Consider the following 71,266-nt stretch of genomic DNA (forward strand, 5'->3'; position numbering starts at 1 on the left):
GGGAAAACCAGGGAGACAATGAATGGGGCCTTATACTGGCTTTTGGACCTGGGATTACCTTTGAGGGAATTCTAGCAAGGAACCTCACTGCCTGACAATAATATTGCCTAGTCTCACATATCACTGAAACTTTTATTTCTGTAGTCATTGTAATGCAAAATCCTATAAGGATTACCTTTTGCATATGTTCATGTCATTTGTAACTTAATCTGCAACTAGAAACTCCTCTTGGAATCACCCTCTTAGAAGAAATCGATTTAAGCCTGCTGAAGATTTAGTTTCAACAATAAATGTTATATCAAACCACCAATGGGCTCTAACTAAAATGACACCTTGTCCCCCATTATTAATTATCACAGCTTATAAGAGAGGGAGTATCAAAGAACAAATGAGGTTGTTTATGACAAGAGTAGACGAGAAATACCATGTCATTTGGTGGATAAAAAAGCGACATAACAAAGATCATTAACCATATTAGAAATATAATGTTCAAAGGAAAAAAAAAAAAAAAAAGCAATGAAAACAAACAAGGGTATCTCATAAAACAACAGAGAAAAATAGAGAAAAACAGGAAGTGCATTATTTTAAGGAAAAGAACCATGAGAGAAAGAGGTTTATGAATGATAGTAACTGATGCATAGCATTAATTTTAGAGGGAATGTTGGAGAAATTGATGTGATTGTGGCAACTTGTAACTCGTTCTTTCTCTGTTATGTCGACTTGTAACTTGTTCTTAAAACGTTACAAGTCTTTCACCGAATTGCCATGTCTCACATATTACTGAAACTTCCATTTCTGACAATTGGAACACCATCCTTCTTTATAAATACAAGATTAACAAGTTATAATACAAAGTCTGTAAAGGGAGGAAAGATTACAAAACTGTAAAGAGAAATACAAGATTTCTATAATGGTAGAGGAAAGATTACAAGTCTGTAAAGGAGATACAAGATTTCTGTAATGGGAGAGGAAAGATTACAAAGGGAGAAGGGCTTTCTTGGTTACAAGAGGGAAAGAGAGGAAAGATCACAATTTCTGCCTTGGAACTAGACCTTAAATTTCGACCTCAAAATTTGACCGGTCTTATTTGTTCAAGAGTCTGTCTATTTGTATGTCTTGGAAAGTAACTTTGGTTGCCTAAAATGAATCATGATTAATCTATTTGGTGGAGGATACTATTTAATGCAGGGACGGACCCAGGTGGGGTCCGAACTCCTAGGCCCAAAAAAAAAAATTTAGTAGTTTAATTTTCAGTAAGAAAATAAAAAATTTAGACTTGGACTTGCCTTACTTTTGTAGCTTGGCTCCTCTAAAATCATGTATTATCAACCCAGCACATGTAAATCTTTTAAAACAATGTAAAAAAACAATAGAATTCTATGTATTAAGAATTAATAGTGTTTTGGGTCTTTTGTTTTTGTTAGTAGATGATTGAATTTTAATATATTAAAAAACAATGATTTTTGTGTATTTGTCTTTGTTGAAAGTTTCTTAATACTATATGGATGTGTATTTTAATTTTTTTAATTTTTTTTTCGCTTATCTCCAACCCCCCTAGCTTGAAATCTTGGGTCCGTCCCTGATTCAATGAATAGTTTAAATTTTAAACTTTTCATGAATAGTGAAATTTTTGTTTTACTAGGTAGGTTTTGTTGTAGATGCTTTCTTCCTATCTTTCTTCTTGCATTATACTTGCTATCTTCTCTCTGTTCATAGTTGTCTATCTTTATTTTGTTCTCATTTTATCTGTAGTTGCCTATCTTTCTTCTTGCAATTATAAGAGTCCTTAGCTATCTATCTTAATTTTAGAGGAAATGTTGGAGAAATTGATGTGATTGTGGCAACTTGTAACTTGTTCTTTCTCTGTTATGTCGACTTGTAACTTGTTCTTCCAAAGTTAAAAGTCTTTCCCTAAATTGCCATGTCTCACATATCACTGAAACTTCCATTTCTACAGTCATTGTAATGCAAAATCTATGGGAGTTACCTACGGTGTCTGTTATTGTTACCTGTTAATTAATCTGAAAGTAGAAACTCCTCTGGGAATCATTCTTTTGACAAAAATCGAATTAGTCCTGCAGCTCTTGCTAAAGAAGCTTAGTTTCAACTTTCAACATAAAGTTTTATATCAAACTATCGATGGACTCACTCAAATGACACTCTTCAGTAATCACGTATGATGTTTTTTGAGAGGGAGAAAAAAAGAGATTATTTATGGTCCATTTGGATTGAGAGAAAGGGAGGGGAGTAGAGGAGAGTAAATTTAACACAAAATTAGCTTATTTTTAGTCAACACTACTCTACTCCCCTCCACTCCCCCTCCTTCTCCCCTCCATCCAAACAAGTCATTAACCCTATTGAAATAGAACAAAGTTTAGCTACAAAATTGGTTATAGCCTAAAGTTACAACCTTACTCAATATCTTTTTATTAGAAGTGAATTTTGACAAATTCACCATTGGATTATATCTTCTTCTTTTATCTTCTATGCTTACAAAATTTCTAGAAAATTAAAGATCAATAGTTATGTCATCAATAAATTGTTTGAATTACAAGTTTGTGTAATTTAAAATTATGCATAAAATATAAACTTATAAATTATATAGTAAACAATATTTGATTGACACAATTTGACATGTGTATTAAGAGCGCAAAAAATATGTAATTCAACGGTTAAAATTTTAAAATATGTAGTAATGTTTATTTTATTGAGTAAGGTTATAGCTTTAGATTATAACTAATTTCGTAGCTAAATTTTGTCCATTAAAATATGTTATTGTTTAAAGGTGAAAAAGCAATGAAAGCAAACAAACAATAGAGAAAAACATGAGAAAATACAAGGTGTTTTGGATGCATGCATCATCCCACTTACATGAGGGTAGATCCCACACTTGTAGGGCCACCCTCATGTGAGTGAAGATGCATACATTCGAAACACCTAATACCACATCGAAAAACAGAAAATACAACATTTTAAGGAAACCAAGAGACGAAGGGGCTGTTTATGAATGATAGTAACTGATGCATGATGACAGGATATATAACGTAAATTTGGGAGGAAATGATGGAGAAATTCATGTGTTCGTGGAGAATTGCTCTTCCTTTCCGATGTTAGGTCGAACAATGTTGATTTGTTGACTTTTGTTTGGTTTTTTTTTTTTTTTTTGCTGAATGTTGGCTTTTGTTTGATTGTGACGGCAAAAAGGACACTATTATATAAATGGAATGAGCACCAAGATCTCAATAAAAAAATAAAAACAAAATATGATGTCCTGTGGTGGGGAAAATGGCAGGAATTGAGGATTTGTTGCAAGAGACATTAAAAATTACAAAATAAAAATAATGAAATAATGTTATTAATTATATCTTGAAAATGAATTCGATTAGTCAACCAAATTAGTCTATTGGAGATCCATATTAGTCCATTGGAGGTCCATAGTCGATCCCAAATTATGGGACTAAGGCTTATTGTAAATGTGCAATAAAAATAATCTAGGAAGTTGACCAACATTACATTTTCATATTTCAGGGAGGAAAAAATAAAGAAGACAATCTATGGATACTATTTACCCCTCACCTTTTTAAAAAGAAAGAAGAGAAAAAGAATTACATAGAATGTTGATTTATTGATAGCTACGTATTTTGTCATAGCCCAGAGACTAGTGAATTAAAGCCCTATAAACTTTTATGATGCAGAAAATAAGTTTCACCGCTCCCTTGTCAATTTCAGGCTTTATAGGTTTTTGCAGCAGCCGTATAAAGTGACAAAATTCAACGTAAAACCATGGTGTCGTGCATTGGAATCATTAAATTGATCAATAAGGCCAGAAAATGCCTGGTGTTCCATACCATTTAGACAAGTACACTACACTTTGGTTGAGCATCAGTAACTAACCATTTAGACAGCTTGACCACATAATTGGAAGTGGGAATAACTGACACTCTGACCAACTCAAACATATTACAATTGACACAAAATAAATCAACTATGAAAATCATGTTTAATATATAAATATCAAAGCTTTCTGCGTCCGCCATGACCAATAGTCATAAAACGGAGAACCAGATCTGTGTGGAGTGCAAATAGAGGGACACTTAAACAAGGTAAAAGCCACATTGCCTGGTTAAGTTAATTTTTGGATGGCTCTGCGCCACTGAACATGGACCAAGAGGATCTCCGTTACACCACTCCAGATGGAAGACGGAGGACAAGCTGACCACCAAAAACACTGCAAAACGAAGAATAAAATTTACGACATTAATGATAGTATTTTTTTTTTTTTTTCTTAATGCAATACTGTATAAGTGAACATTTGGTGGAGAAAAAATACAGAAAAGTTTGCAAACGAACCTTTTGACATAATAGTAACAGAAGTCTGCCAAGATGAAAGTCTGGACAATTTCTGAGATAAGAACCATAGAAGGCCATAATCCATAACCCAGAGCAACCAGCAAGTGTCCACGAGTATCTAAAACCTGTTGAAAGTCATCAATAGCAACAAGCCAAGCAGATTATGAATCCAATTAGTACCAAAGTAGGATATTTTTGAAACTTAAAACATCAACAAGTTAATGCTATTTAACAGATAAATGTTCACTTTGTGTCTACAATTAATTAGTGGCACGTGAACCAAATAACCCTGTAGGTGCTATAGCTTGGTGCTCTAATAAAGCAGTTGCTGGAAGAACTAGGCTCTTAAATACTTAAATTTATCGGTCTCCTATGTAATAGTACTCAACATTTATGTGTGAGAGAGAGAAAGTAGTATGGGACAGATAAAATTGGGGACGTCATTGAAAATCACCAATAATACTTCTAACAAATTCTCCATTGCAGGGCAATAATTCTGTTATTGAGTAGTATACATGGGGGGCAAATTAGTCCAAATGTATTAGAAATATTATATAAGCTAATGAGCTAGCTCAACTAGCACCTCCTCCCCTTATAAGTGCTTGGTGCAAGGAGAGGTCATGTCTTCCAAGCCCATCAGGTGAGTGTGTAACTTTACAATCAAATGTGTGCGTGTGTGTGTGCCTCCCTAAACACTTCCTAATGCTTAAGATAAACTATAAAAACAGTAACATATTATTATCTGAAATGGTGTTCTTCATTTTTTTGCTCTTCTATTATCAATATTCCCCTCCTGAAAACATAACTATACTGTGGCTATCCCAAAATTGCATCAAACCAAATGTAGAAGCAGCATATGCTGCAACTCCATTTCCAATATGAAACAAACAAATCAAAAACCCAACTCAAAAAGATATAAATCCAAATTTGCAAAATCAAACCTGGAGAACCCAATGAGCACAGCTCAGGAACCTTGCCACACCCAATGCAAATACATAATGAGCAGTGAATGGTTCAACAATCTGAAAGTAGAGGAATAGAAAACTTTTATAGGAAAGCTGTATATCTATTCAAATTTTAAATAAATAAATAAAGGCTCATTAAAAATCCTTGAACGCAAAAAAAAAAAAAAAAAGGTACCTTGGTATTCTGCATTACCCGCAACTGGGGTAGTACTGAAACGGCTTCCAGATATACACAGAATGCCCAGAAGATCCTGTTCAAGAAATGGTGAGAAGTTGACGGATGAATAAACAAAGCTAACACGGCACAGGGAATCACCTGCATCCAAGTTAAAAAAACAGGGATTACTTTCAGAACCAAGGGGGGAACAAATATGTTGTTCCAAAAAATGCATCAAACTACGCATGAAAGAAGGAAAATTTGCAACTAAGAATTAACCCAACTTGCTTGCCTAAAGATCTAAGGAAGCAATAACTGTTGTTTATATAGGTTCAACTGAAAAGACAATACTGTATTGAAATAAAACGGGAATGAACAAAGTCAAAAGGAGCTTTTAGAGTTGTGTTAACCACATAGCACTAAATAGAGCAAAACTGTGTACAGACTGTTACAACCATGTTTCAATTTACAATTCCATAAATTAACAAAAAAAAACAACCAACAAACAGGGTGTAATCTACACAAACAATTTAATTGCAGGATGTAAAAGAACCAACACAATTAGTTCCACTTCAAGCAATGAACTCATGAAACTAGAAAATTCGTACAAGAAAAGGGCTTGGGCCTTTTGGCAGCCCTTTCCTCAAATTTTGGTTGGCAGCAGGCAGCATCAATTAGCATAGAACCTTGATCAAGCATAACATGGAAAATTAAATGAAAAGGCCACCTCTCACTGAATTTATTTCTTCATATCTATAATATTGAAGCCTCTGAGGGCTAAAATGGCAACCCAGATTTTTTTTTTTGATATGTGGCAACCCAGAATTGAAATAGCCAATCCAAAAGAGTTGCAGCAGTGCATGGAAACCATAGAACATGTTACTAACAAAAATAGACATTTAACACCGTTTTTTTTTTTTTTTTTTTGCTTAAAAAAAGAAGCAAGCAGAATTTTTTACAACTCAATGGGCTCTAAAGATATCCAGACAGTAGGTTTTACACTTCTGCCAGCAAGACATTTTTCCAATGCCTCCAATACAAGCGCAAACCAGGAGTATATTTAAATCGACATTGGAGGATTTATTACAAAGTTATTTATATAACCATGAGGAGAATATTTAAAATTCTCAATAATACCAGAATGAATTCCAGAAAGTACCATCAGAATGTGAGGGTATCAAGTAATTTGCCTCTAATTACAAAACCATTCAACAATCACATGCAAATAAAAATGACTGACATTCACAAGAAAGTTATCAAAACTTCATTGTCATCTTCTTGCTTAATACGTAGACCATGACTATGACAAAGTTTAAACCATTTTCAGGAAATATTAAACAGCGGAGTACCAGGGAGTCAATTCAAACCATAAATCACCAATATAACTTTTTGAAAGAAAGAGGAAAATAAATTATCAAAAACTCACCACATAATATATCGCAAAGTTGTCCTTGTCCTCCATGTAACTAGACTTTAAGTTAAAACGGATCATATAGATAACCCACAAGGTTGTCAAAAATGTAGCTAAATCAAGTAGGGTGTGTATATCATATTCCATAACAAAACTGCAGTAGAGCCTAACAGCTAAAAAAATAGCTGTTAATTCCTGGGATTTGAGCGATAGTCCTGCAAATCATTGAAAGCAATTAAGGTACTGAGTGCAGACAGCAAAATAAGAGATGTGTGGTATCAGGTAAACCTCTGCACTGAATATATATATATAGAGAGAGAGAGAGAGAGAGAGAGAGAATTTTGGTATAGAATTACAGTCTTTTAAAAATCATATATCTCAAGGGGATGGTAGGGGGATCTCTCTCTTAAATAAAATAAAAAGAAAATCATAGAACTCCGGTGAAAAGAAAAATTTTGCATGAGAGTCCAATATACCAAACCATAAAAACCCCAATTCATCAAAGCAGAGTAAAAGTACCTTACGATCATAAGAAAATCTATTATTCTTTTGTCTCATGTTCAACAATGGTTCTTTCACCAACTAAAACAAAAAAAAATAAAAGAAACAAACACAAACAAAATAAAAACAAAAAGGACAAAGATTAACCAAATTATCAGTATGAGTCAAATTCAATCCTTCAATCTATTCTTAACTCAAATTAGACCGACAAATTCAAAACTTAGAACAATTCAAGCTCTTTAAATGAATGATTGAAATGACCTATTTGAACAGTACGTGGATGCACACCTATCTTCAAATCTACCTTCTCAGGTAAGTTAGGGGGTGTTTGGCACAATAGTTTTAACACATTTCTACACATTTTAAACAACATTACACACATTTCCACACACTTTTTCACTCACACGTATATCACAAACACTCAAACAACATAACTTAAATTACTCTCCCAAACACCCCCTTAATACCTATGGCTTTATACACGCGTATGTGTGCGAGTGCAAGCGTATCCATGTGTGTGTATATATATTTTATTCTAGAGGATCAGTGAGTCAAGACAATAATGAAACTTTGCTATGTTATGCCTGCCAACTTCGGAAAAAGTTGCAATTCTATTGCCCATCCACCAGATGGGTAGTGGATAAGCCATTGATGCAAACAGAAAAGATTTCGAGGAAAAGCAAGGCTAAATACCCAAAGATGTAACAATTGTGGTCTGGTTTCAATGTGGGACCTTCTTGACACCTTTCATAGGCTACTTAACTTATTATTGAGTCTTAGTATCAAGTTTATTTAAGTTAAAATATTGCCGGTTCACTTTTACTAAAATAAGAGCAATTTAGTAAGTTCCAAATTTTCTGGAATGGCAGCTCATTGGCAGTACCAAAGGCCCATGAGTTTTTTTTTTTTTTTTTTTGGATAAGTAATAAATTTTAATTGAAAAAATCAAGTACAGAGCTAGTACACTAGCTGAGAATCACACAAGAATTCTAAAATTCCAATGATCAATAAATTTGAAAAAAAAAAAAAAAAAGGAACTTCTCTGAAGCTGCCATCCACTCAAGCAAAATCTTCAAAAAAAAAGTGCTTTTAAACCTAAAGTTGCCCACTCACATCCTTCAAAGCTCCTTCAATTTATTTTGTAACTTGAGTCCTTTTCAAGTTTTCCCATTTGATTTAGAAGTTCTAAAGTACTTTTTCTTTATATTTGTAGTCCTAGTGTTTCTAGAAATAGTTTATTTACCAGTCCTTCTAGGAAAGGATTTAGAAATAGCCTATATAAAAGCTTTATTGTGGTTAATAACATTGATAGAGTGTTCAATTTTAATGAAATTCCAACAGCTTATTTTAATTTTTGAAAGTGTAATTGCCTAGTTTTTTTTTTCTGTGTTTCTTGCTATTCATTGTTTTAATACCAAACACATTCAAGATTCAATCTTTTCATTACTTAACCAAACCTAACCCTTGAACATCTATCCCTTTTCAATAACCTTAATTTAGTGCCGAATTCCTAAAGATCCTACTTCAAAATTGGTATCAAAGCCCATTAAGGACTATGCCATGCTTCACCCATTGCAGCATATTGCATAATCAACTCTATTGGCATATGTTCTCATTTCATCTAGATCAAATTCTTTTCTGCTTTGCAACTCTAATTGGCTTTGGAACACTAGCTAGACCTTTACTCAAGCTCAACTTGAACATCAAGATATAAGCTTTGACTTTGAGCATAGCTTGGGGGATACTCCATTTATCTCTAGGGTAGGTCATTAAGCTGTCATTAAGCCCAACTTCCATGACAATATGAATTGAAATAAATAAATAAACTCAAACTTATACTCATCACAGCCATCAATTTAATTTAACAAACAAATTAGGAAATTAAAAGAAAAAAAATATGCCCCCCTCCTTTTGTTTTCCTCTAAAATTCTTTGATAAACACAGAAACCAACAATTAAAAACAAATGCCAATAACAAAAATGAACAAAGAAACAACACAATCTTTACATATGAAATTCTTATAAAAAACAGAGGAAACCCAATTCACAAAACAGCATTTCAAACATAAAAAAAAAATCAAAATCTAATCAATCAGGCTCCTAAAAAAAATTCCCTATAAATCAAACCCAAAAATAAATGACAAAACACAACCTTGCAATATCAAACAGACATTTCCCACAAAACCCAAGTAAAATAAATTCACAAAAACATAAACTTTCACCAAAATCCCCCACAATTTCTCATCAACCAAACAAACCCAGGAAAAAAAAAAAAAGACCCAACAAAACAAATTTAGAAACTTTTTATTTGTATACCAGCGCAAGTCTTCTCCTTCATGAGCTTGTAGATGAGCACGGAAATTCCTATGGAGTGTACAGCCTCGGCAGCTACGAAAAGGTTGTCGTGGTCGTGTACGATGAATCGGAGAAGAACCAGCGCCGCCATGCCCGAGACCACAGCCAAAAAGGCCTTCACTTTAGGGGGTTGTCGACGCACCCATGTCGAAACTGCATGGATCGGCGTTTTCGGTGCCCTCATCGCTTTTATCAGGTTTTTTTTTTTTTTTTGTGCGTTGGGTTTTTGTTTTCCGGGAAAGTAAGTATGGGCGAGAAAGTGAGGGAAAATAACTAGAATTGACGAAAGTGGGTGTGGAAACTGGGAAATTGAAAAACAGAGTTTTGGACCTTTGGGTTCTTTTGCGACTATTAAGGATTTTTTAATAAGGGAAATGTTAAAGAATCCCTTGGGTGATTATATAATAATTCATTTGGATAAAGTTTTTAGAGGGATAAAAAGAAAAATAATTAATTTTTTAATAATTTTTTTTATTTCTCATAAAAGTGATGTCAAAACTTTTTAAAATGGATTGTTGATCAATAACTTAAGGGCATTTGTTAGCATGAACTTTTTTATAATAAAAAAAGTGTTGGATTAGGCTTCCCCTTTCGGATAAACATCATTTTCAGTTTCTTTAAGACTTCTTACTATTTTTTAATGGGTGTGTTAAAAATATTTAAATCCTATTTAGCAAAAAAATTTAGTAAAGTTTAAGTTTTGCGAAAATACATATGGGTGAAAAAAATATATAAAAATATGTGTTGTGTTTAAATAATAGTTTTTGTTATTTAAACACTATTACCAAACAAGCCTCAGTATTTTCCAAAAGAATACCATTAGAATTGTAATTGGACGCATGACATGTTTTTTAGGATTTTTTTAATTTATTATTTTGAGTAATATTACTTTCATGACTATTTTACATTATTTTTATAAATTGTTGTTGGTCCAAAATCTTAACGAGCTATTCGATTCATCATTAACTTCGATTTCTTATTTATTAATAATCATTTACTATATGCACAGTTTGTTAAAAAAAATTATAAAATAACTTGTGCATTTTGTATTTTTACTTTGCTTTTTTACTCAAATTCGCATACTTTCCTTGTCAAAAAATAAAAATTAGCATACTTTTAGTGTTAAAAATATAAATATTATGTTGGTAAGAAAATCATAAAATAAATATATAAAAGTATATATATATATATATATATATATATATATATATATATATATATATTGTATAATCTTTGAAAGTTTAGATATTGAATGTATAAATATTACATCTCAACATCAAAATATTGTGTACATTTTACAGAATTGTATACATTTTTTTGAAAATTTGTGTACATTAAATGTAATAATTGTATACATTTAAAAAAAAAAAAGTGTACCTTCAATTTTATAGTATTGCGTACATTGTTAGGAAAAATTGTGCACAGTAAAAGTAAAGAATTTTATATATTCTTTGAAAATTAATTCATGTCAGTGAATATACATAATTATGTACATTTTTTAAAATTTATATACGTTAAATATTCATAATTACAAACTATAAACTAATTTTGTACATTCATTATTTGAAGGTTTGAAAAATTGTGTACCTTTAATATTTTGAATAGTGTATATTTTTGTTAATATTATAATTATATTTATAATGGTAATGTGTATTCTTAGATACCACAATAAATTTTTTATAATTGATATTTTTAATTTAATGTTTTATAATTATTAAATATCACTATTTTCATCTTAATATTGTAATTTCGATTTTTTTCTTTAATCAGTTAATATTTTTCCAAAATTTATATGGTGTATCTGAATGTTGTAAAATATGTAAATATGTATAATTTAAGAAAGCCAAAAATATTTTTATTGTTTAAATTAAAATACTTAAAAATCAATATTTTAAATATTTTAATTGCTTAAATTATATGAAAGTGAAACAATGAATAATTTTTTTTTTCAAAGCTTAGAAGGGAATCAAGAAATAGAATAAACATTTTATCCTTGCTATTTTGCTTGAAAACAAAGCCGAAAATTGAGAAAAAAAAACTAAATGTATAAAATACTTAATTAGTTATTTGTTTGAAACATCTTATGAAGTTTTACAAAGATAATGTAAATATATTACTAAATTAGAATATAATAAAAATAATAATTTAATATGTAGAGTTGTTTTTTTAATATCTTTTTTTTGGTAAATCAGAGATTTATTAAATTAAAGAAACTGAGTTTGAACAAATCCTCCCAGAATACATGCCAAAAACATCAAAAAATAAAAGCATTAAAATATTCGAAGGCAAAAAATCAAAAACAATAAAGTCTTCTTGTTGAGTAGCCCCATTCTTAACTAATTTGTTTACATATTGATTAGCTTCCCCGAAACAATGACTAACCTTCACCCTTGGAAATTAACCCAAAAGGTACCTACAATTAAATAGAAAATGTTCAGTATTCATACAGTATTGCCCAGTTATCCATTCGATAACCACTTTAGCATATTACTCTACTTCTATAGTTTGGATATTCTTCGCAATGCATAGCTTCAAAGTTCAAACCATCTCTCAAAGTCCACAATTCTGCCTCCACACTAGTTACAATTCCTATAAATCTTGAGAAGCCATAAACCATTAGTCTCAAATCTTTCATTCAAATATGTAGAATACATATACTGTACGTCTATACGTATATCTATTTTCATTTTTTATGCTAATATTAAAAAAAAAAAAATTAAATCGTGAACATAATAAAAGGCACATGTATCACATTCCATATATTATTAACTTTTCATCATGTACAATTTTATTTTAACTTTTTTCTTTTTTGGACTCAAAAAATTAGGGACTTGGTTAGAATTTTTGTTAAAGGCAACAAAATTTCCAAATTTGATTAGAAACTTTTTTTTTTCTTCTAAAAATCTTGACTTCCATTAAAATTGACAAAAATTCTAAAGAGATGAGGGAAAATGTGTATGTCCAATAATTAAGAAAAATATTGCTGCTTTTTTATGTTGCAATTTCTCTGTCAAAACTACTTAACATTATATAGCCCATCAATATCAAAATGAAATAGCAATAATAATCATGGATGCTTTTTCTTTTCTTTTCTTTTCTTTTTCCCATAATGATCGTAGATGATTTTCATAACAAAACTTGTTCCACATTTCTTAGCTATTTTAACACTTAAACACACAAAGATAGTTAGATATTACTTTTTTTTCTTTTTATCCTTATAGCTGAAATTAGTGAATCAACTAGGGAAAAAAAAGGAAAAATGATAAATTTTCCGATTCCTAAGTTTAAACATTTTTAACTGAGAGCTTGTTTAGGATCCGCTTTATTTTGCTGAAATTGAAACTTTTTTACTGAAAGTACTGTAGTAAAAGGTAAACATTAGCTAAAATAGTACAGTGAGGCCTATGAATAGTGCCAAAAAGTGCAGTGAGACCTGTGAATAGTAGCAAAAATAAGCTGAATAGTAAAAAAGCTTATTTTAGCTTATTTTGCTGAAATTAAAAACTTTTTACTGAAAGTACTGTTGTAAAAGGTAAAAGTTAGCTAAAATAGTATAGTGAGATCTATGAATAGTGTCAAAAAATGTAGTGAGATCCGTGAATAGTAGCAAAAATAAGCTGAATAGTAAAATAAGTTAGCTTTTTAATTTGAAGTCAAACACACACTAAAGGAGGAAAAAAAACCACTAATAAGATTGGTCAAAAAAATTCCAGAGAGAGAGAGAGAGAGAGAGAGAGAGAGAGAGAGAGAGAGAGCATGGAGTGGGGAGAAGGGGGTGGGGTACAAAAAAGTTTTTTTTTTATTTTTTAGGAAAGAGACCACAACTATGGGGAAATTGATCATTCTATTTGTTGGACTTTCTTTTGACTAACTAAATTTTTGGTCCTATTGTAATTTCAAAGGCACAAGCTTTAAACTCTTATATGTAATTTATATATTGGTGGTGAACTGAAAATGAAGCAACTCCAATTCGTCCATGGGTGTCGTCCAGGGCTAAAAGACAATAATGACTATACCCTGCAAGATGGTCGTCCATAAACAAGTGGGTTGTCCTTGACGGTCGTCCATGAGCAAGTGACGGTCGTCCATAAACAAGTGGGTCGTCCTTAACAGTCGTCCATGAACAAGTGGGTTGTCCATAAGGAAGGCACATGGACAACCCTCCAACACTTGGGAAAATTCCAGGGAAGTTTATCCACACAAACTAGTAAATTGAACCATGTGTTATTACTCCAAGGCATGAGTAAGACCTCAATTCATCGCTTTATCTTCCAACTGAGTACTTAACTTCCAATGACAGTTATAGAAGATAAAGATGAATTATAACTCCCATAGCAGTTGTGGAAGTTACCCTTGAACCCTCTGGCCTCCTCAAATATAAGGGAAGTTACAAATCAAATAACCGCATTGAGAGCACATTATATAAACACCCATTCAAACCAGATAAATGTAAGTTTTGAACAACTCCTGAAAAGTTGGAATTCTAAAATAAAAGAAATAAACTAACTTTGGTATCAGAGGGTCCTTGGCCGATCTACCCCGATCACCTTTGATCGTGTTTTCTTTTTTCAGGCATTCCAATCAATCGTTAACCCTTTGAAGCCTGAAGCATCCAATCTACTAATTTTCTATGCAACATCATATATTATTTTAAAAAATAAAAAATTGGAGGGAACATGACTTTCCTTGGTCTAAACATGGGTTTTGGTCCCTGGTTAGGTCAATGGTAATGATGTTATATAGACTATATAATAGTGTAACTGTGTGTTTAAAAAAAAAAAGTGTAACTGTGAAACTAGTAGCATTCCATTAGTTATGATGAAGCAAATCGTATACATGCATTTGAAAGTTTGAAAGCAGTTAAGTGAGAACATAAGGTCCATGTCATGGAAAAAGAGCACAACACAATTACACAAATATGAAGGACAGGCATCTTTAGTTGCTTCACAGGGATGGAGCAGAGCTTTAAACACAAGGAGCAGTTAATCACTGTAGGACCACTGCATTAAAAAAATACATATGTGCCTCGTTGAGATCCTTTATTAAGTATTTTCTAGATCTCTAAGAGGCATCTTTGACTTTGTTTTGAGGTGTCAGGACTTCCATGTGCTTATTTTTCGAACAATATTATTGTTGACTGATACTACATAATGTTCATGAAAACAATACTAATATTATCCGATATGTACTATCTCTCATAGCGTGTAAGTTCAATACCACTGGGATCCACGTGCTATAAGAGGGAGGATGCATTTATCTTATGTAGGAGATTGACATAACTCCTTGAAAGCAATAAATATCCCATGCAAGAGAGAAATATGGAGAAGGAATTACTATTCTATAGCAGTTATAGACAAGCAAGAGAACTAATAGTACAGACTACAGAGGCTTTATTGGTGGGAACCTGAAAGCTAAAAAGGAAATTGTATTAAGCTTCAATTAGCAATCTGCCACTATCCTTACTGAACAGGCCACAGGTGGAAAAATTAAAATTAAAAAAAGAAGATAAATTGGATTAGAAAGTCCATGAATTTGATCTTCTGAGCATGGGCTTCAACTGTTTGTCTTCCTCAAGTGATACCATGCCCAAATGAGATGGGTCTTCAAGCATCATCTTTGCCACCAAGTAACCAGCAATGGACCAGGTTTGGGATTTACGTGCCTGCTTCCCAACAAATCGACCAAGAGTTCCGTCATAATACTCAGGCCAGTTGTCTTTTAGCAACCTGGTTTCAGCAAGTTCAATGGCACGTCTTGCAATCTGGGGGCGTCCAGTCTTGATACATGCCGCAGTGAGAAGCCATAATAGCACTGCACACATTTGACACTCAAAATGTATCATCTGGCAGAAAACCTCTTAAGTAGGAAAGTTCAAAAAAAAAAAAAAGGCAAGGCACTAGCACTAAAATTTTCCAAACATAATCATTTCAAAGAGTTACATACTGTTGGGTTATCATGTTGAGCTTTTTTTATGGAATATTTATGAGAGCAGAATCACGTTAACACTTTTAATTTATTAAAAAAGACTGCAGGATTAGGAAATAACTTAAGCACAGTTGTACTTTCATTAAATAGAGTCCGCTTATGTGGTTTTAATTTGAGTCATATGATGATTTTTTTTTAGATGAATGATTAAAACTTCATTCACCAGCAGCTTATGCAGCTTGTTGTACTGTGTTTTGAGACATAATTTGTGTTGAGGTAAATTACAATACAGATTCACAGAAGCATACCTGGCCAAGATCCACCATTGTGGTAACTCCATCTTGTATTTTTTGGGTCACATCCTGTTACGATACGCCAATCATGGCTTTCTAATGCTGGATAACAAACCTTTAGCGGCATTTCTCCAACCAATTCCTCCCACCGTGATTCTATAAGATCCATAATTGCTGTGGATTGTTCAGGGGTTGCCAAGGATGACAATATAGCAACACAATTGCCCAAGCAAAACCAACGGAAATCCATTCTTGCGGGACTGACATTCCCAATGAAGTAACCACCACGAATAGGCATAAAATCAAAAACCCAATCTGGAAGAGAATCAGGTATTACATTAAACTTGTTGACTGCCGTGTGTGAGTATTCTTCTGTTTTATATCGATATATATCATTAAGCTGCTTCAAGTCTAGCCAAAAATAGCTTCTCATGTGATAGCTTAAGGCATGAAGGCGTTTAACTATTCGTTCTACAACCTCCTTCCCTTCAACATCTTGCTTAAGTAAAACCAAAGCGCATCTTAAAGCCATGAAGAAAAGTGCTTGAATTTCAATAGGATATCCATAAACACCCTGGAAACAGAGATAACCATTAACCAATATCGAAGTGAAATAAAAGAAGTTAGAATGATAGGTTTAAGATAGATCAATTACTTAACACTAATTCCCATTCCAAGGAGAAAGTGGAACCAATATATACTAATGAGCTTCAAAATTTCCTGAAACAAAAGTTTGTGTACGAAGTTGATTACAAGAAATTCAACAACACAGTATCTTTTTTCTTGATCAAAAAGACTGATATTTTTGTTTCTAGGGAAGATCAAGTTCTGAAAATCCTAGAACACTCAACATGTACTCAATTCAATGAAGCCATAAGCCCCAAAATATCGGGATTGGCTAACTGAATTAGTTTTCAACTTTATAGATAAAAAAACCTACACCAAACCAATCATCCCACCAGAAAAATATGCTAGGGAGTATATGATAAGCTACTAATCTGGCCACTTATGCCCAAATTTGGCCCACAGGCCTGCACCATCATTCTCAACCAGTATAACAATTGTTAATGCTCAATTTAAATTATGTGCAAGAAAGAATTTGGAAAAAAATAAATAAAATTAGGTTTGGAGCAAGTCTTGTAAGAAAGCTCCCTTTTCCTTTAGCAATGAAACAGAGCATAGAGACTGATAAAGGCTGCTAGGCAATTCAATATAAAAGCACTAAAGGTGAAAGATAAGCACTATAAGATTGACACCAAAGAGTATGAAAGGTGCTTCAGTTTTCTTTGCTCTAACATCCAGTCTACATTTGAAGTTAGTATCATGGTCACACTCCAAGTACAGATTCAAATCATTGATGGATGTTCAGGACAGAGGTATGAAAGTCAAACAAGTTTGGCATTCTCCAGTTCTGGGCTTATGATGATTATTAGAAGGGCATAAACTTAAATTTTGAGAACTCACCATTCTTCGATCAATCATACAGCATCCATCGGCACAGAGAAGAGTCGGGAAAGTGTCAAACCCTTCTGAAAGACATAAGCTCAGAATTAAGCGCATACCCTTCTGGCATTCAGGCAGATCAGCCAAGGAAGTGTCTCCTGTAGATTTTGTGTATGCCCGAAGCAATATAATCCACCAGAATCCAGAATCAACTGGAGCAACTCTTCCAATTGCACTCTCACCAAAATCTGCTATTAAAGTCTCACTGTTTCTGACCGGATCATGTAGTACTTTGAAACTAGCAGGCATTACACCTTCTCCTAGATGGAATCTATCAATCTTTTTCTCCCATGACTGAAGGCGAAGAGTCTTCAAAAGAAAATTTCTTACTATTTCGGGTTCTCCATTCATCAAAAAAGCCAATGCGCTTGGAACAAAGTCTCTCACAAAGACCTACACAGATGAAGATAGTTATTACTTAAACATACCAACTCTTCAGTCATGGAAACTGTGTTTAGGGCAAGGCACAGATATATAAAAGCCAAAGTCATAGCAGTATGCATTAAAGAGAAGCATAGATGGAAGACGGATTGCACTAGATAAATAGCCACTAAACTAATGGTAGTTATAAATACAGTAGACACAACTTTCATAAGGCAGCACATGATTAACATACTTTCACAAATTGCATCAATTCAAAGGCATTTACAATTCTAGAAGTCCATTCATATGTCAGCAATATTTTGCAAGGTTTTTCACTTGTCCAACATCCAAACAAATGACATTCACAATTCACAGAAACATTTTTATCATATGAAAGCATAAAAATACTTGAACACAGATTAAATAAACGAATAAGGTGGATGTAATAAAGGCTCACATATAGTTGGCATGTTTAGAAGTATCAATAATCGAGACTCCGTGTCACATGTGATGCATCATAAAGCATCTTTTTTTTTTTGCAACAACATGCATACGTAATACTTTAAGTGCTAACAAAACAGATACATATTTGTACATGTGTGGTTGTGAGTGTTGGTACACTCTGGCCTCCCTGTCTACTACAAAACTAAAAGATTGAAAAATAAGATGACAGATATATAAACAAGATAACCTAAACTATAAATCTTTAGTTTCTCCCCCAAAACCACAACTAGCACCACTTCATAATTTGTGTTGGTAACCAGTAGCACCACTAGTGATTAAATTAACGAGAGGAGCTAACAAGCGATACAGATTACTCACCTGATCATAGTTAAGTTTTTCATCAGAATTGTCCAATGCAGCAATTGTCCCAACTGGTTGACCACGGAAATGCACCAATGACCGCCTCAAAGCTTCCCAAGCTTCCGCAACCATTGGATGCGGCTCAAATCCCATGTGTGACCTTGGAGTGTTATAACCTGACCGTCTACCAGGTGAAAACATATTTTCAAGATGGTCATTTATTCGGCTAGAGTACTCGGCAGTTCTGGATGGGGGTGGTGGGGATATCCCAATAGATAATTCGTTAAGTGACCTCTCATCAAAAGATCTTTTCCTCTCCATATTCAGAGGCCTTGGCCTGTCTAATAATCTTGAGAAATCACTTTCATCAAATTCAGCAACAGTAAATAGGGAATCCATTGTTCTTATATTTCCATTCTGAGACACATCAACATTGGGTGCAGACATTTTCAGTGATCACAAATACAAATCAAGGGGGGCACTATGGTGAGTTTTGTGTTTACACCCTGCAATTGAATTAGCAGAAAGTTTTAGTTCCCAAGTTCAATTAATTCTGTGATAACTGATAAATGGCAATTGAGACATGGTCCAACCAGCCCATGAATTGATTATACAACAGGAACAGATTAAAAACAATCGATCCCCACCTTCAATAAAAAGAAAAAGAAAAAAGAAAATCCTATACATTCCTTATAAGTACTCCATTAGTGACCAAAAAAATACGTAAGAAGCTATAAATTCCCATTTTTGGTAAGCAAAGAACTATGAATATAAGATTCAAAAATCAAAACTTTTTTGCTTTGTTTTTTGTTTTTGTTCTTTTTCTTTTTGCAACAGATTCAAAATCAAAACTTGATTGTCTTATCATGTTCGTTTTCTCTGCAACCAAAGAAAGGGTACAGCTATAACAACTCATTCAGTCAACAAACAAACAAACGGCTCAAAATACCCAAAATTCTCATCTTTTAACAGCCTTTGCCAACTATCAAAACAGAAGGGGAAAAAAACTATCTTTATCCCAACAAACATGAATTTTGCCAAACAGAACAAAGAAAAAAAAAATGCGTGCATGTTAATTCAGATTGCATAGCAAATCTCCAACAAACCAAACTAAAATCTCATAACATAAAAGATCAGAGAACCAACCTCAGAATTGTCACCACCACCCACTTCAGGAAATCGAAAAACGTGAAAGAAACTACCTCACTTCTGAGAGTGTAAATAAAAAGAACCTGTGAAGCCTTTGTCACGTACTATAAAGTGTGGGGCCAGTCAATAATATATATGTGATGTAAATCACGTAGTAGAGGGTGACTGGCAGGTGGGTTTATGATTGTTTAGTGAAAAAAGCCATCGTCATTGGTCACCGTGAGCGACTTTCAGCGGAAAGAGAGTTTGAGTTTGAGCCTGTGTGACGATGATTCAAACTTAGAACTTTGGCTTTGCTTAGGTGATGTACGGAGGAGTTTGATTGACATGTGATAGCAATATAATCTTAGGGTGGTTATCAAGCTTCAATGCATTAGTTAAGGTTGAGTTTTTTACGATTATCTTTAATTTTTAAAAAGAGTCGTGCAAAATTCAATTAAATTGATATTTGTTATAAATTTTTGATATTTTCCAATGCTATAGGGATTCATTAGATTCCTCCTTATTTTCTGCATAAAAAAAATTTATAATTTTTGTATTACATGCTTACTTTAATTTTAACATGATAAATTGTGAACGACTAAAAACGATCCTAAAGAGTCAATCAAATGGCAAAATTGGTTTGCACTAGTTATGTTATTATTTATAGGTGAAAAAGCCACGCGGGGGATTGAGATTGACTGTGACAGAAGGGTGATAGAGGTGGGGGAGTTTGACAGTAACGTTAGCGAGCTTGATTGAAATTATGTGTTTGTGTGTTTAATGTGTGTGCGTGAGTTGTGATGTTGTGCTGGTAGAGAGTGACATCTTTTCTTTGGAACTCGGGAGGTGTGTAGACGTAGATGTAGATGTAGAGTAAACAAAATAATGCAGGTGTTTCTGCAGAGGAAAAGATGTCTTTTTGTACACGTGTACGGTCACCAGATCCAAAGAAGTAACAACTACGAACATCGAGTGTTTGTTTCTTTCTTTCTTTTGCTTAGCCAAAGGGGTCTCCTATTGGTATTCTACGACTTGTAGTGTGAGTCAGCGTGTTTTTCACACATCCAACTGATTCCCCATTTAGATGCATTTTGTTGATTGTTCGTTTTATTTGTTGAATGTAAGGTAGAAAAAAATGAGGAGAAAATGTACGTTTTGGTGTGGAACCCATCAAAATCAGCTCAAAAAACCTGAAAAAGTTCTTTTTTTTGCAAACACACTAACTTATCTTTTCTTTGAGTAGTCCTACTGCAATATAAAAGCAATAGGGAGTGGAAATTCAATGTTTCTAGAAATTTTGATTTTTTTATCCATTTTTAAATCAATAAATTCAGCGAAAACACTGATCCAAACACATATCATGGTCATTCCTAATTCAAGTTGACGTAGTTCATCAAATCAGCACTCAGAAAGAAAAAATGGGACTAAAATACATTATCATAAGTCTAACTTTATGAAGAAATGAATGATATGTCTAATTTTGATTAGTGGTCAACTTGTTTTTATGGTTAATTTACCTTTTCTGGAATTTAAATTTGTTTTCTACAGATTGTCAGATTCCTTTCGGCCAAATTTGTTAAACTTAATTTTATATTAAATCATGATGATGAACTTAGGGCGTGGGAGTTTACCCTGGTGGGTTACTTTATTGACCAAAAGTGGCAACATCATGTGATGAGTAGTTTGGCACATAAATTCTGGGGAAAAGATGATCTGGGTGGAAGTTCTCATGGGGGGTATAAGGGCCTTTCCTTTTCCTTCTTTCTGATATAGGTGCAATGGACTCACTTTTAGTAAAAGTACCTTGGCATATTTTAATAAGAAATTTGTACTTAAAAGATGGCATCCAGGCATGTCTCTAAGTAGGAGCTGCATAAAAGTTGCTGCACAAAAAGTACCACCCTGAGTTCAGTTTTTTAATGTGCCTCTGGAATTTTGGAGAACTGGTCTGGGACTTTGGGTCATGTTGCAAGTGCAGTGTGAAGATCTCTTAAATATGACAAATTTGACTTGGGTAAAAAATGGTCTTATTGTTTTTTCCTGTAATTTTTGAGGATGTGAGGATAGCTGACCAGTGGGGGAGACTGGAGAGACTCTGAGAAATAGAGGAGGGTTGGATGATAGAGTGAGAGATGATAGGGGTTTTGTTTTACTTGGGTTGGTAGAGAGAGGCTGTGGTTTAAGTTGTAACTGTGGTTTAAGAGTAATTTGACTAGTCATGTGACATGCACATGGCTTAGGACACATGCTAACTTCATAAGTTGCCACCTCATCTTGTTTGCAGCAACTCCTACAAACATGTTTGCAGCAAATCCTTGCTCTTGCAAGAAGTTCTGTGTGGAAGTTTGTCCTCAAGTGAGGAGTTGGTGAAGGAATTTGATATTCAATGCAAAAAATGGGGATTGGGTTTACTGAATGTAGAATAACAATGGATACCAGCAAGATGTTTACAAGACTTGAAATGATTTCATATTAGTAGTTATATTTTCTGCCTGGCCAGTACTTGTGTCTCCAATTGCTACTAAAGAGCTTTCTCCTCAACCAGATTGATATAAAATAAACTTTAAGGTTGCAATTCATCCTCTATAAACTACCATTGCTGCTGTTTTTATAAATGAATTAGGAGAGGTCATTTTTGCTCACTCTTCTCAGCTGCTACCTTCTGATCCTTTACAAGGAGAAGTAGGCTGCTCTTTTGGCTTTAAAGCTTGGGGTTTTTCACAAGTTTTATTTTGTTTAATTTGAAGGTGATTCAAAAAGATTATTAATCAGCCAAAAATCGTATAACTCATCTAACATATTCTAGTGTTTCAATAGAGACATTTAAAAACCCTCCCTCCTCCAGTTATCAAATTATCTAAAAACAAATAAAAAGTATTATTGATGCCTTTACATCATTCTTCCTTCCCTTTCTCCTCCCCTTGTTCTTGCCTCCCTCCTCCTCTATTGTTAAGGTGGCTTTGGGCTCCCTCTTTTATTGGGAATTTTCTTTTGTCAATAGACATGTAACTATTTTAGTGCACAATTTGGCCCTTTGGGTTGCTAACTTCAATTGGGACAAAGTCTATTTGCATCTCATCACTTCTTGTTTGGGTTTTTGTTCCGAAAGTGAGAGATGAGCTTGACCCCTCGTGGTTCCTTAAAATAATATCATTATTCATAAATAAAAAATGTCAATCTATTTGTTTTAAGGAGCTAAGATTTAGGAGGGCTCAAATTAAGGATTTAATATAATATATAAGGACATAATTTATTCTAAATATTAAACTTATGAGTTTCGTTTTAATTATGGTAGGATTTTGTTCACAAATGTTCTAAGAGAAGTGGTTAAGATATATTTAATACTTTATTAAATAAATATTTTTATATGTTTTTCAAAAAATAAAAATCAAACTACATATATATTCAGAAAAGTACACGCAACCACAAATAAATTTGTAACCCAACCCAATAAATCACTATATCCCAACATACTTAGAACTTAAGATTTGGATTAAAATGCATTTAGTAGGTTACGATTTAATTTCTAATTTGCATAATTATAAATTTGACTTCCTTCAAATTATGGGCTTTCAAAAATAATAATACAAAAAAAAAAAAAAAAATTCTTACCCTCCCTTTCCCCTAATAAACTCTTAAAATGAACGTTTGTAAATTGTTAGTTCAGTACTGTTGTTTAAACAACCATTTTCAATGTTTAGACACTACAATAAGTATTTTCAAAACACCTTTTCACTTACGTGTATTTTCACAACACTTAAACAAAGGTACAAAAAATTTCTTACCAAACAGCCCTAAATTGTTTAAACGACGTGTAGCTCATTATATTGGACCGGTCATGAGCTAAAACCCTACCCCAAAACCCTTTTCCTCCAAAAGCAAAAATATCTCAGTCAGACTCTTCAAAGCTCGAAAATTTTCAACAATGGATGATTCGGAAGCGAAACCCAAAGAGACACAAACGATGAAGATGAAGAAGAAGAAGAAGAATAAGAGAAAGCTAAGTAGCCTCGAAGAAGGGACCGAAAGACCTACCAAAACGCACCGTGTTGAACAGTTTGACAAACACAGCGAACAAATAGAGGTGGAGCATCTTGCTGAAGAGTTGGGACAGAGAGAGCTCGAAGAAGAATCTCCATGGAGGAACCTTCGGCTGATTCTATCGATTCAGAACAAACAGCTCGAGCTTCACAGGTTAGTTATCTCTCTCTAACTCTCTTTATGTTTGTTTCTGTGTTTGGTTTCCGAGAAAGTCGGGGGACAAAGAATGAAACTTGAAATTCAATATCACAAAATTTTGGGTTTTTCTTTATGGGTTTTGAAAATGATGAAGAAAAAGAGGTTATGGCAATGGCAAAGCTCTATTTTTCTCTATATGTGTAGATATTGAGCTTTGAAAATTATCTATTTCTTGCTATGGTCCTTTTGATAATTGATAAATTTTGCATATAAGCTTTTTGGGTGGCAAGGAATCTGTGGCAAAGCGAAGAGAAAAATGGTGTTTGAATAATTGATACTTTAGGAATAGCTCTAATACTCTTTTATGTAATAAAGTTATTTTATTTATTCAAATTTTTTTGAATAACTGAATCTCAAATTTAATGAGAAGGCAGAGGAAAAGAGACGAAACCCGAGTTTGAGTTCTATATTTGTGACTTGTAAGACAAGGTTGTTGATGCCATTATATTTGTTTTCATGTCCTTTATACATTTGTGAGCCATGAATAGGAACATTAAGTTCTTCTTTAACAAATGAGGTAATTTCAAATGCAGGAAGGTGGACTTAGCCTTCCATTTTGTGAAGATGAGGGTCACAGAAGAAGGCAACAGTGCTGATCAAGATTATGAAACTGTGAAGTTATCCCGCTTGATTGTCTTCCTTAATGATTGGGTCCAGTCATTGTTGATACCTTCAGAGAAAAAATTGAAAGGTGTTGTGCAAAAACCTGAGGGTGAAGTTATAGAGACATGGTTAGATAGTAGATGTTGGGAGATTTTCAAATTTTGCTTGGAGGAATCATTGAGACTGCAAGTTTCTTTAAATTTCTCACGGAACCTTTTACGGTCTATTTTTGTAATTGCAAAAAATGCAGTGTCTTTAGTGAACAGCACATTGTTGAGTTCACAAGAATCGTATTTTATTGGTGAAGGCTTTAAACTGCACAGTATTGTGCTTGATTGTATCTCTTTAGTCTTCTCATCCCATGGTGGCTTGTCGAATGAAAATTTAGACTTGTGGATGTCAACTGTTGATGCAGTGCTTGAGCTTGTCCACAAAGTTTATGTAAAGAACCTTGATAGTGGCAATATGGGTGTTTTTGCCATGCGGTTTTCATGCTTGGTGCTTGAACCATTTGCCATGTTTTTGAGGGTCCACCCAACTCGGAAAACGGGATTTCATGATTTCATTGATAAACTTCTTGAGCCACTGATGCATTTGCTGAGTGTCTTGCATCTTCAAAGTGGTGGAAGTAATTCTCATTGGACAGAAAACTTACTGAAGCTAGTTGAAGAAGTTTTGTTTAATGGGTTGTTTCATCCTATCCACATTGATGGATTTCTGAGCTTACGTGGTACAGAGAAGTATGCAACAACCATTGATGGGGAATCCAAAAACTCAAAAACTGTTATTAAGAGTTATCACAGACACTTATTTGACAAACTGGAAAGAACCCTAACCGAAAAGAAGGTATTGGCAATGGGTGGCATTGGAGAACTATTCCGCTTGCTTGTTCATAGAGTGAAAAAGTTAAAAGGAGCTTCAGTGCTTTCTGCTGATACAAAGATGATAGGGAAAGGAGGAGCTTCAAGGAATTTGGAGGATAACTCATTGGGTCATACATCTAAATTGTATTCTGGCAGTATTAATGTTCATCTAGACAAGAGTTATAGTTCAAGTGGTTTCAGTGCAGACACACGAAAGTCACTTTTTGATTTTTTTGTACAGATCATGGAGCCTCTTTTGCTCAATATTAATGCTTATCTTCAAGCTAAACCGGAAGTGAGACCTGAGTTGTTGGAGGTTCATGGCACACTCAAATCTATTAATAATTTACTTGCCAGCTTTATGGATGAAAAGGTTTATTTAAGAACAGAGGACACCTCTGAAGGAGCTTGCTTTAATTTCTTGAAGAAGGTTTATGATACCGTTATTTCATTTTCCACCAATTTACTTTGGTTGTCAAAATGTGATCTAGAAAACCAGAAGCACATTGGCACGTTAACTTTATTAGCCAATGAGGTATTTGTTGCTGTAGGTTATCTTCTGGAGATTGAATATGAGATTATAGGGAATGACTTGGTAAGCTTGTGGCTTATGATGTTTTCGTACTTAACTATTGGCCTCTCTTTGGTGGATGTGTTAGATCAAAGCTCATTATCTTCCAAAATAGAAGCCTTTGGATGCCAACTGATTAATCTCTATAGCCAGCTTCGTCAGGTTAGTAGAACTCTGATCATACTCTCTTTGTCGACTTTTTAATTTCTATACAAGTTGGAAATGGCTGGCATCACACATGGTTAAGTCATTAGATTGTGTGTGCATGTATTCTGTGGGGTGTGGGGTATGAGGGTTGTGGTACCATAGTTTTTTCATAAATTTTCCCCTGCAAACATCCCATCTTGTTCTGTTCTGTTTCCCATTCTTGTTTCTGTAACTCAAATTTTGTTTTGTATGGACTATTGAGGCCTATGACCTTTGGCTTAAAAGGCACTGCCTTTCCCCCCATACGAATGGGATGGGGGTTGAGTTCATGGGTTCAAGGCCCATTGGGTGCATCTATAACTTACCAATGAAATTTTTTCTATAGTTACTATGGGAAGGGGGATGTGAACCTTGGATGTCTCTGTTGGAAACAGCAAGAGGTGCCAGTTGAGCTACAAGGCTCTTGGCAACTTACCAATAAAAATATATAGCTGTTTTGTATTGAGTGGTCTCATGCCATATTCTTATACATTTAACTAATGTAGGTGAATAATACTATCTTTGCACTGTGTAAAGCAGTAAGGCTTGTAATATCACATGATGATGGTGGTGAAATGAATTATACCAGATTTATGGCTGCTTTACCTTCTGAAGCTTATGCAAAATCAGTGGGAAATCTATTATCCTCCCAAGACTTTAAGTTTGCTGTTTGTAATGCCATTAAATCTATACCAGAAGGGCAAGCAAGTGGATGTATTAGGCAGTTAACAGAAGATATATCAGAATCTCTGGAATGGATGAAAGTTAATTGTTCAGTGGCTGAGGGAAATGAAATTGGCAAATTTGAGGTAAGTAGTCTGAAATGTTTTGATCTGCAAGCAGAACTGTTGGGAAGAGGATTGTCTGAATTGTATACAATAGTGCTAGATTCAGTGACTGTCACAATTGGTAACAGTAACCTTCTCGGAGTTTCTGTCAAGGACCTAATGACCCTACTATGTCCTTGCATGAATAGCCTAGTTGGAGTACAGCCGCTTACTGTCAACAAGTTTCTTTGTTCTGTCACAGGAAGAAATTTTGATGCCGGGAATAAAGATGATTTGCTGAAATTTGGATTTTCCAGTTATTGGGTCTTTGTGTTCTTCTTTCGCTTGTACATGTTTTGCAGAAGCTTATATAGGCAAGCAATCAGCCTTATGCCTCCAGATTTATCAAGAAGGATGTTAGAAGTGATGGGCGATTCATCCACAGCATACTCTGGAAAGGATTGGATGGAGAGGACTGATTGGGATGATGGGGGCTACTTTTCTTGGATTCACCAACCTTCGACTTCTCTTCTTGTTGTTATACAATCAGTTTCAAATATTTATCTCCAGGATAGCTCTAAAGATTGCTGTCCTTTAATTTATGTATTAAATGCTATGGCTCTTCAGAGGCTTGTTGATTTGAACAGGCAGATAAATTCACTTGAGTACTTGCTGCAGAGTAATGACAATCTGGTGCAAAAAATGTTGCTTGATGATGCTAGCTTGTCACTGTATCGTAAAAGAAGTAGAAAGTGGGCAAGGCGCATCTCTGTTTTGAGGCAAGAGGCGGCAGGTCTTACTGATTACATGATGGGACATCTACAGTTAGTGGCTGAAGGTCAACAGTCAATCTCTTCTGATGATGCAACTTGTATGGACACATCTGCCCAAGCTCTCCTTGAAACTGAAGAATGGGATTTTAGTATTTGTTCCATGAACATGAAGTCATTGCCCACTGCTATTTGGTGGATCCTTTGCCAAAATATTGATATTTGGTGCAGTCATACTGCTAAAAAGAAGTTGAAATTGTTCCTCTCACTTTTAATCCATACTTTCATTCCCTCTTCAACAAGCAGCTTTGTGAGGATTGGAAAGCAGCACATTAATGAACCCAGCCAGCTGAAGAAAGTCACCATGCATCAAATCTCATCAGAACTTCTGAGTGACTCAATCTTGTATGAACAAAAAGTAAGACACTTTACTGAATCATAGATCCCCCAACTCCTCTTATTGATGTTCATACCCATACAAACTAGCTTTGTGTGTATTACTTAAAAAAAAAAAAAAAAAGCTTTGTGTGTATTGTCTGTGTGTTACGTATATTTTTATTTTCTTTAAAAAGCTTCCTGTATGATGTCCTAGAACTTCTATGAGTTTAGTGGATATCATTTTTCTTTCTATAGTGTTCATTCCATCTCTTGTATTAGTTTGTTCGCAGGTATTTGGCATCAAGGTTTTGCCGTGTATTGGAGAAATCAGTATTACCGTTATTTAAAGATTTTCCATCTGGCAATGTTGAATTGAAGTCATCACCTCATTGGCCAGAGGTTCTTGGTGCACTTGAGAAGTCATCAGTAAAAGTTTCCAGTAGTGGACTTGTTACTAATGATTATTTTTCAGATTCAAAATCGATTGCCCATTCATCTGAGAAACTGTGTACTGAGATTTGCACTGAAGAAAAAGCTTTACCCTTCACCGGCTTGAATTTTACATCTTGTCATAGTTTACTTAATCTGTTGTGTTGGATGCCGAAAGGGTGTTTAAATTCAAGATCATTCTCAGTTTATGCCACATATATACTCAACCTTGAAAGGTAGACTGTCTTCTCTACATAATTGATCTTTTTATGCTATGATTTGGTGCCTGTTGATATAATGGTCTCCCAGCTTAAATAATGATTGCTGCTTTTTAGAACACAAGCAAGTAATACACAACCTTTTCACTTCTTTTGAGGTAAGGCTTTGTGCTGCATGGTGAACTCTTTAAATCATTTGAAGGCGATAGAATTAGGAAATAACAATTATTGATAAAAATAGGAGAAAACTTAATAGATATCCAGATTATTCATCTAGTAGCACATAAATTTATACAACTGAAGATTATGGTTTAACTTGCTTTGCTGCAAATTGTCCCTGCAATATGTTGCACATACTACTTTTCTTAAAAAATTGATGTCTACTGTTTTGGTTTGATAAGTTAAACAATTAACATTTTCTTGTGCACTTTTTTTGGTAATTTCATTGATATGTAATGATCTGTTATCTTATCATGTATAATTGTCAACCTTTTTTTCAAAGCATTCAAGTAGCATTTATCATATGAAATGATATCACAGAACTCAGTTTTGCAATCTCTGCTGGAAGATACCCTTTTCAAATTCAATTCAAACTTTAATATTACTGGTCCTACATGTTTCAGGGTGGTTGTTGGTAGCTTATTGGAATGTCAGGGTACATTGTACTCACACAGGCAACATGACCTTTTCAGACTGTTTGTCTCTTGCCGGAAGGCCTTGAAATATATAATTATGGCAGCTTGTGAGAAGAAGACAGAAGCTAGTCAATCCTCATTTGCTCCAATACTCCCTGAAGATTCATTTTCTGTTTTGTGGCTTTTCAAGTCATTATCTCTGGTGGTTGAGCTTCAACAGGCAGTGTCAAAAGATATTGCTACTCAAGTTAAAGATTTGATATTTTCATTGATGGATCACACATCATATGTCTTCTTGACATTAAGCAAATATCAAATTAGTCATGCTGTTCACTTCTTTCTCAATGCCAAGAGGCCTTGTAAGGAGCAACCTTTTTCTGGCAATGTCAACGAGCAGTGTAACTTAATTGAATCTAATCCTTGTTTGGATTCCTCCAACTGTATTGAGGCCTGGAATGATGCATTCCTTGTTGTCAAGATGTTGAAGGAACAGGCACAAAGCCTTCTTAACTGTCTGAAAGATAACCTTTGTACTGAAAAAGAGTTTCTTGGTGTTGATGTTGTAAATTTGAATAAATTTTCCTCTATAGTTTCCTGCTTTAGTGGGTTTTTATGGGGTCTAGCTTCTGCAATTAATGATGAAGATGCAAGATTTCATGACAATAAAGCAAAATCATTAGGGTGGAAACGTGAACATGTCTCAGAGCTCAACCTTTGTATAAGTGTTTTTGAAGATTTCAACAATCTTTTCTTACGTATGTTCCTCGTTGAGGTTGATCAACAGCCCAGAAGTTACTGTGATGCACTAAATCTTAAAAAGCCAGAGTATGGCCCAGATTTTTTGGATGCAGAGGAGTGTTCACTGAATGGCTCTACCCAGGCTGAAATTTCATGTGGTAGACAGCAGCAAAAATCTGGAGCTGCAATGGCTTGCTCATTGTCATCTGACATTGATGACGACTCTCAAACAGCTAGTGTTAGAAGGTTGCAGTTGAAAGATGCCAGCTTTGCTGCCAGTATTATGACTAAGGTGGATTCATTTGATCTTCAAGTTATAAATAAGCCTTTGTTGCGATGCTTGCTGAAAGGTGATTATCCTGAAGTAGCATTCTCACTCAGGCAGCTATTAATTGCTTCTTCAGCTATATTGAGGTTAAAATTGCAGATAAATAAGATTTCCTCGTTGTCAAGCTTGGTGCCCTGTCTTGTTGGTATTTCACAAGTCTTGTTGTTGGAATTAGTGGGTATGGTTGACATACCAGACACATTTTCTTTTGTTTGGTTGGATGGTGTTCTAAAGTATCTGGAAGAGTTGGGAAATCATTTCCCTTCAGATAATCCTACCTTATATGGAAATGTGTATGCCAGGATGATAGAGTTACACTTAAGGGCTATGGGAAAATGCATAACTTTGCAAGGAAAAAGAGCCACTCTAGCATCTCATGAGACAGAGTCAAGTACTAAGACACTCCATGGTCATATAGGATTCTCTGAAGCATCTCATCTTGGGCCACATTGCTTGGATGAATTTAAAGCAAGGTTGAGAATGTCATTTAAAATGTTCATAAAGAAACCATCAAGACTGCATCTCTTAACTGTGATACAGACTATAGAGAAAGCATTAGTTGGAGTCCGGGAAGGATGCACGTCAATCTATGGCATAACTACTGGAAATGCAGCTGGTGGAAAGATTTCCTCAATAGTTGCAGCTGGAATTGATTGCTTTGATTTGGTTATTGAATTTGTTTCAGGTAACATTGCACATTCAATGAATGCAATTTTGGATAATTTTGGAAATTAATCATTGCATTACATTCTTTAACATGTTTATATGTGGGTCCACTTTGTGTTTTTGGCATTTACTGCATGTTTCATTTATTTTCATTTTATTAGCTATTAGATGGAATGTACTTCAATTGTTCATGTTTCCACCAAAGTGATTAAAACTAACTGCCTTAAAATGCCATGGGTAATGTTAGGTTGCATTTAAAATGGACCTTAGGAATCAGAAAACTGAATAATTCCTCACACATATGTTCCTTCAATAATATAACTGCTTTTTAATGAAAATTTTTTTTGGAAAAGGGATTTATAGATCTATGAAAATTTCAACTTGTTATTTCAAAGATGGTGTTTAAACAAAGGAGCAATGTCAGCCATGGATGGATAGAAGATATTTTGTGTGGAATTTCTTCAAAACAAGGTTTTCTTATTGATGTTGTCTGGCTCGCATCCTAGAATAATACTCCTACCTTACTAAATTATGAAGTATATGGAACGGAGAAGCTATTAATATCAGATGAGATTTTCCCATAGCATACTGCCTGTGTACCAGGGGAGCAGTTTGTACCATTTTTAATTCCTTTTAATAAAGTTCTATTTACCTATTAAAAAATTATCAGATGAGGAGATGCATAAATTGATCAACCATGCTTAGAGCAATGTTATTGCAACTGTCACCTCAGGTTTCTATCTCAGTTTGATACTTGTTTTGACCATTGACTTTCTTTTCAGGACGCAAACATTTGGATGTGGTGAAAGAACACATTCAGAGCATACTTGCGGGTTTGTTCAACATTATTCTGCACTTGCAGAATCCTTTAATATTCCAGAGATTTATGCATGATAAAGGCAACACTAATCCAGATGCAGGATCTGTCATTCTTATGTGCATTGAAGTACTCATAAGAATTTTTGGGAAGCATGCTCTTTTCCAAATGAAACCCTGGCATGTAGCTCAGTCTTTACGTATACCTGCTGCACTTTTTCAAGATTTCCATCAGATTAAACTTTCTGAAGCTTCCATTTCATCTCATTCTTCCTTGATATTGGATAATGAAATCTCTGATCGACTAGCAAGCAAGGATTTAAGTGTTGTAGATCGGCACTTCTCAATTGACCTATTTGCTGCATGTTGTAGATTATTGTATACCGTTCTTAAGCATCACAAGAGGTACGGTTTGTCTTTCTTTTCTTTTCTTTTTTTGATGTGTGCCTTTTTTAGGGGGATGGGGAAATGTCCACAAAAACATGGTTACAATGGTTTATACTGTAGGGTACTAAAACCTTTAGAACCATCAGTGCAAGTTGCATGCTTGCAATTTTTTTATGTGGAAAACAATATTACTATGTTGATGTTTAAGGCCACAGTTTCTGCACATCTCTTAGCACTAAACTCTGCTGTAGTTTGAACCATTAAAACTCTGTTCTCATCAAATAACATGTTTTATGGGTTGTCATTTTGAGCTGATTAATTCTTTTTTCACTTTAGAAGATGGACCAGGGAAAAGAGCATACTTAATTTAATGGCTAGATCTAAGGTTATTAGTTTCTTTTTGGTTTAGTAAAACTACATCAATAGCTGATTAAATATGAGGTAATTATTTATTTTCTCAATTACAATTTATGCATAATGCTCTTAGGTTTGTGGTTATTACGTTTCATATTTCTCACTTGGTATGCATAAACTATGTTGCTTGTTTTCTTTGGTATCCCTTCCCCTTGGTGGATGAAAGTGGGCATTATATGTTATTATACTGATTGTTTCATTAATTCTAGTGAGTGCGAGCGGTGTATTTCTCTACTCGAAGCCTCTGTTTCTGTTCTCCTTCATTGTTTGGAGACTGTGGATACCGATTCAATCGTCAGAAAAGGATATTTTTCATGGGAATTAGAAGAGGGAGTAAAATGCGGTTGTTTTCTTCGAAGGATTTATGAAGAGGTATGTGATGTTTGTGTGAACAGAAATTTTTTTTTTTGGGTAGGTAATAAGTGATTTTATCTAACTAAAAAAGAATCATACATAGGGAACCAATAAACTATACATGATATACTCACAAGTTCCTTAAGTTAGATTAAATAATTAATGAATTCCTATAACATTGGAGGTCTACTTGCATCCAATGACCGCCAATAAAATAATAACCCAAGAAAGAACAAACCAAGATTCAAAGCTCTCTATAGATTTTTTGTTTGAACATACATTAATGCATCTAAATTAGCGTATCACAGTGCATCCTTACTCCATGGCCTTAATTTGTTTTTGTGAATTCTCTTCAGCCATGGTAAAAACTCTTGTTAGGGTGAGTTTTTCAAGGAATGGTGACTGAGGGTGGCTCATTTGGCCATGCCATTTATTTTGGAATAAATTCATCTTGCCAAAATTATTGGGAGACATTATGCACATGGTTAGCACTGGAGCTAAAGTAAACAAGCTAGCATGTTTTTTGCCAATAAAGCTTGTCCTCAATTTTAAATGGCATCAGAACTATTTGATAGTATTAAGAATATAGCTGTTATGTTTTAGATGGATCTCAAAATTTTATTTTTAAGTTAATTGGGAACATTTCAGTGTCACAGAGGGATCAAAAATTGAACAACAATTGATAGAATATGTGGTCCCTATCCCTTTTCAATTGATATGTTATATAATGGATCTCACCTTGCAAGAAGTTTAAACATTCTTCCTTGAATTTTGTCATTTTTGTTCAGGTAAAGGGTTCATTTGATCAATCAAACATATGAACCTACATGTTGTCATTAGTGTCCCATTTATTCCACTGTTGGTTTGAACTTAAGGACCTAATATCCTTGTAAAGGCTTTTCTTTGGTGAATGGGGGTCATTGAAGGTCGGAGCTTATATGGGGATAAAGTGATTGGTGCTCAGAAAACACCCACAGCCCAGCTTGCACATTTAGGAAACCTTTCTAGTCCAGAAAACTTGTTACCCAACTAAAACTTGGATGTATAAGTTACTGATCACCACTACTGATAGAAACATGTTTGTGGCAAGACTTCTTTTCCATCATCATTTACTTTTTATTACCAATTTTTTTTTTTTTTTTTTATGGTTACTTTGTCTTACCATTACTGCTTTGCTAAAAGTAACCATATTTTTTTTACTTTATATTTACCATTACTAACATTCAATAGTATTTAAGCTTTACTATGCATACAATTATAAGATACATGCCAATGGTTGAACCAGTGCACAGAGATCCCACTTCTGCAGGGTTTGGGAGGTCATGGTAGGCAGTAGGCAGCCTAATCCCCAATTTATTTTGGGAGAGGCTGATTCCTGGACTTAAACTCGTGACTTGTCACTTTTGGTGGAAGGCATGTCATCACACCAAGACCCGACCTCTACATGCCAATGGTCTTTGGATCAAATGACATCTATTCCTCCAATGTACAAAGGGTGGAGAGTGAAGTCATGGGTTCTATGCGAATGTGTGGTCCTGTTTACCTTGAAAATAGAGGGGGGGAAAAAGTCTTACACATACATGACACCTTTTCCTTCTTCTTTTTTTTTTATTTTTTTATTCTACCTGGTTTACTTTTTCATATTTATGGTGCAGATAAGACAGCAAAAAGAGTCTTTTGGCCGCCATTGTTCTCAGTTTTTGGCAAACTACATATACGTTTATTCAGGCTATGGCCCCCTTAAAACTGGCATCAAAAGGTAATTTTTGGCACCTTTTTTTTTTAATCATTCCTATTATGAAGTTCTACGAGAATTCCATGTCTTGCTCTTGTTTTCTGTTTGAACCATTACTCCTCCCAACTAACATGTCTTTTCATTTTGATATGTCCCAAAATGTTTTTCTATTTCAAAAGATGGTTCCAAAGGTTCTACTTTTCTCTTTCCCATTATTTAGAGTGACAAGAGGAGGACAGTGTTATAGAAATGATAGCTTAAATAAGCAAGTGTGACTAAATAAATTACAGTCTCCATTTTTTTTTTTTTGAAAAGTACAAGCTTAGTAGGATTCGACCCTTAGCTCTCACGCTGTAGTAGCTGAACCATGTTATTGTGAATCTGCAGGGAAATAGATGAAGCTCTCAGACCAGGTATATACGCTTTGATTGATGCCTGCTCAGCAGACGATCTTCAGTATCTTCATACAGTATTTGGAGGCAAGCAATCTTTTTGTTGATGTTAAAAATGAGTACAAGAAGGAAACACTTCATTCTCACTTATTTTCTTATTGTTTCTGTAGAGGGTCCTTGCAGAAACACACTGGCAACTTTACGACATGACTACAAACTGAATTTCCAGTATGAAGGAAAAGTCTGATCTACTTCTCTTTTGCTCTGGCTAAATATGTTGGCTCAAATCTACACAAATTATTTTACATTATGAATACTAGTTTACAATTTTACCTTTGTAATTTGGAGAAGAAAAAAAAAACAGTGAAAGAAGCATAGCTAACCCTAACTAGTCTGTTGAGGATCCATAGATGATACCAGAATGTTGGGACTAAAGTTTGGTGGTGGTTGTAGCTTCCTCATGGAAGTCCAAAATTACACAGGTTGTAGCTTCCTCATGGAAGTCCAAAATTACACAGGTTGTAGGTTCTTATATTGTTACAATTTTTTGGGGCTTTTAATGTCGTTTGAAGTGTACATATGAGAGAATTACTGAGTTACTGATGGGCTTTTCTTGTTTCTGTTGTATCCTTTCAAGTATAAATGGCTTCAGTAGTGTTGTAAAGTGCATTCTTCTTTTATAAAAATATCAATTTTTTGTTAGTATTTTATTATGCTGTTTGAGTATCCTTGTGCATATGATGTCAGTATGTAATCTGATCCGTAAATACAGTATTTAAAAAAAAAAAAATCTAGAGCAATGCATGGTGCTTCTTTACTGACAATGACGTTTGGCATTATTTGCATGTCCATTAGTGAAAGAGGCATCAAGGGACATGATGAAAAGTTCATTGTGGACAAAGTTTCAGTAGAATTTGGACGCATTTACATAGCAGATTTAAAGCACTAGCTATTTCACACAAGAAAAAAGTTTAATATACCCAATGAGAATGATGCAGAGTAGAAAGACTTTGTAACATTGAACGATTGGTTTTTCTTTGTGGAAAAAGAAATTATTAGTGGTATGATAACAGGGCTGCTATAGAACTATATGCTTTAGGCTAATGTTTTCATCTAACTTAATAACAATGATAGGAACTTTAGAATAATGTCGGCAACTGGGATAAGAAACAGTGGTCTATAATCTACATCTATTGTGGCTGCAACAATTATGAGTTTGTGGAGAGGGCCGCAAAACAGCCAAAAATTGATCTTCTTTCTTGAGAAATGGCTGGTCCAGCCTCAAGGCTAACATTATCTTTCCGCACCAATATATTCCATATCGATTAAGCCTGAGACAACTTTTTACAATGTTTTTCTTACTTGCTAAGATGGTATGTTGTTATTGATATTAATAAACCCATATGAAAATAATGTTACTCTAATTATAACTTAACACGTCAATAATTGTGAAATTTTTTTGTAATAATAAGGTTACTCATTTTATATCTGCCTAACACGTCCAATACTATTGGCATCACCTGCCATTCTTAAAAAACAAGATACCTCAATGCCAAAAGAGAATGTTGATGGAACAACAACCGAATGTTCAGCCATCCAAAAAGTGGACACATCAACACGTGTATGGTTGAGATTGAGCTAGGATATGATTTACTTTTCAATTTCACCTTGGCTATATGTTTTGGCCTTTTTCCATCCGAAAAAAAGAAGAGTCATTCTGAATTTTTCTCATAAAACCTTAGCAACCCCAACAAACCAGTAAGGCTCATCATGGGATGCTATAGAGGCTGTTGCAGACCAACCCCAGTGCCAACCCCAGTGTGTGATGGTTTTGCCAAGGTTCTGCTATTCTTGCTTGTGATCTTTATCCTCCTTTGCATACCAAAGCTATGTACTTATGAGCCACCTCCTCCTCCTCCACCACCCATAGAGCCTATAAATTGGGCACGTATAGTCGTACCATTGCTGTTACTAGCCATTGTGCTTTGGTTATCATCAATGGGATGTCCTGATCCTGATTATAAGCCTTGTTCATTGCCACCACCACCACGACCACCATGCAAACGATACCACCGCTGCTCTTGCAAAAGATGTGTGCCATGGGGTGTGGCTCATTGATTATCAGAAAGCTACATTTTCCTGAGACATGGATTGTAACTCGTAAGCACTTTGTGTTCTACTTTTTTTAATCAGCAGTGTGTTTTAATTGATTTATGAAGCCTATGTTATCGGCAAAAACTTTTTTTTTTTTTTTTTTTTTTTTTTCTAGTTTGGTTGTCATGTTTATGTGCCAGAGACTCAAAAGAGTTGTAAGATGTTTATATTAGATGTAAAATTGGCAATTATGCCAAATATTATGATTATGCGAATCGTAAACAAAATGCTGTCTGATACTTTTCAGTTTTGGTTTTTCACTTTTTCTTGCTTCTTGAATTTTGATCAGATATGCATGAAATTCCGTGTCTGGATCGGATAGATTCAATTCTTTTCCAATACCTATGCCACAAAGGAGGGTTCTATATATGTTTTTTTTTTTTTATAGCAGTTAATTGGTAATAGGAGTTTTTTTTTTTTTTTTAATGCGCGATATTCATTAAACTGAATAAATAAATAAAATAAAATCTAAAATCTATTTGCATAAACAAACTTAGCAAGAGCACGAGCAACACTATTAACATCCCTTTTAACCCAACTAAATGCATTAAAGTCAAAGCAACAACTAAGCTCTACAGTATTGTTAAGCAGAATAGAAATAGTTTAATAGACCAACCGACATTTGTCAAGTTGTTTCTTAAAAAAAAAAAAGACATTTGCCAAGTCTAAATCCAAAACATCATAACAATTTTTGGCATCCCCTCCACAAGGTAATAGGGGAATCATTTTGAGTTGAATTCAAAACATTCATTTAATGAGGGAAATACCATTTTGGGTATAAGGGATTAGAGACTGTAGCCACTTATATTTTATTTGCATCCAGCTAATGGAAACCAACATTTTGTTTTTCTTCCTTCTTTTATTTCTTCTAATGATGATTAAGAATTTTGCAATACATTTGTGTAAAAAATAATGCTAAAAATATTATAAATTTTACTATATATATTTTACAAACTAATGTGCTAGTAATAAAAAAAAATCAAATATTTTTTTATTATGCTGTTGAAATAACACTAATTATATTTATTATCACTTAAATTTTTTATTTTCTAATAAAATGCACCGTTGATATAGAATCCTTGATTGTTTAGCAAATTAAAATTGCTTCATTTGGATTTTTTATTTTTTTATTTTATACATGATAAAATTTCTGTTCTAAACTAATTTAAGTATATATGTATGTGAAGCTCCTTCTTGGAGACTTGAACCCTGACTCTTACCTTTCACACCCTACAAGCATTTATACTTGTAAGTGACCACCGCACCGATGGTGCACGATGTTCATTTGGATTTCTTGGATTGGATAAAGTATAAACCAACAATTATGGCCACCAAGGCACTAATGGCCTGACTTCTTCTTCTTTTTTAACACTTATAGCCTAGGAAAAAAAACCCCACTATTAACTCGCTTTAATGATAACATATTATATACGACTCCATATTAAATATATAAATAAACGACTATAGCGACTTAGAGCTGTTGTTACGAGCTAATGTCAATGATCGAGTAATGATTCGGTTTGATAGTGGTGGGTTAATTTGTAAGTTACTCTCTTCCTTAATCTTTTTGTTTTGATTGAAAATAATAATAATTTTTTTCTTAGAAAAAATCCTTAGTTTACAAAAAAAAAAAATTTAAATTCAATTTCAATAGTTACATTATAACAACCGAGAGAGTGGGAATTTCACATTTATTCTTCTCATGAAGGAGAACGACGATACCACTTAATTACAAAACTCTTGATAGAAGAGGGAGATTCAATCCTGCAGAAATATCATTTGAGATCAATTTGGTGTCATGTGTGTTTGACCTTCGCTTATTTAGTTTTTTACAAATTAATTTTTGTTAAAAGTATGCTAAAGTATGCTTATATTTTGAAAAAGTGAGATTTTAAAAGTTGTACATAAAAGATAAAAAAGTAGCAAAAAAAAAAAAAAATTGGACCCTAACTAATTCTTTAAGATAGATTTTAATTTGATATTCAATCTTGATATGGATGTATATATTCACCAAAGTTCACTATTAATCTCTACAATATTGCTAACAACCTTGTAGTTCAATTGATAGGCACGGTTGTTTCCAACCGTGACATCCCTACGAAATAGAAAATCGACTATGAGATTCCTCAACTCTCAACTATTGATGTATAAAAAAAAAAATCTCTGCACCATTAAAGGCCGACTCAACCTCTATATTCAATCGAGAGGGTGTCATTTAGTGTTAATATGATCCCAAATCAAGCCAACTTTGATCTTGTACTAAAGTATGCTTGTACTTTGAAAAAGTAAGATTTTAAAAAGTTGTACATAAAGGGTAAAAAACTAAAAACTAGCAAACAAAAAAAAAAAATTGGACCCTAACTAATTCTTTTTAAGATAGATTTTAATTTGATATTCAATCTTGATATAAATGTATATATTCACCAAAATTCACTATTAATCTCTACAATATTAATTCTCAAAACAAAAAAAAAAAAAAAATTCTATAATATTGCCAAGGGCCTTGTAGTTAATTGATTGGCACAGTTATTTCCAACCGTGACAACTTTGCAACATTAAAGGCCAACTTTAAGATTCCTCAACCCTCTCTATCGATAAAAAAAAATCTCTGCAACATTAAAGGCCCACTCAACCTCTATATCCAATCGAGAGGGTGTCATCTTGCGTTAATATAATCCCAGATCAGGCCAACTTTGATCCTGTTTGTTACAGCTTTAAGAAGTTGGAGCAGAAAACAATGGAATAATCCACAAAGTAACGGAACAATATGTCAGAAGGAGAGTTCTTTGACTATAATTCCCAGTAGTTCCTGGGGATCCTTTTAACATTCTTGAGTCATATCTAAATTTACATATCAATCTTTCTGTTACACTTTAATTAAGTCCATAGCTCAGCTAGACTGACCTTATCCACTGATGAATACAAAAACAATTTCTCAATTCAACATTGGGTCGGCCTTAAAAAATAAAAAAATGAAGAAGTTTGAGTACCCATGTCAAAAAAGCCAAACCATCATAAAGAAGGCGACAATTTTATAAAGCTGAAAGCATTTATAAAGCAGACGTTGATTTATATCCACTTTTAACCATAGGAACAAATCAAAACATATGTTGTATCATCAAAGTGGTTGAGTAATTATATCACCTTTTGAAGAGTATCGACATTCTCTATAGTGTCCAGTGTTTGAGATTTGAATCTCACATCTTCTTTTTTACTATTCGTGTGACTTTGTGGTGTACTTTGAAATTGCAAGTTTTTGAGATCAGGATGTATGATGGTTCCTGATAAAAATACTGGTCAAGGGACAAGGTCCCTAAATTTTGCTAAGCTTGACAATTAACAATTAATTTGAGTGAGAAAAGCATTGGTTTTAAAGCAGCAGGAATAAGATCAATGATGAACTTACAAAGAGAATGAAACATTGAACCTAAACAATGTATCATTGACTGTATAAAGTTGGCCCATCTGCCCCCACATCATGGCAATTATTGTCCATGCTACATGTTTTTCTTTCTTTTCTTTTTTCATGTTTAAGCTCCATCTCTAATGGGAATCCCTATCCTTTTCTTTTCTTTTTAAAATCTTTGATGGGCTGAGTAGAGAATTCTTTGTGGTGCAATCCTAATTCCCAATAAAATCAAACACCTGATGTTGATGTATGCCCAATTGAAATTGGACAGTGATGTAATTCACTATTAAATCCACTTTGGTTGATTGAGAGAGATGACAATGACCTCCTTATTACTTGAATATTCTCTTGACAATTTTAATTTATTTTTAGTATGCTATATATGTAGGGTTTGTGTAGCTTAACTTTATGTTTTAATTCTCTATTTTTATGTTATATTAATACAATTTCTTTGTGTTATCCAAAAAAAATTTATATTTTTTATTGTTGACAAATTATTAGGATCATTTATGATAAGATAACATTTCATTAAGATTGATATAATATCACTTTTTTTTTTATATATATAAGATAGAATTTCTACTCTAACCTAATCTAAGTGTATATGTGTGTAAAACTCTTTTCTAGAAACTTGAACCCCATCTCTTACCCCCCCATACCTCACAAACATTTATACTTGTGGAGTGACTGCCACACCAAGGGTGTGCAGCGGTTAATATTACTTATTTTAACACATATTTTTTACCTTTTTTATTCATTCACTTTGTTATATGGATATAAATATAACAAAGACGTAATTTTTGCATAAATTGGAATTTCTAAACTAAAATATTTGCTTATGTTTAGTAGATTATACTGCATAACATTGATAAAAAAATAAAAATAAAAATCCTTTTTTAAGTGACGAAAATAAAACTAAGCTTATATTTTCAATTTGATTTTCTTTTAATTTATATATGTTCTTCTTAATTTTTTGAATAGATTAAGCTATTCTGATATCTTATCTAAATATGTTTTAAAAAACTTGATGTCTTATATTCATATTAATCGGGTACCAACCTATGATGTGATCAATTATGATGGATAATTTATCATATATTATACAAAATAATAATTTTAGTTCAATGATTTTAATTTATTACTCTAGAGTCTAGAGGGCCCATTAGCCACTTGCTACCAACATGCTCTACCCCCACAAACAAGTCAGACCATTTGACTAAGCAATCAATTTGAAAACCCATGCATTGAATCACACGCATAATAACTTAGTAGACGTGCCAAATGTAAACATTTTTTTTCCATAAATTGTTGAAATAAGAAGTTTTTTTATTATTATTATTATTTTTTTTGTAATTAGATGATCAAGAAATTTCAATTTTGAATGTTCTGTCAAAAATACTATTACTTTAATACCATTTTATGACTTATATAAGTTTTCCACCTACTAATTAATAACAAACTTATACCACCTTAACCATTTGTGACATTGTGTGTGAACAAAGTGTGTCACTAGACTTTCTTATATAATAATAGGTGAACCACCAAATCAAATATCCCACCTTTGGCTATAAATGCTATTGTGCCATTAATTCCTAAGGACCTCTTGAATTTGTCAAACTTTTATACAAAGCTTCTCATTAAGAAGGGGGTCTTCAATGGCCTATAGAAGAAGCACAGCCTCCTCTATCTTTGATGCCTTCTCTCTAAACCCTCTTCCATACCCAGTTCTGCTAATTCTAGCAGTGATCTCAGTCTTTCTTGGCACCTCATGGTACTTCTCTTATGAGGAAGCTGTAGAAAGTGCTGAAGAACAAATGGGTTGGCTACTTTTGGCCACACCTATAGTGTTACTCATCCTAGTCCGGTGGTTGTCATCCATGGAGAATCCAGATTTTCTCTTTTCCATGTCTCCATGGGACCGGCGCCGGAGAACTTACAACCGGCCCTCGGAGGGAAGCTCACCATGGGGTGTTGCTGCTTTGATTGTGTTGTTGCTTGTTATGGTGCAATACCGGTCTGTCTTTACTGATGGCTGGTTAGTTTAGATATACAGAAGTATAAGATATATGAGAATATATGCTGTTATTTGGTTGAAACAGATTAGTTTGTAGATAGTTTGGAAAAATGGAGTTTGTGTTTTGTTAGAGTAAAGACAGGTTATATAGACCATATATGATAATATACATGATTGTTGTATATAGTAAAGGATGATGAATTGTAATTGGTTTGGGTTTTGGGTAGATATGAATATGTGGGTGATATGTATCACGTTTTTTTCTTCTTCTTTTTCATTGTAATATATAGCAAAGTTCTGACGATGGTTTAGATATGAACTTTGTTTTGTTTTGTTTTGTTTTTTTAAAATTATTTTATTGGTTCTCTAGTGAATTATAGTTTGAAGAAATTAAAGAGGTTTGTGTTTATTGGATGAAGATGAGTTAACATGCAATTTTCGTGACCACTGACCATTGCATGTAGTGAGAAATGACATATTGTAACTGAGTGAGGGGTGGTTGGGTTTTTGTCTAATATAGATTGGAGAGATATAAGACTTTTTTTCAGGAAGGATTTTTTTATCTTTTTCGCAACGAGTAGAGCAGGTGGATTAAGATTCATCGATAAAAGAAATCAAGTAATATCACTGAATCATAAAATCCTTTTTTAAGAACAAACGTTTTTTCATTTTTAGAATCTTTTTATATAACAACAAACTTTATTATCTAGTTTGAAATTTGAAGAGAAACGTTTCACATATTTAATTGCCCCCATGGTTGTGATTTGTGAATATATCACCTAAAACAAGATTATGAAACCTGCAAAGAAATCACACCTTTTGCACTAAAAAAAATAATTAAAAAAAAAAAGCAGAAAAGAAAGAAACATTAAGCCTAAGATTTTTCCTGGAATCAATTGAGCGGAAGATTTTCTTTTCTTGAATCTCAAGCAATGACTATAAAACATTCATAAGTCATTCTTATTTCTTGTCTTCTACTGTCATCTTTAAGTGACCAATCAAATGCTTGAATATAATTTACTCATAAGCTATTAGCTAATAGCTATACAAGAATCGTTTTCATTGATGCAATTACTAACTAGTTTGCTATGCAATTTTTTGTTCTATTAATGAGCTCTTTTACGGCTTTGAGCTAGTAATTTTTCTCAAAGAGAAGTTATCACTGATTTTCATTTACTTGTTCATTAATCTATTTGTATAATTTTGCCTGTAGATACATTGAGTCTGATATATAATATACAATCAGTTTTATACCCAAAAAAGGAGAGGAATTATAACAGTGCCACATAAAACTTAGTCATCTTTTATAAATAGAATTCATATATATTTGGAAGGTAATTGATGACTTTTTTTTCTTTTTCTTTTTTTGAGAAAGAATTGATGACTTAAATGTCAAGCTAAGTTGCTTATATATCATATATATATATATATATATATATATATATATCATATCTCTGTAATATTTTTACCTAATAAAAACAAAAACCCACAAATCACACAAATGTTTAGCTTTTGGGATATATATATTGAGAAGAGCTTTGGGATAATTGAGGCAAATAGATTGTGAGTTATATGTTAATGAGGAAATATCAATCATGTTTGTAACTAACTTGAATTTTCAAGCTAATTGGTCATCAATCAATCTGTCATATTTTCTCTATAGATTAAAAAAAAATTAAAAAGATAATAAGCACATATCAATCATGTTCATAGTTATTTTAGATAATTTATTTGCTTATGTACAACTTTTTAAAACTTCACATGTTTTAAATAAAATTATTTTTTGTCCATTTTCAACAAATAAGCAAAAAAAAAAAAAATGATTGATTTTTCCCCCCCTAAAAATTGACAAAAATATATTTTTACTTAAGAAAAGTAAAGTTAAGAAATTTTACATAAGCAAATAAGCTATGAAACTTAAATAAAATTAAAAATTAAAAAAAATTTTAAAAAAAAAACTCACAGAAGTATTGTCACACTTTCCCGCAATTTGATGAAAGAAAAATATTTTTAAAAAAATGTTAGATAATCATATTTCATTATTTTGCACTACTTGATCATTCTAAGCAACTTATTAATTAACCTACACCAACTATCAAAAAAATAGGGTAAAGATTATAAATTCAGTGGGACCTCTACATATATATATCCATCAAGTTATTATTAATCTAGAGGTGGACATACCCCAAAATAAAACACAAATTACAGATGGCACTAGATGCCTAAAAGCAAATGAAATTAAGCAATTTCCTCCGGAATGTCAATTTCAGATGTCCATTCCTCTTGTCTCACTGTGTCACGGCACAAGTGTTTATCAATACCTATCGAAACATTAACAACAATTTTCTAAACCTACCACCGTCCTCGTGGACCAGTACTCAATCAAGCTTTAGATAAATCAGAAGTGCTAGTCAGCATTGTCAATAACTCAAGAACATTTGATTTGGCCCTTTAATTTTCATGCTTGTGAAATTATATGAGCAAGCATTGGCCTTAAACTCTTCTTTCTCTTCTCCAATTTTGTGTTAGAACTTAGAAGGGCTTGAAATATATCACTTACTTGAGCAACCTCAAACATGCCTCAGGCATGGGTTCGAGTTCCCTTACAAGTAGTATGTTACGGTTTTTTATATCCCATTTGCAGACTATTTACCTAATTTATTATCAAATGTGATGTGTGACCTTAGTCTAAGAGCGATTAGGGTGATACTATGGTCACACCCAAGTAAAAAAGCCACACTGATCGCCCCTCTTTAACCATTTTTCTTATACCAAAAAAAAAAAAAAAAAAAAGATTATTCCTCTTATGGACCCCTTATGGCTTAAGCTATTATTGCACCAAAACCATCCTCGTACGTCTTTCACCAAGCCACAAATATTCTCCCCTAGCTAGCCTAAAGCACATAGGTTGGCTGTTTCAATACACAAAAGAACAAAACAAAATATGTTATATTTTTAAACAGCTTTTCATTCAAATAAGCAATCATTTCTTCTCGTTCCAAATCAATTAATTTTTCATTTTTAATTAGCAATCCATACCATACACACGCTTTCTTGTTCCACTTAACATAATGCAGGGAATGCATGGCTTGTGGTTGCTTTATATTCTCAACAAAAGTTTTGCAAGTCTTTCCACATATGGGACAAACTTATTGAAAGACACAAATCCACCTCCTTTGATATTACAATCTATACTTAATTTATAACAATTATTAAATATCTAAGAATTGGTATGTTATTATCGTAAGCCAGTGACGGAGCCAAGATTTTAACTTAGAGGGGTAGGATTTAAAAACTACATTGAAAAAAAATATTAATTTAAAAAATATTAATTGATATTAATTACAAAAAAAAAATGAAAATTATATGCTAATATAATTTTGTTTAACAATGTTTTGTTGTACCAAGATAGCACTGCTCCAGAAGAAGAACAATTCCATGATGTGTTTAAAAAGATATTACCTCAAATTGCCAGTGCTATTTGTATAGATCAGATAGCATTACTCCAAAAACAACAACATAAAGATTCCATTATTAAGATTTACATACATGTACACATAGGCATTATATATGGCTGATATTTACAGTATTTTTTTCTTCTTCTTTTGATAGTATAATTAGCCTGACCTCCAAAGAGGTCCAAACCACTTTGATTGAAAAGATGATTGATAAGAAAGCAACACCAAAAGTAGCACCACCAAGCTTGCAATACCCAAAGGTGAGCCCCCATGGTCCGAGCGCGAGAGAGGAAAGTTGAAACTCCAACCAGAAGAATTTGAAGCCATGAGGAGTACCAAAAGGATAGGCAACAAGAAAAGGAACAACTGAAAGTTCATTGCTGTGGTTCTCAACTGGGTCTGATAGCCTGTGTAGTGAGAAAACCACAGTAACACAAAGACAATGCCAAAAATGGTGAGCAAATGAAGTGGTGGTGTAGAAATGGAGCCCAAGGTCTGGCCTGTCCACCCTTGTTTCCACTCTGGACCTCTCCTCCTAGTGTAGAACCACTCCATTGTCTTACTCTATACCTCTAACTCTCTCCAAGAATGGTTTATATAAGAAGTATAAGGCTTGCTTGTCTTTATTACTAGGTTTGCTTTGGCATATATGCTTTGAGTGTAGGCTCTCCCAGGCACAACTTCTCCTGTGCTGAATGCCCACTCATGTGATTGATACCAAATTATAATCTTGCTTTTGAAGGAGTGCTTGGAAATGTAATCACCATCTATAAAGTTCATGCAATTTAGGTTTAAAAAAAAAAAAACTTTAAACACACTCTTTCCTTTGCTAAAAGCTTTAAACACACATGTTATTTGGCATTGGGGGCCAAGTTCATGAAATCAGTTTCTAGTTTGGATTAACTTTTTTTTTTCTTTTTTCTTTTTTCTTTTTTTAAATTTCACTACTCTAAATACAACTATAATTTTATCAACTTTTTTAAAGAGTAAACAAATAAGGTTTCCTCAAATATTTAATCCGAATATACAAAAAGCCATTAGTCTGTGTACAGTTTGGTATAATTATTTTAACGCCTCACTTTTTCTAGGCACAAGTACAACAATACTTTTGTCAACTTTCGGCAAAAAGTTGATCCAAATACACACAAAACCATTAGCCTGTACAAATAAGTCAGGGAGACAACATGTCCACACTACCATTGTCCAAATTCTAGTATGATTGATGAGGTTCATGCAAACTGGAGATTTTGAAGGTTTATTTCACATATTTTCCCTTCTTTTTTACTAATGCAGTCATTAGTGGGTGCGATTTTTGAACAAAAAGTCAGAGAAGAGCATTGTACACTAAATTGTCTATATGATGCCCACATCACACAAGCAAGACTTCAACATAAAAGCTCCGAATTCTTGAAAAAGATGCCACTCATTCATAAATTGTTTATGCTATTAAAACATGATTTGTATACCTCTTGTTATCCCCAGAAGAGAGGTAGCCCACAGAAAACACATAAAAGAGATTCTTCTAGCTTTAAGGGAAGTAAAACGGGATAATGATCAAAAACCCATCCAAGAAAACTGGCACATGGCACATAGTTTTATTATACTATGCTTCAAACTGAAACAGCTGTTCTTCACCATTTATTTGCTCTTTTTGCCAAAACCACCAAATCAAGCAGCAACTTTCTTGGATGTCACCGAATTAACAATGGTAGCAAATTCAGGACCCTACATCAAGAAAAATCAAGTTGTAAATTGTAATCATCACAATGCACCATCATTGAGAAAATTCTGATAAATTTTTGCCCATAAAATTTCAAGGAAATCATTAACAGCAGAAATATACCTTTAAGGATGCACCACCAACAAGAAAACCATCAATATCTTCTTGCTTTGCAAGCTCAGCACAATTGCCTCCATTTACGGACCCTGAAAATGATTTTTTGGTCATTTTGGTTTTATAAAGATAGTAAGCAGCAGTCATATAAAAAACTACAACAACTAGAGATGAACTGTTCTATAATCAGTTCTAAGCATCATATAATAGTAGACTATAATAGCAGTCATATAGAAGACTAACAACTAGAGATGAACCATTCTATAACCAATTCTAAGCATCATATAACAGTAGACTATAATACGGCGGGAAAGCAAAACTCTCTCTCTCTCTCTCTTCCCCCACAAAAAGATTATTACAAGCAAAAGATGCCTATGGAGTGTTATCCCTTCTTACAGACGGACGATTATAAACTAAAACTTCCAAATGCAGTAAAATGTAACCATAGCATTAGATATATATGATTCAGCAAAACAATATTCATGATGCAAATGCAGTTGCAGTAAAGAAACTACCTCCGTAAATAATTCGTGTCTTAGATGCAACGTCTGCTGAGACGTTCTTTTTTAGCCAGTCACGAACAGCTACATGTACTTCCTGTGCTTGCAATGGTGTTGCCACTTTACCAGTCCCAATTGCCCAAACAGGCTCATAAGCAATAACTATATTGTCCCAACTAGATACTGCATCTGCACATAATGGTACAAATAGTATCATGGAACAGTGGACACATTTTCCTTTTGCAACAGGACTCCAATCATAATTCATAAAAAGAAGTAACATCAGCAAGAAAGTTACCTGCAAAAGCCTTCAATTGCTGAAAACATACATCAAAGGTTTTCCCTGATTCTCTTTCTTCTAATTTCTCCCCAATGCAAGCTATTACTCCAAGACCCTCACTCAACGCATAGGCAGCTTTCTTTCCTATAAACTGAAGTTCACAAATCATCAGTTAAAGTCTTAACTTATAGCATCAATTAGCAAAGAACATTAATCATCTTCTCTTGGAAACCTCTCAAAATAATAATTGTTAAAACTTTCACCTGATCATCTTCACCAATAACATGTCTCCGCTCTGAATGACCAAGAATAACCCACTTGGCACCAATATCTTTCAATTGTTCCACACTACAAAATGAAAACAGTAAATCTGGTAATTATGTGTAAATTTTAAATTAAAAACACAGGCACAAGTACATATTACAACCAAAAATAGTTTTTATTTTTATCTTTATAAGTAACCAAAGACAGAAATTTTCATGTCAATGAACACCCCAGGATCTACATAAAGGAAAAAGATGTTCAAATCAATTTCCAATACATGTAAATTCAACAGAAAGGAGCCCCATGAGCCTGAAACACAGGCCGTGTTTGAAATATTAAACCCTATGAAAGGAAAGTGCAAAATATATCACCACTCATATTGCCAATTACTAGTTCCTAGATAGCTGATGTTGTAAGAAACTGATCAATTAAAAGCTGACATCAAAAGAAGAATAATGATGACACCATTATTAATTATCAAAAAGTCGATATATGGCTGAGTCCTGCATTTTCATCAGCAGAATGATTTGGACTCTTGTAAAAGGACCTCTTTTGGAACTTTTGGAGCAACAATCTTGAAAGAACCATTTGTGTGCAGTCTGAAAGCAAGACCTTTTTTAATCCAATGCCAAATTTTAAACAGAAACAACTAGAAGTTTTGTTATTTTAGTTTCATCAAAGAGAGAGAGAGAGAGAGAGAGAGAGAGAGAGAAAGAGAAACTTTCTAGATTGTTGATGGAAGGGGTTGTATGGGAGACATAGGAAAAGTATCATGTGGAATGCAACCCTTATGTGTCTTATGTAGGTGATTTGGAAGGAGCAGAATAGCCAAACATTTGAGAGTGTAGAAAAACTTTTTTATCGAGATCAAATGTAGCTTTTTGCACATTTTGTTTGAACGGTGTACTAGTGAGGATTTCTTTTAACACTTTCGTTCAGTTTATAGATCTCTTAAGTTAGGCTTACGATTCTAATTCTTTAGGAAAATAAATCTTTTGAGCATTCTTGTTGCTTGAGATTCATTATTACTCATCAAAGAAGGGAAGAACTTCCGGAAGAGAAAACTAGAAACTAAGAAAATAAAAGGCACATTGTTTATGAAAGCCGTGCAAAGTCACAACTTCCTCAAAAAAAAATTATTCTACACACTGACTGCCTAAGTAAAACAACTCCGTGACCAATACAAGATAACTAACAGAATCACTCAATCTGAAAAAAGGATTGATTCTTGAGAAAACAAAAAATATATATATACACACACACACACATATGTATGTATGCATATATACACAGAAAAGGAGCCAGAAACTATGAGCAAACGATACATTTTGGTGAAAATGGAAGAGCAAGAGCACCTGATTTCTCCCGTGAAAGCACCGCCTTTTCCAACCCACGAGTTCTGACCAGATATCTCAATCCGATCTGATAGCGTGTTCTTCACCTGATCGATGTAAACAAAGGGAGGTGCCACTACAACATCTGCACATCTCATAAGAAAATACTAGGATAAATTAATATATAAAAAAATAAACCTTTATCATACAAAAGAACCTATTGAACAACTAATGCTTTAGACTTGCCACCACAAAACTCATCTCCAACACTTTTCCGAATACTGAAAAAAGCTACACCTTTAGTTACACAGAAGTCCAAGGTATTGCAGCATTTTCTCAAGGATTAGATAATTACAAAATCATCATTGACTCACTGTCTGAGGCTCTTTTGCACACAAACTTAATTATCAGTTTACACGTGATTATCTTTTCTTCTAATTTTGGGAAGTAGTTATGGAAAAAGTCAGAAGTCAGTCTACTGCAGATTGTAACACATACTACATTAAGATAGAATATTATCTTACCAACATCAGTTTCCAGTTTCACACTGTTCAAATCGGAAATGAGTTTGGTGATTGAGTCTTTCGTCCCATTCTAAACAAAAAAAAAGAAACAAAAAAAGAGACGAGCTTTTCAATATGAAGACTAAAACGTCAAAAAAAAAAAAAAAAAAGAGCAAGAGCAAAATATCTGCATTGCATATGCAATATTTAACAGAATAGCAAGATAGAAAAGCGTATAAATGAAGTTTGTATCAATGTACAGTCCAAAAAAATGCATAAGAAAAATGTATTATAACCTAACAGATATGTGGAGTAGCTCCACATTAAATGCATTGGGTGGAAAGAAGCCTTAGGTTCACAGTTCACTTCTGAGTTCTGACGCTATCAATGTTACATAAAAATGCACATAACTTGGAAAAATGGATGGTAGCACCATCATGTGGAGTTGGAACCAGTCTTGCCATCTTTGGCATTCAATTTTTAGACATATATGAACATGCTTGCCCATGTATGTGCACACACACACATTGCCAAAAAAGAGAAAAAACAGGTTGCTGAACAACCAATGCGGAGTTGAGAACTCCAAGAATACATTGCAAGATAGTTATATAAACTGAAGCAGAGACAAGGTACCCACACAAGGCGAGGAAAACCTGCAGAAGAGTTCTCAGACAATTTTTTACTAAGGCACATATTCCTTTTTTGTTATTCCATTCCAATTTTGCTTGTAAGTAAACAGAGTATCCATTCTAGTTGTCCTATTTCTTTATCCAGTGCACTTCCAAGAGTACATAATACAAAGCCAATTGATAGAGTTATGCTCTGCGAACCTAATTAGAGAAAATCTACATATATGAACAAATGCAGTATATCCTTATTTCCTGTGTCAAAACAACCCGCTAATCAAGAGCTCTAATCTGTCTACAAGGGAGAAACTTTTGCGGGTTTTGATGGTTAAGCCAAACTCCCAGCAATTGTTTGTTAGAGAGAGAAGATATTGAGTGTGTTACATGGCAAAAGAGATTTGGACTAACTACTGGTACAACTAGGTTGCATACAAGAGAGAGTTAGACAGGCGGGATTCAGAAACTATGTTCTATAGACTGGATTTTGGAGCAAATTTTCCAAACAGACTGCAACCTCTCTTTTTCAGCTTATAGAGAAATAAATTCCTCCTTTCCTTGCATCAAACACCTATCAATACACAAGTACTATCGTCTATTAGTGGCATATATATGTGATAAATTACCGATTGTCCTAATAGCTTAAGGTGTTACTAAATGGTGAATTAAATCATTTAATCATAATTCTAAAACTCCCCCTTGAGTGTGGAGCCAAACTCATTGATAAATGGGGCCCAACGCGTGAGATTTTTAACTTTTTAAATAGAAGGTACAGGATTCAAACTCAAGAACCCATACCATGACAAATCCAACCTATCAAATTAAAACGACAATTCTCTTCAAAATTCAAGCTTTATCAGGAAAGTACTCAAATTCTTAAGAAACAAACAAGTAATGCAAACAAAAAAAATACGGACTATGTAAAAAAAATAAAAAACCATAATTAAGATACAGACAAATTAAATCACAACATTTGTGACAAAAAATACTTACGCACTTCCAGTTTCCACCAACAAAGAACTGCAAGCACAAGAAAGCATAAGAACAATTAGTAAATGTCCAAATAGGAGAATCATTTACACTTGAAAACCCATTTAACATAATACATAATCAAATCATTATTTCAAAAAAAAAAAAAAAGAGTAAAAATTCAAAAGCTTTGAATGCTTCATTATTGGTTCCAAGAAGGAACCACTGGTCACTCATTTAGCTAAAAGATTAAACATGCAAAATTTTTTTACAACCTTGGAATTAACTAACAAGTAGCTATATCTCATAGTGTTTGTTGAAGGTAAAATTTTTAAGAAATGAAAGAACAATAGCTATCTGAACACACATATTGATGAAACAACAACATTGAAGCTTATAGATCTAGAAGGTGTTATTATTGTTAAAGAAGACAGTGTACCTTGCCGGAGCCAGCCATGGCAACGACGCCACGTGGGGGTTTAGGAGAGGAAGTGAGGCGGAGATGAGAGTTAACATGTTGGAATAAGGACTGAGAGTTGGAGAGAGAGTGGTCGAGTTTTGGAGAAGTGCGGCGGAGACCGGAGAACTGAGCGGAGAGTTGGGATGCTAGAGATGTTGAAGCCACCGCCATCACTACTGTCTGTGAGAAAATACTACTTGGGGAGTCTGAGAGAGAAAGAGAGAGAGCTTTGGATTTGGCTTTGGGTTTTGCGTTTTGTGTGTAAAATGGTCCGAGAGAGCTTTTTGAGAGTTGTGGTGTTGGTTGCTGGTTGGTGATACGTTCGCCTTTACGGTAAAAACTAGCTGGTAAAGTGGGCTGGGTGTTTCACATTACTCCCGTGGGCGTCACTTCCACGCGCTTAATTGCTTCTATTTTTTAAAAATAAAATTATACCAAAACTTTTTAAAATTGACTAACTTAACCCTTAAAACGAATTTGGACCCTATATTGTTACTCCATTTTCTTATTTCTTTCATGATGATTAGAAATCAAGTTGATCATTTTTTAAAAGTCTTGAATCTTGCTGGCATTAACCCAAACATTAGAGGTGTTAATTGTATTTATCTTTTTTTTTTTTTGCATGTATACACGCTATCTCACACGATTTTACAAATTACAAATAATAAATGACTACCACTAAATTATGAAAAAGAAACAATTATGTGCCACCTTAAATGTCTTTAAATTTTTGGAACTAAATTAAAATAAGATGAATTTTTTCAATTTTGAGCAAATGGAGAGAAAACTTATTGATCTCACCATTCACCCTGAGTAAGTTATATTTTAATTTTTTTTCCATGCATCCTTTTTTTAGACTACAATTTTGGGATTTAAATTTTTTTTTTTTATAACTATTAATTTTGTCAATCTAATCATCAAATTTTTTTATTTAAAAAAATTATTTTACATTAAGTTAGCTTTCAACTTTTTGATAATAAGTAAAGTCAGCGTAATATTAAATAAAAATTTAAGTGATTAAATTGATACAAATAATTATTTAAACTAGATATAAAATTGAATTCCAACTACTGGCACATGCTTTTTTGACCAAAAATAGTAGTTTAATTTTATATAAAAATAATAATAGTGTTTGGATTATTTAATTTATCCATTAATAATATCTCAAATATATTCTTAAACGTATAAATATTGAAAAATGCAACATGAAATGGAATGGATTGGCTTTGCAAAAAAAGGCATGAAATATGAATCGGATATTTTCAAATCTCTACCAAACACAGCATTAAAAGCTCTACCTTCCACGCGCTTCAAAGGAGCTGATGATATTCAAAGACACACACGATTGTAGTTGTCGCTGTCGTTCAACGAGAAGACATGTTGGCAAGGCATTATCTCTAACCTTATACACATAAAACACAAAGTACGACGTCGTTTAAGGTCGTCTTGGATTATGTTCTTTTCAACCTTTGCTGTATACGAATAATAGGATAATCTTGAGGTCTTTCTTCCTTTTGCCACGTGGTTTACACAAAAAAAAAAAGGGGAGGAAGAGATGGGATGTGGATGTAGTGGTGGCCATCTGCATGGAATCTGCGGTGAAAAGCTCTAGATTGTGTTACTGACCGTACAGATATATCTAAGGGGTGAGACTTAGATTCCGTACAAGTAGTGTACTAAACCCCGTTAAAATGGTAACAAATGTTCAAAAGTAGATACGTGATATAATTTTAATGAATTCATTGCAATTGCACACTAGATCCAAACCTCACCCATATCTAATCTAATATATATTCAAAAACAAAATCCCAATTTCACAATCCTAGGTTTGTGACAAATATGCGTTGCTTCATGAGCAAATTCATGAAAATTTTAGTCAGAAACTGGTTAATGAGCAAATTATTAGGATAATTTTGCTATAGAAGAGGTTGAAATCTTTGTTAAGTAGGTAGAATAGACTAAAGAGTTATGTACCTTTTTTTTGTTGATAAAAATAGAGTTATGTACCTAACTAAATTAGAAAGCCTTAAGAACAAAGGATCAAGGTGGTTGATTAGTAGATAGTCCACCAAACTTTTAGTCTCCAATTAATCACTCTCACAATCTGTATTAGTTTAGAGTACCCTTGCTTAAGTACTCCAAAGGAACCATTTCAAAATATTTTATTTTGACCTGTTTGTTATGTTTGTAAAACGATACATACAACTATATTTTATAACATTTTTTTCAATTTATTGAAGTGACAAATTGATTCTTGTAATATCACCATGAGATTTACATGGATCCGTCACTTACTATTTTAATTATATATTACAATATACCACTTCAAGGGTTGTAAAAAATTGTGAATTATAACTCCATGGTATAGCCCGAGTAAGATGATTATTGCATTCATAAAAAATAAAAAGAAGAAGAAGATGATAATTATTGCACTAAATAGTAAACAAACAGGAAAAATTGATGTGTGCTTTTGTTACCAACACCTATGTAAGTCAACTAGAGAAGGTGTTATCACATGATTGAAAATGATTTTTATGAATGATTTTCAAAGATGGCTGTGGATCATAGTTTTTGTTAAGTATCTGAAATCAGCATAATTCTTTTAGAATTTTCTGTACAAATCCAAAGAAACAGTTAGGACGGTTGAGACCTTGAGATCACATTGATGTCTTCTTTTGTCTTTTCCCTCAGCACATCCATCAGTTGAACCTCAACTATGCTACAAACTTTTTTTTTTCACACTTTTTTCTTTTATTTTACAACGTGTTAAGGCGATAACCAATAAGTAATGATTAACTTAACATTATTTTCATGCAAACACATCACTGACACAATTTTTTGGCGCACCAATCACAACTTATTATCTCAAAAAGTTATGAAACTTTGTGTGAATAAATGTGTCCCTAAACTCTCTATTCGAACTTGCCTCCTGTACTCTGTAATCCTAGATAGGTGCTGCTGTAAACTATTAAATTCCAGTCCTTTATAGCATTTGAGGAATGAGGACCACCCACTCTTCTACCATTCTTCAGGACTTGTAGATGCTCATCTTTTAATTGATTGATTGATATCCCCACTTGTGGACTCTGCTGGACTTTTTCATTGTGCCCATGAACATACTTAGTCCTCTGGTTGAATACCCCAATGTCTCTTTCAGCATTCAAGTCTTTTGGATATTCTTATAAGCAGTAGCCAACAACACTTCCAGCCTTCATTGGACTTTTTTCTTTTTTCTTTTTAAATGAATGAGAGAGATTTTTTAAACCACAATAAAGCAATGTACTGTTACAATTTCAACTCAGAAAGAAACTCACAGTAAACAACACCTATACAAATGCATCTCACTGTCAAAGAAACAAACCAAAAAAAAAAAAAAAACACTCATGAGGAAGAAGTAGCCTTTGTAAACCTTTATTGGAGTTTTTGTTTTTTTTTGTTTTCATTTGGTGACTGGTGATAGTTCAATATGCAAACAAGACGGTAACCCGGAGTATAATGAGTACAAGAAAGGAAAAGCAGGATTAAAATAACAGCATTCAAGTCATTTGCCTGAATGCATATAAAAAACTAATGGCAACAGCCATCAAAATCGTGTCTATGCCAAGACTGGCATATTCAGCTTAGTTTTCCGCTCAAAATTGCCAAGAAATTCACTGCACAAATAGTCTCTGTCAAGCAACAGGATCTTCATTTACAAGAAAGAACCACAAATCCGATTTTAGCCCTTTAAAATATTTTTGACATCGTACAGAAAAATTACACTAACCTTCATGGTCTCCTAAGCATTTCTTCAATCTACTTTTATTTTCTCATTGAAATGTCTCTACTATACAAAAAATGATTATAAACAAGCAAAGGTGCCAATGATTTCAGACGAACAAACAGGTTTAAACTTAAGTTAGTGTCCAAACTCCAAAACTACTTATAGTGCTTTTCTTGCTCAGAAGAAGTGGATAATAGAGACTGAATACACCCACCACATATAATGCATTCATGCCAGGGGATGGATGGTGAAAAACCAACTTCAGACTTGCTTTATGATGCAAATGGTGTTCAGACTGCATCACGTTGAAATCAATTCAGCTCAGAAATATATCAGATACAAAACGACTGGAAATCAGTTCCAGATCATAGAAGTATTTTCTCCTCTTCTTTTTTTCCTTCTTTTTTAGGGACAAGGAAGTGAGGAAGGGTAAAGGTAATTGGTCTTTGGCTAGGAGTTTGGAATCAAACAAAATGATCACAGACTAAACAACATAATATATTAGAGGAGATTGATAAGGAATAAGAAGAAATGGGATGATAAGAACCCACTGGTTCTTAGGAAATTAAGATAGTTTGAGTAGCTCTTCGAGGGAACTAGGCCCCCTAGAGAGTCAGGATACAACGATAGAGAGAGATTGAGAGAGTAAAGATCAAAGAGAGTACTTGCATAGTATCTTCCAAGATGATTCTTTACAAGTGATCCCAGCTTCTTATAGCAATAGCTAGTCCCCCTAAATCTGTTATACAATCAGTTATGAATAGCTGGATCTAACTAACTATAACTAACTACTATTGCCTCATCAGAAATTATCCTAACTTCCTTCCAAATCAGATAAGCTTTGACAGCACAGCACAGTGCACAGCAGCAGCTTGATTCACAGCAGAGCTGACCCTATCATGGGTCAAAACCTAGTTTTAACTGTTCTAGCTTAGTCTCTCCCAATTCTCAGTCACCAGCTTTTCCACCACCAATAATGCTATTAGATGAGCTATCCTTCACACTACTTGATGAAGAACACCTACTTGAAGAACTCCCTTCAGTATCATTGTTTTCCTTCCTCCAAGACTTCTTAGACTTTCTTTTTCCCGAAGTCAAACTCTGTTAAAAAGTAGCATTTATATGAAATATGTTTTACTCTGGAAGTAATTTTATCTCCAATGCTCACAATTAAATTTGAAAGGCCACAACTAACCTGATCTTCAGTAGACCCAGGAGTCTTCAGCTCCAGTTCTGTTGTAACATCATTGGAGTCCTTTTTTTTTTCAATCTTGCTCTCCCCAGATGACTTGTTTCTAGAATCTTGCTTTCCCAAGATGGGGGATGGATTGCCTGGATGCACAAGTTGAGAAACATTTTGGGTGGACTGTTGTTCAACCAACGTATTTGCAGTCACATATGGAACAAAAGTCGAACACGGGTTAGGAATCACCCCAGGGTTCTGATTTCCATAGAACGGATATGGCTGCATAGACGGATGCATTGGAATTGGTCCTGGAGGCATTGGCATTGCCATCGGATACGGATAAGATGGTGGTGCAATGACAACAGAGTGATCCATAGCAGCCCATGGGAACATTGCCCTAACTCTCTGTTGATATTGAACATTAAGGTTGTCTATATCAGATTTAAGAGATGCCTTCTCTTCTCTGAGATCGTTTTTCTCCTGTGTCAACTGTATTTCAACAAATTGTGTGATTGCGTACCTTACCAAATAAGCACCACAGATATCATCATCCAAATCATCAACATAACACATAAAAAGATTACCTCACAAGATTCTTCACTTAGTGTAGCATGCTCAGCTTGGAGTTTGTTGATTTGAGACGTCAGGTCCTTTACCAATTGAATTGTATCAGCTAGAATGGTTGCTTTATCATTTTTGGGCCTATTAGGATCTGCATTTCAAAGTCACCATATGGAAGTTGATTTCATGCTTATAGGCAAAGGTACATGACTGCCACATAGATAGACTCTAAATAAATTACAAGCAAAATCAATTACACACTTGACACGTATTAAGTTCATGTAACATAAAGTAAGCTCCCGTAAACCTTAGCTACCATACTATAGTGTAATTTTCAGATTCAAACTCGATCGCGTAGATTAACAAGGTCCTATTTAAACAATTTCAGCAGTTGGTTACTACAGTGAATTCCTCTATCATCATTTAAGCATGATAAATAACCCCCAATAAACAACCAAAGAGTATTCATTCACATTTCATATACACTTATTCAAATCGAGCTTATCACAGTGAAAAGGACATGTGGACACTTGGATATAAAAAATTACAGCAAACTTTGGAGATTTGAGGCAAGTAGTAACACATGAAGGGAAACTGAAAGCCCATAACATGTGGTTATGCACTATTTTGAAAATTCATATTTTTTTTAGCAACAAATAAAAGTTCATATCTTTTTTTCAAGTGGAATGAATATCACTATTATCTAATACAAGATAATTAAAACATGTGGACCCTGATAAAACAGAACAAAAAATCTTAAATTACAAATTATACACTTTAACTTCGACGTTTTCAATTCAGTACTTTAAGTTTCTTTTTTTTTCTTTTTTAGTCCTTCAGTCTTTTAACTTCCAATCATTTCCAATGTAGTCCTTCCGTCCAATTTGCACTGTTAAGTCCACCCAAATGTCGTTTTAGAAAGTGTAAATACTAACACTAACGGCAAGATTGGACGGAACTAAAAAAAATAACTATATTGAAAATGCAACAAAATTAAAATATTGAAATGAAAATAGGTCAAAGTTACATGGTGTAATTTTTTTTTTTGTTTTATCAAAAGTGGATGTCTTCTATTTTTCCTTATGTTTTTTTGGTTGGCTTACAACTAGTAGGGAAAAGGATTCAAATCCAAGTTCTCCCCATGTGAAGAACAGGACAGTGCCACTGGGCCACAGGCATCTTGGCAAAAGAGAAGCTCTATGTCATTAATTTGAAGTTCAGATAATTTTCAGGGTCCCAAACAAAAGTTATTATACAAAACAACTTAAAATGAAAGTCTTTGCTTCTAAAGTTCATATGAGACTTTAGAAAAATATATATATATTGAACTGCTATTCACATATCATTATTGGTAACTAGATGACAATTCAATAACAGCATATAACAACATTTAGAGTAGTAAGATTACTATTATTACCTACAACATTTCCCAACTCGACAAAGTGCTCGTTTAGTCGATCCCTCCTCAATTTCTCTCGGTCAGCCTTCTGAAGTTTTCTTGCAGATAAGCCATCCTTGAGTTCTAATTCAGACCTTTGACTGAAAACACATCAAACATGAACATTGTTTAAGAACAAAAGAAACACGGTTCCACTAAACTAGAAACCCAGTGCCACTTTGATTGAATAGAAACTTTGATATAATTGTTAGCAGAAAAATAAAGCTCAAAATTTTATTGACACCCAGAATTGAAGTGTAGAATTAAATCCAAGAAAGATAAATACTTAAATCAATTAAGAAATCCTTGAGTTCAAGCTCAGACCTTTGACTGAAAACACATAAAACAAGAACATTGTTTAAGAATAAAAGAAACACAGTTCCACTAGACTAGGAACAGTCACTTTGATTGAATAAAAACTTTGACTTTATTATTAGCAGAGAAATAAAGCTCAAAAATTTATTGAAACCCAGAATTGATATTGTAGAATTAAATCCAAGAAAAATAAACACATGACTCAAACAATTTAATTAAATTCAGAACCTGGAATTGGGTGGTGGGCAAGTGGAGAGCACGCGCGGGTTTTGGGCAATATTCGTTGTTGGAGTTGAGATTGGGGGTTGTTTGTTTTGAATGAATTCCATTGTACAGTGGCTTCTGAGACTGTTTGGGTAACAGATTTTTGGGAGTGAAACGAAATCACAGTGAATTGATTTTGCTTGGCTTGGTCGGAGTGTGTGTTATGGCTAAAGAAGTCCACGAGCGAACTGAACAGCTTTAGTTATCAGCAAAGTACAAACAAAGTGTGTGTGAGCTAGTGCTTCGTTGCGTGCTTTCATGTGCTTCCCACGCTTTGGTCGCGTAGTACTCTGCTGTTTTCCCGGCAAACGTCTCTATCAATGTGAGTTCCCACAACTATTATTTTTATCAATGGTCTATATGTTTGTCAAATAAGAAAAATCTATGGGCTATATATTTTTTTGCTTGTCAGATCTCAGGATGCACATACGTGTGGGACTCATTTTCCTATCTATGAGATACATGGAACCGTCTCATGAAATACCATAACTCAATTCTTGAAAAAGCGAGACTAAAAAGAATTTTTAAATTTGGATTTACTAGAATCTTGTCTCTTCAAAGAGAGCTGGTATATGGTGTACCCGGCATATATGCCGGGTACAACATATAATTTTCGCTTCAAAGAGTCCAGTATTAAACATAAGTCAACTCTTAAAAAGTTGAGATTTATTCATTTTGTCAAGTAAATACATGAGATGTTTTTCATATTTGAAAAGCTCACTGCAACTCATCTATATATAATGTTTCCACTATCATTGATAAACCTGATGAGTAAGGTTTTGATTTTTGGTAATGGCCAACCAAAATTTGAAGTGTCAAATGTATTTCCATTATGAGATGTACAATTTAAAACATGGCAAAAATGTAGGTTCCAGTTAGCTCAATTGATAAAGTCTCTGATGGTTGTACAAGAACCCTGAGGTTCAATTCCCGCTTAAACCAAAAACTGATTGGCGTCTTGGTCTGATGATAAAGAGTTATTATCAGGAGCGGACGTCATAGATTGAAACTCTCTCAAAAAACATGGCAAAAAGGAGTTCCTTTTCTATAGGTAAACCAATTTGTCAATGCTCTATTTTATCTTCTTTCTCATATTATACAAGTTTTTTATTATTTATTATATGGGTCTTCGTATGCATCAAGCAAACACCAATAATTGACAATTATGGGTGCATTACTTCTCTTCAAAGGCACTTAAAACGATATGCTTTTGAACGCTATTCATATGTGAGAAAAATCGGTATTTATCATGGATAGGATGTAGCATTTTACATATAATTTCTTCACGGGTAAAATGCTTTTCACTTTCATTGTACTTATAGGCACTAGATGATCTTTCTTAAAACTTTACCTAGAAGACCAAAAGAATGAGGAGTTCTAGTGACTTGAATTTTAGGACATCCTTGCCGGTTACTCGATGAGTAAGAGACGAGAGTGGAAGAGAATGAGACTATGAGAAAGGGATTTAAGAGTGAAAGAGACAAAGACAAGTGTGAGAGTGATTTGAGAAATTTGGTAAAGTAATGTTTCAAGTGGAAGTCAACTTATCAAGAGTTGAGTTCCAAGTGTGTTAATTGTTTTTTTTTAAATATCACATCAACTATTGTGGCATGAAAAACAACTCTCGAAGATTTGAGTTTTTTAAAACACTATTTAAGTATAAGTTTGAAATAACTTGCCAAACAATATTATTGAGCAAAAAAGCGCCCAATTTTGTGTTTAATTATCCATCCACTATTTTTATAATTTATTTTATTTGATCATGCAACCAATCGGCCAAAAGGTTAAAATATCGATTTAGTATTATGCGTGATTGTTAGATGTAACTGTAGGGGAATGGTTTTAGCCTTAAATGATATTGGGCCTTTCGAGGGCGGTTGCCCTAGTTCTTGCTAATAAGATAAGGTCCTAAGCCCAATAAGTTGTGGTAGGACCTCGGAGGATAGTCCTATGCCCATTCGCTAAAGTTTGTTAGAGGCGGCTCCATTGGTAAAGTTATTGAGGGTCTTAGCACCCTTAAAACATTCAGGGAAGAGAATGGAGTCACAAGAAAACGCCCGACGACCCAGAGGAAGGCTTCTTCATAAAGTAATAGTTACCTCCGCATTAATTAAATCCACTTGCCTGGCACAATCACATTTATTGTTGAATGACTGGTTTGAACAATGCTTTAAGCCCCAAAAATCCATTATCATCATGAAAAAAAAAAAGAAAAAGAGGGAGGAGGTGACTGATGGGACAAATATCTCGCCAACTGTATAATGACATCGTGTTCTAAGAAAGAGGGCAAGAGGGTGGTATAAAGAGAAGTTGGACATACCTTATTATCAAGGGACTGGAATTTCAGAGATTAAACAAAAAAAAAAAAAAAAAAGGGAGAGAATAGGACTAGAGAGTGAATGTATGCTTGTTCTAGGCCATTATTTTCCTAAGCAAGCTTTTTCTTTGTGTTCTTAATCCATATTAGATCCATATTTTCAACATATCATTCTTATTCAAATCTCCCATTGTAGATTATTTGCTTCCCATCCTATACAAATTAATTGTGATGTCTTAGTCTTCTTTTGACCCCCACAATAATATTTCTCTAATTTCTAAAATCAAAAACAAAAAAACAAAAATTGTATATTCCTTTCATATGAATGTGAATTTTGTATTTGTGGGATCCACTCTCTTATGAAGGGATGTTGCATACAAAAATCATGCACAATAATTATTTCATAATATTCATGGTTCAAAAAATCCTTATTCTCCCAACTATTAAATATTTAAATTAAAAATAATATGAATAAAAAAAGAAAAAAAAATTCAACCGCAGCTAAAAACTAGATGTATACTATTGTGACATGAAAATCAACTCTTGAAGATTCAAGTTTTTAAAAAGACTATATTTTAAAATAAGTCCCAAACAATATTATTGAGTAAAAAGCACCCAATTTTGTGTTTAATTATCCATCTACTATTTTTATAAATTTTTTATTAATCATATTATCAATCGACCAAAAAGTTAAAATATATTAGCATCTGAGAGCGCATGCTTAGAGGTTCTTCTATCTTTTGGGTAAAGATTAATAATTTGCATTTATTATAATTTGAGATTTCTACTTTTTCCAATTGCAAAAAAAAAAAAAAAAAAAAAAAAAAAAAAAAAAAAAAAAAATCTAAGGGTGTGATGAATACGTGGGGTAAGTTTTATAGATTGGAGAAGTTTTAAAACTAACGAGTCTCTGAGCACGCGCGGCTCTTCTAATTTTTGGGCAAGTGTTAATTTAGAGCATTTATTATAATTTGGGATTACTACATTTTTCAATCACAAAAAAAAAAATCTAGGGGTGTGATGAAAAACTATTTCACCTGCTAACGCATAATACTCATCACACCCCTAGGTTTTTTTTGTAATTGGAAAATTTAGTACGTCCAAATTATAATAAATGCTCTAAATTAACCTTTACCCAAAAATTGGAAGAGCCTCTGCGCGTGCTCAAAGGCTAGTATTCTGTAATTATTATCCATTTTTGCTATTTTTGCTTTTGTAGTAATCAACGTGTTTTTAATGAAAATGTATAAGTTTTGGTACTAAAAATTTATTATTCAATTGCTTACACGTGTGCTCAGAGGTTTTTTTTTTTTTTTTGGGTTAAGATTCATAATTTGCATCAATTATAATTTGAGATTAATACATCTTCTTATCACAAAAAACCTTAGGAGTATGATGAGTTATGAATTTGTGGGTGAAATAATTTTTTTCATCACATGATATGTCCATGCAAAGCTAGAATTATTTTAAGAGTTCATTAAAGATATGGACGTTGGAAGAATATAGAAATAGATTAGCATGGAGTTCAATCTTCTTCTTTTTTGTGGAGATAAATACCCTATATTTTATCTCTCCTCCTTCTTTTGGCTTTTCTCTCCCCATTTCTTCATGCCTGTCAAAAAAGATTAGATTTAGGAAAGGATTATAGTTATCTAACTCTACCATGAAAGAGTTAAATGACTATCATCCTATCTCATACTAATATTTTTTCCTGTACACTAACCACATTAAAGAGTTCAAATCAAACACAAACAAATAATACCATAAATTTTTGTGTGGAAGTTAATTTTTTTTATTGAAATGGATTTAAGATTGTTTACATCTGTGGCTAACACAACAACAAAATACAATGAACATTCATAGCAGTACATTAATCCTGAATTCGGCCAATTGATGAGACATTCTAGAAAAAATGACTCAAGAAAAAAAATGTATGAAGTAATGGCATAATGTGATTAGGACCATCAGACATCCTTGAATAATAACAACAAGAAAAAAGTTCTGAATTATAATTACTACAAATTGAAAGGTGTACTGATACCCTTAATAATGCTTCTAGCAAACAAAGTATCATAATCTTCTAAACCCACAGCCGCAATCTATTTGTCCCCGACCTTCCTATTGAGGACCAACAATGACATCAAAACTGGTATCAGTTTATGACAAAGAGAGAGTGAAAGATGGTGGAAGAAGATTGGGTGGAAGACGGAAGAGGAAACTGAAGGGGAAGGATAATATTGTGGTGGATGTGAGAACGTGGTTTTTTTTTTTTTTTTTTTTTTGAGAACGAATGTGGTTTTAATAGGTGTAGGAATCTGATTTATTACAACTGTAAGTGCACAATTGCACCTGACCTAAGGATAAACGTGTGCTCAGGCCCAATGAGCCTTAAACAATAAGATTTGTAGAATGTGGATTTGAAATCTAGTTTAGGAGTATTGGAAACTTGACAAGCAGGCTAGAATGACACAATCTTAGCAAAGGATAAACAAATGTGACAAAGGAACCTTCTCGGACGTAAGCCGAGGAGGTTTTATGTATTGCTTCTCTTTTATGTCAAAATTATAGTTCTTAGTTCTTTTCCAGCTCACTGACTGATCTCCCCCCCCCCCCCCAATCACCTTCTTGAAGTCCCTATATAATAGCTGAAAAGTTTTATTCTACTGTTCAGGGGTCATTTCCCCATTAATGCGGCCAGGAAGGTAGGTGCAGGGTTTTTAATGTGGAGGTAGCAGCCTTTTTCCCAGATATTTTCATCACGTCGTTGCCTCTAGAGGGTACTTGGATCCCCCTCTTATCCAATAGTTTTTCCAGGACTCTGCCTTTAATCTTCTTGGCAAAGCCCAGGGTGCGTGCCGGGCCCATCCGAGGAGACATTCATCCTCGGACGGTTCCTCGGATGTCCATAGTATAGGCTGACTCGTGGGCTTAGGGGCCCAATGACAAAAAACAAACTGGTACCAATTGATCAAGCCCACAACCTATTTATTTGTTTTATAAATCTTACCCCCCACAATAGCCCCTCAAAACTATATTTTTCCCCCATCCGAGGAGAGAAATAGAGTTTTGATCCGACCAAAATACCTCTCGCACGCTTTGTACATCACCACGCGTGTGAGAGTCCTTTTGTTTCCCAGAAAACGTCGTCTGGTGCTTCAAATCCCAGAACGCACACATTAATGACTGCAAGTTACACCTTGTTCCCCACGTTCAACGGTGAGATGAACATCTAACAGTCCTGATCGCCCGCCGAAAATTTGAGCCGGACAAATCCCATTTCAAGGCCGCCTCCCACACGCCAAAACGCTTGGGAATCCGCGCCTTCATTCATTTCTCCAGAATTCAATCACATCAAAGTATCAGTCATCGTTTTTTCTCTCTAGAAACTCGTGAAGACTTGCATAACCAAACCCCGTAAGTTCTTGCTTTCTTTGCTCCTCCCTTCTCGGATTCTGTCCTCGGCTCCACTCTTAACTTCTTTTCTTCTCTAAACTTGTATTTTCGCCTCTCCTAAATGGGTAGGTTCAAGTGCCTAGTAGATACCGACGCTGGTATGGAAGGGTTTAGGGCCAAATACCAGATTCCTAATGACATAAGTCAAAAATACTGCTCGGTAGAAGCCGTAGGAGGCTCTAGAAAAATGGGGGAAGTCATCATTCCCATGATCGCCTTCATCGAAGGTGGAATGACTCTCCCTATGAGAAGTGTGACTAGGGAATACCTCCGCAGCCATAGGTTATGCCCAGACCAGTGCGCACCAAATGTGTTTAGGGTCTTAGGAAGTGTCGATGCTCTAAATGAGCAGATGGGGTTGAACCTCACATGGCACGATGTTGCCTTCATGTACGAATGCCACAAACTTAGAAACGTAGGTTATTACATTAAGTCGCGGTCTAGTGTGGTTAGGTTGATCTTATGTCTGCCCAAATCCAACAAAGGCATGAAGGACGACTACCTCATCGCCTCAGGGAACTGGTATGACGGTCCCCACTGCCCAGTCGAATAGGGAGATCCAGGTGTGACTTCTTAGGAATTAGATTTACTAACCCCTAATTAAATCCTACTATCTTTACCATTTTTCAACTTTTATTGCACATTGTTTCCTTTTGCTTTGATGTCTATCCTCAGTCTGACCATGTCCTTCTTCTTGGATATTTTTCCTTGCAGATAAACAATACGTGCGCCTACGCCTGAGCCATTGCAACGTCGCCGATCTAAACCGAGTTCTCCGCTCAAAAGTCTTTGTGAGTGAAGACTTACAAGTGAGAGCGGCACACTTGATATTAGGATGCGATCCTATATCAACGGACTTCTAGGAGATAGAAAATGCGATTATCGCGGGGGACAGGCGACGTAGAAGAATAAACGTAGCAAGACCACACTTTCTCTCCGACCACGATATTCCCGACGAACCCAATACCATCCTGTATGTGCACCCTATCGCAGCAGTTCCACTCTCGGCGCACTCCCAAACGACCGTTGTCCCAGAAGAACAAGCCTCCTCGCCGAACTCGTTGGACGAGGAGATAGATCAGTTCCAACTTGAGGACGTTGAAAGGCCCCGAGGAAACCCATTCGTCGTACTCTCGGACGAGGAGGACGAGCCTGCCGAGACTTCCGGGATCGTAGGTTTAGTAGTTGCCCGCCTCGACTCCAGCTCCGAAGAGGAAGAGATGGATATGCTGAAAGGGCTGATGCAACAAAGGGGCGAAAGAGTCGCCAAAAAAGGAGTAGGGGGATCTAAAGTCCCCCCGTCCTTCCCGCCACCCCCTCCTCCATCCGATCCTAAGCCTCGCGTCGAGGAGCCCAAAAAGAAGAGGAAGGGAGAGGCCAAGGAGGCTGGTGGGGAAAGGCAGAAAAAACAGAAACAACAGCAACAGTAAACTCAACAACAGAAGCTGGATAAAGACAAGGGACGTGCTCCTTTAGTAGAAAGCGGGGAGATCCGGGATCTTGCCGAAGTGCGACGTGCACCGGCTAACTGGTCTCCCGAGATCATGCTGAACGGGGCACCTATTTCTAGCCAGTCCAACATCAGGATGTTCCAACATGGCCATGCCCTCCACCTGGCCGAGGCGTTGGAACGTCCTCTCCTACTGCCCAGGAACATGGAGGCCTTGGACAAGATGACTCAGTCCCAACTGTTCCTTTCACTAAAAAGGGATTTGGGCTTGGTAAACATTCAAATTTTATCTTCATCCCCCCCTTTTTGTTCTAAACTTATCGTAGGAGACTTTTTACACATTTGATAATCTGATATCATGTTACAGGCCGTCCAGCAAGTCTTTGCTGCCGAGAAATGGGTGGAGGATTCTCGGAAGAAAGCTGGATTGGAGCTGGAGATTCGATTAGAAACCAAGAAGTCCCTGGGCCAGGCCCTCGCGGAAAACGAGAAGCTGACTTCTCAACTGGTGAGTCTAAAAAGAGAAAGGGACGGCGCTGAGGCCAGCCTGAGGACCATGAAGACCCAAGTGGAGGGGCAGCGCAAGCTTCTTCATCAAAAGGATGAAGAGCTATCTAAAGCTCAACAGGACCGCTCCAAATTTGAGAAGGAGCTTGCCAAGATGAAGGACGAGGCTCGTACCTTCAAGGGTTCGCTGGAGGCCGCGAAGAAGGCAGCCTACGACGAAGGGATGGAGGCCACACAAAACCAGCTAACAGAAGAGTTTGTGGCTCTGTGCCGAGAATACTGCCAGCAAGTCTGGGGGGAAGCCTTAACTGCAGCAGGGATTCCCTCGACTTCTGAGCTGAGGAGGTCCGAGAAGATTTGGCTTCCCCTAGACATACAAGAGATAGAAGATACTCCTGCTGTCGTTCCTGCCCCTGAGACAGCTCCTCCTGCGCCCCCTTCAGTGATCCCAGAGCTCATTCCAGCTCCTACAGAACTTACAAGTTCCAATAAAGAGAAGGAACAGGGTGAAGGTGCTGAGAAGGCCTCAAGTCAAAGTACTGAGCCCATTGTCCCCCCACCAACTGCAGCGGACAATGGAAAACAAGTCTTGTTTTCCTTTGAAATGGAGATAAAGAGTACTGAGGCCACCAGTACTTCCCAGCAAGACCCCACTCCAAAAGCTTAGAGCCGAACCTAGGACTTTTTTTTTTTTTTTTTTTGTAATTGAGATTTTCTTTGTAATGCTTATCAAGAACAATTAATGAAAATCTGTCTTGTTTGATCTTCATTTGAATTGTATTTATACTATTTTTGTGTTTACCATAAGAGCTCTCATTAGCACACAAAGAAAGAATAAATGAGACAACTAACTCCAATTCCAATAGTTGAACTATCGTTACTTTAAACAATAATACACATGCTTAACTTGGGCTTCACAAATTACACCTTAAGAGTACAACATGTGCAACGGAATGATAGCACTTAACAAGCTAACTTAGAATTCAATTTGAGGCATGAAGTGACCAAAAATACTTCATCAAAATCTCAATATTAACGCGACATGGATTTTTGCTAGCCTTTCTAAAGCAAATTTCGTTTTGATAGTAAATACGACACCAATATGCACAAGGCATATGGGCCGAGAACCGCACATATCAACGTGATACTTAGAATTTGCAACTTGGAACGTTAATTTGGCCGAGGCAAGGGGTCCAAGGACCCTACATTATCAACTTTCCGCTTGATGCTTAAGAATTTGTTACAAATAATAAGACATCAGTTTATACAAGGTATGTGGTCTGAGGACCATACGTGACCAAGTTTCTGTTTGATACTTAATAATATATCAATTTCCACAAGGTATGTGGTTCGAGGACCATCCATGACCAAGTTTCTGTTTGATACTTAATAATAGTAACTTAAGATGTTAATTTTCCCAAAGTAGAAGGTCTGTGGACCCGGCATAACTAAGGTTTTGTTTAACAAATGATGAGATATCAATTTCCACAAGGTATGTGGTTCGAGGACTATCCATGACCAAGTTTCTGTTTGATACTTAATAATAGTAACTTAAGATGTTAATTTCCCTAAAGTAGAAGGTTTGTACCCGGCATAACTAAGGTTCTGTTTAACAAATGATGAGATATCAATTTCCACAAGGTATGTGGTCCGAGGACCATCTATGACCAAGTTTCTGTTTGATACTTAATAATATATCAATTTCCACAATGTATGTGGTCCGAGGACCATCTATGACCAAGTTTCTGTTTGATACTTAATAATAGTAACTTAAGATGTTAATTTCCCCAAAGTAGAAGGTCTGTGAACCCGGCATAACTAAGGTTCTGTTTAACAAATGATGAGATATCAATTTCCACAAGGTATGTGGTCCGAGGACCATCCATGACCAAGTTTCTGTTTGATATTTAATAATATATCAATTTCCACAAGGTATGTGGTCCGAGGACCATCCATGACCAAGTTTCTGTTTGATACTTAATAATTATAAGAGATAAACCCAAATAAATGTTCAGAATTTGAAACGCAAACGACACAAGTGCTTTTTATTAGTAATAATACCTTCGAAGGTTGTTTACATTCAATGGGCGTTGTACAATCTTTTCATCTAGATCAGCTAGTCGATATGACCCTATGCCTGCTACAGAAATGATCCGATATGACCCTTCCCAATTTGGTCCCAGCTTTCCCCATGCGGGGTTTTTGGCGGTACCCACAACTTTTCTCAGCACCAGATCCCCAGGCGCTAGCGGCCTTAGCTTTACGTGGGCGTCATACCCCCATTTAAGTTTCTGCTAATAATAAGCCATTTGGACCATGGCAACCTCTCGCCGTTCCTCAACTAAATCCAGGCCTTTCTCCAAGAGGCCACCATTACCTTCTGGACTGAAAGAGCTTGTCCTCAGGGTGGGGAAGCCAGATTCTTAGGGTATCACGGCCTCGGCACCGTAGGTCATAGAAAACGACGTTTCTCCAGTGGACCTGCGCGGCGTAGTTCGATACGTCCATAAAACATGTGGTAGCTCCTCTACCCATCTGCCCTTCGCGTCGTCCAGCCTCTTCTTGAGTCCACTGACTATGACCTTGTTAACGGCCTCGGCCTGCCCATTTCCCTGAGGATAGGCTGGAGTCGAGTATTTGTTTGTGATGCCCATGTCACTGCAATACTTCCTAAAAGCTCCACTATCAAATTGAACACCATTATCCGAAATGATTATGTGTGGTACCCCAAATCTAGTGATGATATTCTTCCAAATAAACTTCTTGGAATCGACGTCCTTGATATTTGCTAAGGGTCCAGCTTCGACCCATTTGGTGAAATAGTCGGTTCCCACAAGTAGCCACCTTTTGTTTCCAACAGCCCTCGAAAAAGGACCTACTATATCCAATCCCCATTGAGCGAAAGGCCAAGGACTGGACAAAGGATTAAGGGTTCCCCCAAGCTGATGAATGTTGGGAGCGAAC

The 71,266-nt window shown here is 34.6% G+C and overlaps 7 protein-coding genes across 9 annotated transcripts in view; 3 read left to right on the forward strand and 4 right to left on the reverse strand.

Annotated features, from left to right (window-relative positions):
* Window positions 1-95, forward strand: part of LOC142605376 (type III polyketide synthase B) — a 991-nt gene extending 896 nt beyond the window's left edge. The window contains exon 1 of the mRNA XM_075776845.1: window positions 1-95. This exon is cut by the window's left edge and continues 896 nt beyond it. Within this exon, the coding sequence (XP_075632960.1) occupies window positions 1-95 (95 nt within the window).
* Window positions 96-3,787: 3,692 nt separating this feature from the next.
* LOC142643385 (uncharacterized) lies at window positions 3,788-10,104 on the reverse strand. The gene is made up of 6 exons (XM_075817995.1): window positions 9,700-10,104; window positions 6,899-7,098; window positions 5,491-5,631; window positions 5,292-5,372; window positions 4,351-4,475; window positions 3,788-4,228 (listed from the first exon to the last, which is right to left on the reverse strand). Exons 1-6 carry the CDS (start codon window positions 9,920-9,922, stop codon window positions 4,180-4,182), a joined length of 819 nt encoding a protein of 272 aa, XP_075674110.1. The 5' UTR covers window positions 9,923-10,104; the 3' UTR covers window positions 3,788-4,179.
* Window positions 10,105-15,127: 5,023 nt separating this feature from the next.
* Window positions 15,128-20,115, reverse strand: LOC142643754 (putative alkaline/neutral invertase B). The gene is made up of 5 exons (XM_075818468.1): window positions 19,773-20,115; window positions 18,645-19,132; window positions 17,421-17,852; window positions 15,972-16,530; window positions 15,128-15,549 (listed from the first exon to the last, which is right to left on the reverse strand). The coding sequence occupies exons 2-5, from the start codon at window positions 19,071-19,073 to the stop codon at window positions 15,254-15,256; spliced, it is 1,716 nt and encodes a 571-aa protein (XP_075674583.1). The 5' UTR covers window positions 19,074-19,132; window positions 19,773-20,115; the 3' UTR covers window positions 15,128-15,253.
* Window positions 20,116-23,643: 3,528 nt separating this feature from the next.
* On the forward strand, window positions 23,644-35,951 carry LOC142643304 (uncharacterized). Of its 3 annotated transcripts, XR_012845832.1 has the most exons (11): window positions 23,644-23,951; window positions 24,530-26,195; window positions 26,726-28,174; window positions 28,414-28,799; window positions 29,405-31,167; window positions 31,931-32,369; window positions 32,975-33,137; window positions 34,775-34,878; window positions 35,242-35,333; window positions 35,417-35,692; window positions 35,729-35,951. XR_012845832.1 is itself a non-coding variant. In XM_075817868.1 (10 exons), exons 1-10 carry the CDS (start codon window positions 23,683-23,685, stop codon window positions 35,491-35,493), a joined length of 6,408 nt encoding a protein of 2,135 aa, XP_075673983.1. In that variant the 5' UTR covers window positions 23,644-23,682; the 3' UTR covers window positions 35,494-35,951. The 3 variants fall into 3 exon arrangements, 1 of the variants encoding a protein (XP_075673983.1); XR_012845833.1 differs by having other exon boundaries at window positions 34,429-34,878; window positions 35,417-35,951; XM_075817868.1 differs by having other exon boundaries at window positions 35,417-35,951.
* A 6,410-nt stretch (window positions 35,952-42,361) lies between these two features.
* Window positions 42,362-43,237, forward strand: LOC142643351 (uncharacterized). The gene has a single exon (XM_075817917.1). The coding sequence runs from the start codon at window positions 42,465-42,467 to the stop codon at window positions 42,852-42,854; it is 390 nt and encodes a 129-aa protein (XP_075674032.1). The 5' UTR covers window positions 42,362-42,464; the 3' UTR covers window positions 42,855-43,237.
* Window positions 43,238-47,665: 4,428 nt separating this feature from the next.
* Window positions 47,666-53,358, reverse strand: LOC142643110 (triosephosphate isomerase, chloroplastic). The gene is made up of 9 exons (XM_075817649.1): window positions 53,028-53,358; window positions 52,613-52,639; window positions 51,018-51,087; window positions 50,515-50,638; window positions 49,159-49,243; window positions 48,914-49,046; window positions 48,631-48,804; window positions 48,125-48,207; window positions 47,666-48,006 (listed from the first exon to the last, which is right to left on the reverse strand). The coding sequence occupies exons 1-9, from the start codon at window positions 53,217-53,219 to the stop codon at window positions 47,950-47,952; spliced, it is 945 nt and encodes a 314-aa protein (XP_075673764.1). The 5' UTR covers window positions 53,220-53,358; the 3' UTR covers window positions 47,666-47,949.
* A 3,978-nt stretch (window positions 53,359-57,336) lies between these two features.
* On the reverse strand, window positions 57,337-60,940 carry LOC142642173 (transcription factor bHLH121). Its single transcript, XM_075816527.1, has 5 exons — window positions 60,540-60,940; window positions 59,976-60,097; window positions 58,582-58,709; window positions 58,007-58,486; window positions 57,337-57,912 (listed from the first exon to the last, which is right to left on the reverse strand). Exons 1-5 carry the CDS (start codon window positions 60,638-60,640, stop codon window positions 57,760-57,762), a joined length of 984 nt encoding a protein of 327 aa, XP_075672642.1. The 5' UTR covers window positions 60,641-60,940; the 3' UTR covers window positions 57,337-57,759.
* Between the last annotated feature and the right edge of the window lie 10,326 nt (window positions 60,941-71,266).

This window comes from Castanea sativa, chromosome 7, assembly GCF_040712315.1.
Source record: "Castanea sativa cultivar Marrone di Chiusa Pesio chromosome 7, ASM4071231v1".
Classification (NCBI taxonomy): domain Eukaryota; kingdom Viridiplantae; phylum Streptophyta; class Magnoliopsida; order Fagales; family Fagaceae; genus Castanea; species Castanea sativa.

Coding starts and splice junctions, on each gene's coding strand:
- LOC142643385 (XM_075817995.1), bottom strand. CDS start 9,922: ATGAGGGCACCGAAAACGCCGATCCATGCAGTTTCGACATGGGTGCGT. Junction 5,373..5,490: donor GGGTAATGCAGAATACCAAG/GTACCTTTTTTT, acceptor CTCTACTTTCAG/ATTGTTGAACCATTCACTGC. Junction 4,476..5,291: donor GTGCTCATTGGGTTCTCCAG/GTTTGATTTTGC, acceptor GACTTTCAACAG/GTTTTAGATACTCGTGGACA.
- LOC142643754 (XM_075818468.1), bottom strand. CDS start 19,073: ATGTCTGCACCCAATGTTGATGTGTCTCAGAATGGAAATATAAGAACA. Junction 17,853..18,644: donor AAAAACTTAACTATGATCAG/GTGAGTAATCTG, acceptor TCATCTGTGTAG/GTCTTTGTGAGAGACTTTGT. Junction 16,531..17,420: donor GTATGATTGATCGAAGAATG/GTGAGTTCTCAA, acceptor CTCTGTTTCCAG/GGTGTTTATGGATATCCTAT.
- LOC142643304 (XM_075817868.1), top strand. CDS start 23,683: ATGGATGATTCGGAAGCGAAACCCAAAGAGACACAAACGATGAAGATG. Junction 23,952..24,529: donor AAACAGCTCGAGCTTCACAG/GTTAGTTATCTC, acceptor TTTCAAATGCAG/GAAGGTGGACTTAGCCTTCC. Junction 28,175..28,413: donor CAATCTTGTATGAACAAAAA/GTAAGACACTTT, acceptor CTCTTGTATTAG/TTTGTTCGCAGGTATTTGGC.
- LOC142643351 (XM_075817917.1), top strand. CDS start 42,465: ATGGCCTATAGAAGAAGCACAGCCTCCTCTATCTTTGATGCCTTCTCT.
- LOC142643110 (XM_075817649.1), bottom strand. CDS start 53,219: ATGGCGGTGGCTTCAACATCTCTAGCATCCCAACTCTCCGCTCAGTTC. Junction 52,640..53,027: donor CCATGGCTGGCTCCGGCAAG/GTACACTGTCTT, acceptor TTGTGCTTGCAG/TTCTTTGTTGGTGGAAACTG. Junction 49,244..50,514: donor GCTTTCACGGGAGAAATCAG/GTGCTCTTGCTC, acceptor TTCATTTTGTAG/TGTGGAACAATTGAAAGATA.
- LOC142642173 (XM_075816527.1), bottom strand. CDS start 60,640: ATGGAATTCATTCAAAACAAACAACCCCCAATCTCAACTCCAACAACG. Junction 58,710..59,975: donor CGAGTTGGGAAATGTTGTAG/GTAATAATAGTA, acceptor TTTGAAATGCAG/ATCCTAATAGGCCCAAAAAT. Junction 57,913..58,006: donor CTGGGTCTACTGAAGATCAG/GTTAGTTGTGGC, acceptor ACTTTTTAACAG/AGTTTGACTTCGGGAAAAAG.